This window comes from Euprymna scolopes, chromosome 45 (genome assembly GCF_053919585.1).
Source record: "Euprymna scolopes isolate OS-2025 chromosome 45, ASM5391958v1, whole genome shotgun sequence".
Taxonomy (NCBI): Eukaryota; Metazoa; Mollusca; class Cephalopoda; order Sepiida; family Sepiolidae; genus Euprymna; species Euprymna scolopes.
Window position 1 is genome coordinate 23,993,395 of NC_136526.1, and position 72,089 is coordinate 24,065,483.

The window sequence follows — 72,089 nt, forward strand, 5'->3', positions numbered from 1 at the left end:
GGCCTAAAATGAAATATATTTTATTCCATCATTCCAGTATAATTTAATATGTATAAAAAAACTAAGATATTATACCCCTCCCCGAAATTTCTGATAAAATCGCGTTGGCGGTGGGGGGGGATATAAAATTTTTTTTTGTTCATTATTTAATTTAACTTTATATATAGTTTTGCTTCTTTTTCTTTGTTTTTTAATAATAAGTCTGTAAAAAATTAACGAAATTGATTGCTGAGATAATTTTCCAAATCACGTTATTTTCATTGTTTACGACAAAATATATAGAAATAACATTGAGTTCCATTGTTCCAGCTTTTAGCTTTTTGGGGAATTATTTATGGAGAGTAAAAAAAATATGAGATTTGTTATAATCTTTCTTCTTGATGATACTACAAAACTTATAAATTCGGCCTTTATTAGTGTCATGCTTATAACGTTTGGTTGTGTGTTTATAAATCGATATAATAACATAAAGTCGATTTTCCCCTGCATCTACAGTTCCAATAGGAAAATAAACGAGCACTTCATAAAGAAACTTTTCACAATTTCGTCCTCACATAAAAATTACATTCCAAACAAACTATCTTTCCCAAATGACAGTAGCAAACATTTGTACTCTCTATTCATTAAGTCTAGAAAATTCTTTGAAGCATCATCAGAATTTAGCCTTTGTGAAAGCTCTTTGACACGTTTGGCCTTTTTTTTTTAAAATTTGGTCTGAAATTTGCCATTTTCCAATTATTTATATAAATATTTGTGGTTATCTTCAAGTTTCATCACCCAACATTTACAAATGCTTTGCCCGAACGAATTTTTGTTTTCGAAATAGGAAAATTATTATTATTTGATTTTTAGGGGTATTCAGTTATTTTTACAAGTAATATCACATTTCAAATTGTCGCCGATAAGTAGTTTTCATTATATTAACACATTTATTATTCAATGTATTCCGTATTGCTTGCACTGGTCGCCATGTTTGTATTGAATGTCTAAAAACGTCGAGTCGTTCTTATATGGGTGACTAGAACGTTGAATTAGAAAGTGAGCATCGCCCACAAACATTTAAATATTGATTTTTTACATATTTTTTTTGATAATCTGGGAGATTAGTGTTCATGATAAAAATAAAAATATAAAAAAAAATACAAAATATAAAGGATTTTTTATAGGTGCATAATATCTTTCAGATATGAGCGTGCACACACGAATATATATCAAGTTGACAAGAAAGTTCTTGCTGCTATAAACTTTAAACTTCAGATGAACATATTTCACCTCAAACAAACATTTATTTATCGAAATAACAAGTGTATTCATGCAAGTAACGTAAAAATCTTGCGTTCTGGTGGCGGTGAAGTTGCTAAAGGCGTTTTAGATATCGTTTTTTTTTTTTCAGATATTTTTTTTTAGATATTTCTCCCGCAGAAAATTGTTAAGATGCTTGAAAAACTGGTAGTTGATAGGTGAGAAGTTTACAGACTATGGCAGATGAGGCAGAGTTTCGTAGCCCAATTCGTTCAACTTCTGCAGGGTCAGTTTTGCAACGCGCGGACGGACATTATTGTGGAGGAGAATTGAGCCATTTCTGTTGGCTAATGCTAGTGTTGTTCTCGAAGTTTCTTATGCAGTTCATCAATTCGTTTACAGTACTCCTCCTCCGTAATTAAAAAAAATTGTAATAGATGAGACTAGGCGCAGACCACCAAACAGTCAGCATGGCCTTCTTTTGTATGTGGAGATGTTTGTAGTATTTTGGCTTTGTTGTCGTGTCTCTAACAAGGATGCTTAAAATAAATGATTTTTCTCTGAGTTACCTGATAATCTAATCGTCCGAACCTTTCACTAATTTCCAGCAAGTATAAGATACAGGAGCTGCTGCCATTTTGTGGATGGAGTCTGGACCGATCACCAAGATTACAAAGAACATGGATTTTGTGTTTGCATGCGGTTTTCCATATGAATTGCCGTATATGTGCTCGCAGTGCCAGTTTCATCTTTTCTTTTATCGACGCAACAATCATAACGTCATTGAACGAGTCTCGGAAAAAATGACAAGATCTCTGATTACCGCTAATGCTCGAATCCCGGTTTGGCCTCAATTGAAATGAATAGCTGTTCCCTTGAGGAAGTCACATATTTTAGCAAGCTCTTAGGACTTTCGCCCCAGACCCGAAAGAGAAGGCTTACATCAAATTCGTTGTTAACGTTGCTGGAACATGGTTGAATTATTTTACCACCCAATTAATCAAGATCAATTACTACTGCATATCTGATGTCGATTCTTCAAAATGAAGTTAATGGATCCAGCTCGTTTGAATTTTAAAAAAAATCATCATATTGTAATTCATAAAGCAGTTAGAGAATTGCTATTTTTTATATCTCTTTTATGTTTACCAAACCTTTTCTTGAGTTTAGGTTGAGTTTCACCAATGTACATATGATGGCAATACTTGCATAGACAATAAATAACTGCGTCAGATGTGGGATATTTTGGAAAAGGTTTTATTGTTTTTAATGCTTCTTTTGTAGTTGCTGATGTTGTTTGTATTGTTGGAATTCCTAGATGATTTAGCATTTTATGATTTATTGCATTATTGGAATGGGTAAGTAAATGAATGTGTTTTTGTCCGCTACATGTGATTTATGTTTCTTGTTTCCGCAAAATATTTTTGTATCTTTTTTCTTTGCATTAAATATGAAATATGTGGAGTATTGCAATGTTTTGAGTGAATTTTTTAAGAATTTGATTTTTTTGTCAATATATTGTGGACTAAAAATTCTGAGTGCATTTAGAAAAACTGATTATAATTTTTGTTTTGATTTTGTGAATAAGAATATACGTAGTCATATTTTGTGTGTAGTTGCACAACACAATTTGAATGCTACGTTATTATTGAGTTTTATTATATGTCCGGATACGTCGAGTTATTTTTTCTATTTCTTAGATAAACTTTATGAAGTTTCGAATGTGTTTGATTTGTATTTAATATTTTCTGTTTTTCCGGAAGAAAAATTAAAATGTCATCAACATTTCTAAAATATTTAATGTCAGTGGATAATTTAAATTTCAATGGGTTGGGTTCTAAGAAGTCTAGAAATAAACATGTTAGTACTCCACTAAAAGGGAGTACTATCCTGTAGAGAGTCCCAATTTTTATTTATAGAAATTATTGTTAAATAAAAAGTTATGTCAGTGATAAATACGATTATTTCTGTGAGAGTGTTGGGAGGAAACAGTAGCTTAACGTTGATCTTTTTTTAGATTCATATGAAGTCAATTGAAACATTTCATCAGGGGAACATCATTACACAGCGATCATATCTAAAGAAAAGCATCCTATTTCTTTTGACTCAAAAAGTTGAAGAGCTATGAAGACGTGAGTGGTACTATTAAAACGAGTGATTTTGTGTGCGCCAGCATTTATTTTTCTACATAGTCAGCACTATTTTCAATACACTTTTGCCAGAAATTCAATCACGCATTTCTGCTTCAGATACATATCCATGACAAGAGTTGCTTTCTTAGAGTCTCGAACCCTCAATATCTGCGAGAGAAAGATGAAACTTTCAGGTCATGAATGCATAAGTTCAGTCATCATAACACTGCAATTTACGATTCCTTCTGATTCATTTGGGCGGAATAAAAACTTCGGGACATTACTTTTTGAAACACCTCTCGTATAAAGATATTTATTATATTTAAGTTGCGTGTAGTTTTGTTTGTTCGTATGTTTGTTTCGAGGGTGCTGATCGTGTTCATTAGTGGCATTAGAATATTGGCATGATGCTATAAATGCTATATATTACCAGGTTCACAGGGATGTCCGACTTATGAGTTTTCAGGATGTCATATAGTGTGGAAGTATCGGGATCGTAGCCAACATTTTTTTTTATCTTTCATTATAAGGTTTTGAAGACTTATTAAAAGTTTTAATGTTTTTGTTTATAGTCTTTATTTTCCTCTGCTAGTTCTATAGATATCTTCTTTAAATGTGTGTTTTCTATATAAATACTATATTACCACCTTTATCTGTTGGTGATATGATGGTGTTTTTTTTTTTGTTAGGTGTTTTAAAGTAGCTATATATCTCTTCAGGTAGTAGCGAATCATTGGGTTGAGTAACGGCATCTTCCTCTCTCTCTCTCTCTCTCTCTCTCTATATATATATATATATATATATATACACACACACGCGCGCGCACTTATACATACATGTGTATGTATGTATAAGTGCGCGCGCGTGTGTGTGTGAAGAGAAAGTGAGCGAGGGAGAGAGACGAGGAGAGACAGCAACGGTGAAAGGAAGACGAAGCAAGAACGTGAGAACAAAATGAATTCAAGGAAGAACATGGTGTAGGGGAAGGGGCTAAAACGTTTGCATAAATTATAAACGTTGGACCTCATTGTATGCAAATGAGAGAGACAAGTAGATAGAAATAGAAGACAAAAAAAAAGGAGATAGAGAGAAGGAGAGACGAGGTGAACAGGCAGAGGGAGGGAAATATGTGCCACTCCAACTGCTGCAACATCAAAGCCACGCCCACTAGAAACAGCTTAATTTCAATCTCTAATTTCCCTCTCTCTTTTTTCTGTCCACACTTACACATAGGTAGAGAGAGAGAGAAATAGAGAGAGAAAAAGAGAAAAAGAGAGAGAGAGATAGAGGGGGGGCAGATAACAGATATAAAATATATGGGTAAATATAAATAAGACCGGATCAAAAAGTGTGAAAATCGTTTTATTCACTGACTCAAGCTTGGTCATCATGTGGATAAAAGTCATCTTGTTCGCATCTTTGTTCGTTTTGGGGGTAAGTTTCATTCCATTCCTTATTTTTATGCATCATTTCTAATCCTGACATCAAATTATATTTTCACCGTCCACAATCGCCTATCGATTTGTCATTGTAACATTTATTAATATTTTAAACAAAACTTTTTAATCGATAGATAAACGACATAAAAATTCATATCAAAAACTTAACACATTTGCTATTAACCGGGAAGTCGGCCATTTTGTAATTTTCTAGTATTTTCTTACTTCCGTAACTTTGTTAAAATGTGGATTTGAAGATAAAATTCAAGTTTGTACACCACGGTAAAATCTTGGGCCAATGTTTACATATGGCTAGTACCAGACTATGAAATCGGAAGTCCAAGACTCGAGTTTCGTTCTTATTTGGGGTCATCAGTTAGACACATCCCAACTCGGGATTCAAAACCCCAGCCTCTTGCATGCGAGGTAAGCACTCTACCAATAGAGCAAACGCCCGCACACAAGAAAATCAAGCAAACCGCGACGAAATCCGACAGTGGAATGAACCTACTTCGTCTCGAACAATGCATGTGATCATCGCTACCAGCTATAACCCAGGCCGATGTATCACAAGTAGAAATTTTATACTCGCTAAGGATGTCATCACGATAAACTTACCTAACAAGCAATAAGCACTAGAACCTTCAGAATATGAGAGAATATATAATTATTTCCAGAGCCAGACAACGTCGCAACTCACAACACCCATGGCAGCCAACAAAGCGGAAGTCAAGGGAGGAAGTTCAAGGGCGAAACTCGAATCTTGGCTGTGGAAATAATTATATCTGGTAGAAACTCTGGTAGAATTGAACGATTGTCAGAATCGAAAGATATTTGGCGGACAAATCAACCAAAACGAATTGATAAATATATTGTTTTAGAGAAGATATTAGTTCGGTGGTTGGTGAGGCTCATTCTTATATTGTATTTCTATTATAAACAAGAAATAATTATATGTGTGTTGGTACGCTCAAAGAAATTGAAGGGATTTAAAAAACAGGCACTCTCAGGAAATAAAGCTATTAAAGTAGAAAGTTTGCATTTAAGGACCTTGGGAGAGGAGATGTTTTGCTGCATGTCCGTTGAGTTGGAAGTATTTATGTTGAAGTGGTACAAAATTTATGTTGAAGTGGTACAAAATACAGTAAGATCATCAGAGCACATTCATTGGAAATACACCGCAGCGATATGACAGGGGTTTAAGCTTGACAGCCAGTGCAGAACTTATTAGATTCAAACTTGTTTGCACCTGACATAATATATATATATATATATATATATATATATATATATATATATATAGAGAGAGAGAGAGAGAGAGAGAGAGAGAGAGAGAGAGACCGGGAGAGACTAGTGATAAGATATATTCTAAAATGAATAATGCTTCAAGTCGTGAAGAGATGTAAGAATAAATTAACGGATACAAGATGACCTTAGGAACTTCACCCTTCCAAGCGGTACTTCTTCCTTTGATTTGTTGTTGGTCGCCTGAGACATCTCTATCGGGAAATACCGATTCTCAGCTACATTTCTACCCGAGCAGAATGCCCCTCCCCACTAAAGAAATACCAACAAATACGCGAATAAAAAGTGAAAGCACCAACAAGCTGCAGTCCCCGTCCAATTGTCACAATGTTACACCCCTGTGCTAGTTTTACAAGTACTTATATGGAATGTGCTCCAATGAACTTGATGCATTATCTGACAATCAGCAAAACTCCACCCTCTTTACTTTGAAATTTCCTCTACACTTTCTGTACGAAAATCCAAAAATTTAACTGAAATGTCAACAAACAGCGTATCCATATGGATTTAGCCTTTAATTCAAGGTAGCCCTCACGTCTTAGTATAATTTCTTTTGTTTTGTGTGAAAACGATGCACGGCGAAGAATGCAACGGTCGAAAGAGGGAACACTTCAAAATATGTACATAATGAAAACTGCAACAATAATTCTACTTAGAAGTATAAAAATGTGGAATTTCATTTAAACCAATTTCCGGGGTTTCCAGTTTTTCGCTTGTCAATTTCCTTAAGTTCGAATCAAATGCATTTGAGTTAGAAAATGTAAGTGGAAATGGAGCAAGTGAGTACACGACAGCAATCAACTACACGTTATATGTGAAACAGGAGTAGAACATATTGATGAAAAATTGGGATTAATGTAGACTTGTGTCATGTGTCATGTAACTATACCTTTACAAATTTGGGCTGCTAAGTCATTTTTGTGCTCAAAACCGAACATTGTAATATATGTTGGGGTTGCTTCCTTCTGGAAATAATCATATTTCAAAATAGACCAATGTAACATTAGCATAATTGTATTGATTATATATATATATATATATATATATATATATATATATATATATATATATATATATATAGTAATTTATAAAATATATATGGCGATTAAGCTATACTGAATATTCTGCGTTTCATCCAACTATAGGATTCGTCAGGCTTATGCGCGAATTCTGTCGTTGCTTCTTGTTTTTATATATGTTGGGGATTTCTAGTTGGCCAATCAGCTTTCTTGTATCAACCGCGCCCCTTCCTATCAGCCAATGGGCATGCATATTTTCAAACAAAGGATCTGTTTTAGAGCTAGGTTAGTGGTTTTAGGTGGCCGTTCTCCTTTTTTTATACATATAAATATACCTATGTGTACACAATAATGCACATATATACATATATACATATATATATATATATATATATATATATATATATACATATATGTGTGTTATCGTTTATGTATATTCATGTTTATTTAATTTATTTATTTGTTTGTTTTCTATTGTTATTGTTAGTTTTAAAGCTATTTTGTATCGCTATCCTAGAGTAAGTTTTATTTTGTGAACACAGTTGTTTGCTATTTCCCGCCTACAGTTTAATAGATTTTGAGGTTCTTTAAAGTACAGGATAGAAAATTTTTCATGGAGGCATAATTTACATGGGTCGTCTAAATGTCATTTAACAAGTCATCCAATATTTACGAAACAGCCCTAAAAAATAGTGGATACAAAAATATCGATATCAAATATAAGCAACAAAACACCAACAACTATAATAAAATTAAAAACAGAAGAAAAAGAACTATAATTTGGTATACGGCCCCATACAATCAAATGTTAAAAACAAAACTTGGCAAGAAATTTCTAGATCTTATTGAAAAACACTTTCCCGCAACCAACCCCTTACACAAAATCTTCAATAAAAATACCTTGAAGTTATCTTACAGTTGTTGCGAAAATTTAGAGATGATAATTAAGGCACATAATAACAAAATACTAAATGAAAACAATGTAAACAACAACAAAATAAACAATAAAAAAGGTAGACACCATGACAGAAATAAAACCAACACTAGCAGAAATAATAATAATAATAATAATAATAATAATAATAATAATAATAACAAACCAACCCCGGACAAGAACAACCATACCATAAATAAAAATACTAATAACGAACAAGATAAATGCAATTGTAGACACCGCACACTTTGCCCAGTCCAAAATAAATGTCTAACAAAAAGCGTAGTTTATTAAGCAACAATATTTGCGAAAGAAAACCCGAATAACAAGAAATATTACGTAGGCATGACTTCCTTAGATTTCAAAACCCGATACTATGACCACAAAAGCACATGCAAAAATAAAAAAAACACCGTATAAAAACAACACTAGCGAATAAATACTGGGAACTCAAAGAAAGCGGACATTCGCCGGTAGTCGAATGGAAAATAATGAGACAAGCTACCACATGCAGACATTTAGACGACCCATGTAAATTATGCCTCCATGAAAAATTTTCTATCCTGTACTTTAAAGAACCTCAAAATCTATTAAACTGTAGGCGGGAAATAGCAAACAACTGTGTTCACAAAATAAAACTTACTCTAGGATAGCGATACAAAATAGCTTTAAAACTAACAATAACAATAGAAAACAAACAAATAAATAAATTAAATAAACATGAATATACATAAACGATCACACACATATATGTATATATATATATATATATATGTATATATGTATATATGTATATATATGTGCATTATTGTGTACACATAGGTATATTTATATGTATATAAAAAAAGGAGAACGGCCACCTAAAACCACTAACCTAGCTCTAAAACAGATCCTTTGTTTGAAAATATGCATGCCCATTGACTGATAGGAAGGGGCGCGGTTGATACTAGAAAGCTGATTGGCCAACTAGAAATCCTCAACATATATAAAAACAAGAAGCAACGACAGAATTCGCGCATAAGCCTGACGAATCCTATAGTTGGATGAAACGCAGAATATTCAGTGTAGCTTAATCGCCATATATATTTTATAAATTACTAACTAGCTCTACTTACGTATTGAGCACTTTTGAAGTAAATACTTAAAGTTTACGCATAAATCTATACTTTCGTATATTAAATTTATGTGAATAAATGAAGTAGTTATATATATATATATATATATTTATTAAATTCGAAGTACAACAGAATTGTAATAGTTTAAAAGCGAAGTGGGGCATTTTTTTTTAAAACCTTATAAAAAAGATCGACTATAATGTAAAAAGAAACAGGATCGACTAAAAGTAAGAAAAATAAATTGAAAAGGAAGAAGATCAACTAAAAGGGGGAGAAAGAGAAAAGAAAAGGGGGAACGGTGAATAAACTTGAAGTACTTTTCGCCGACTGTCTTCAGAAGTAAATGTCGGAATGAAGTAATGTTGGCATGAAGTAATTTCTATGAGGGGGAAAAACACCGCGTAGAAATTAACCTGGTGGCGCCTGTGTAAAAACGTTCAACAAACGTATGTGGTCCATCTGTTTGCAAAGAACAAGTCTACAACAGTTTATTGTAAGGGCCTCCTAGAATCCGATATGTTGAACAGGGTTCTGGTGTCGTTATCCTTGATCGGACTAACTATTTGAAGAGGGTTCTGGTGTCGTTATCCTTGATCGGACTAACCATTTGTCTAAGTTCGCGACAATACTGGGCAACACCAGTTAGTTTATTAAATTAGGTGACCTTTCTTCCGACGATACCCTTAAAATGGAGGTTAAGTTCCAGAAATATTTTCTTCACCTCAAGAAGCGTAATTTTATTCCAAACGAGGTATACCGCAGAATTAGACCAGTAGGATCACAAAGACCACGCATGTACGGATTACCGAAAATTCATAAGGTAGAAGCACCCCCCCTTAGGTTCGGCGCAGCATGAATTAGCCAAATGGCTTGTAGAGATCTTACAGCCAGTTTCAAAACATTATTCGAGCCATTGTGTTTTGGATTCATTTGAATTTTCTTCCTGTATCCGAGACTTAGAACTGAATAGTTCTAATAATTATCTTGTGTCTTTTGATATTTGCAGTTTGTTCACAAATGTCCCCTTGGACGAAACTATTGACATTTGTTGTGACTACCTATATTGTGGCCCTAAATCGTGTCCCCCCTTCCCAGAACCGGTATTTGTTGAGCTGATGGAATTAGCCATGAAGGCTGTTTCCTTTAGCTTTGACAACCTGATTTACCCACAAGTAGATGGCATTTCGATGGGTAGCCCCTTAGGTCCCATTTTGGCTAACATTTTCGTAGGTTTTTGGAAAGATCGTCTTTTTTACTAAGATCTCCCCGCCGTCTTTTTACACGCGTTACGTCGATGATACTTTTTGCCTGGTTCTCTTCACATGACGACTCTGTAATATTTTTGATGTCTTTAATAGCTTACATCTAGCTCTCCAATTCACTATGGAATGCGAAGTCGATCATTCCTTACCTTTTTAGATGTCATGGTCTCCAAAGATTATACGAAGTGTTGCTTTGAAACTGATATCTACAGAAAACACACCTTTACAGGCCTTTACATTAAGTTAAAAAAAAAAATGCCCCACTTCGCTTAATATATATATATATATGTGTGTGTGTGTGTGTGTGTGTGTGTGTGTGTGTGTGTGTGTGTGTGAACCAATTATAACTTACAATGAGACACACTTTTGGTTGCTACCAATTTGCTCTGCAATAGTATTGAGAACTTTCTTCAGGTTTTTACTAATTACTATTTTTACTATATATATATATATATATATATATATATATATATATATATATATATATATATATATATATATATATATATATATATGTGTGTGTGTGTGAACGTAATAGATGCACTGAGACTAAAGCTGCTTTCAGGACTGCCAGCAACCACTGTAAAACAGTAATAAAAAATGCAAGAGAGCTATATGCCCAGTCTGTTAAATCCAAGGTAGCTGATCAGCGGCTTGGTTCCCACCAGTTCTGGCAAATAACAAATAGGATCCTGAACAGAAGTGTGCGTTCTATCCCAACCATTATCAATGGACCAGAGGTCATCTCGTCAGCGTCAGACAAGGCCAAACTATTTGCAAAGAACTTTGCAGCTAATTCTACCCTATGCGACGGAGGCCATCAACTCCCTATATTTCCTCCTATAACACAGAACAAGCTAGGTAACATACAAAAATCCGTGCATGAGGTCGTCAAGCTAATCAAGAGCCTAGATTCCAGTAAAGCAACTGGCCCTAATTATAGTGTTAAAAAAGCTTCAACCAGAACTTGCTCCCATACTTACGAAACTATTTAAGCGCTGCTTTAAGGAGAAGTGCTTTCCGACTCCCTGGAAGACCTCATCAGTTTGCCCTGTATTTAAGAATTCAGGTGATAAGTCATCTCCCTCTCAGTACAGACCAAGAAGTCTCCTGTGTGTTATGAGTAAGTTGTTGGAATCTATATAAAATAGAGCAATAGTCAACCACCTCAGCAGGAATAACCTTCTTAGTGACACACAATATGGTATCCGCTCTGCAAGATCTACCGCAGATGTGCTGACGGTTATATCCCACAGGATTAGTGAATCTCTTGACAAAGGCTTCCTTTCTAGAGCAATTGCTCTTGACATATCAAAGTTCTTCGACAAGGTATGGCATAAGGACCTACTTCACAATATTTGCAGCTACGGTATAACTGGAAATGTTTTCTGAATCATTAAATCATTTCTCTCCGATAGGCTCATAAGAGTAGTGGTAGATGGACAAAAATCGGAGGCCTGCAATATAAATGCTGGAGTCCCTCAGGGGTCCATCCTGGGCCCAACTCTCTTTCTGATCTACATCAATGACCTCCCTAAACACTTAATACTTAAATCATTCGTTGACATCGATGCTGATGACACGACAATCTACGGCAACACATCAAAGGCTGTAAATGACAAAGTTCTTACTGATTCTCTCTTCTCTGATCTCGAGCGCGTGGTTCAGTGGGGGAAGATGTCGCTGGTTATCTTTAATGCATCCAAAACCAAACTCCTATCCTTACATCATCAACGCTCAGATCCCCATCTGGCATCAATTGTGATGGATGGCTCTGGTCTGGGTGAGGCCCCGTGTTTTGACAAGCTTCTTTACTCCTGATCTGAAATGGAACACGTACATCAAGTCTGTTGCCAAGGTCGCTGGAAAGATGGTGGGATCCTTCTACCGCTCCAGAAGATATCTCACTACTGATGCAATTCTCTATCTATATAAAAGCCAAGTACGTCCAAGGATGGAATACTGTTGCCATATCTGGGCAGGAGCTGCTAAAAACAGCCTATCCTGCCTTGACAGAGACAAAATAGACTTCGTGGCTTAGTGGGGGATGCCCTTTTCTCTACCCTGCAACCTCTCTCCCACAGAAGAGACGTTGCGAGCCTATCCTTGTTTTATCGTTATTTCCATGGCAGGTGCTCGTCTGAACTCCAATCTCTGGTCCCCCCTCGCAAATCTTTCACTAAAAACACCTGTCTAGCTGAATCCACTGTGAAAAATTTCCTCCACTCTATATCTGTGCCTAAATCAAAACGCGGATTCCATGAACAAAGCTTCTTTCTTAGAACTGCACGCCTGTGGAACTCTGTTCCGTCTGCCTGCTTCCCACCGGACTACAACTTAGATGTGTTCAAGTCCAACGTTAACAAATTCCTAATGAACCGCCCCCTTAAGTAAAAACTTCATCAAATCTCCACACTAACGTAATGTACTTGCAATAACCCTTATCCCTGAGTGGCTTCCGGGCCTTGATAAGTGATGATCACTGTGTAAAAAAGAAGATATATATATATTTCATATATATATATATATATATGATATATATATATATGATATATATATATATATGATATATATATGGTATATATATGATATATATGATATATATATATATGATATATATATCATATATATATGATATATATATTTATATATATATGAAGTATATATACATATATATGAAATATATATATATACACATATTTCATATATATATATATATATATATATATATATATATATGAAATATGTGTGTATATATATATATGAAATATATATATAAATATACATATATATAAATGTATATATACATATATATATATATATCTGAAAACAAACAATATATATATATATATATATATACTTCTATAAATTTTGTTTTTGTATTGATATTCATTTGAAAAACCTTTTTGTTTCTAATTATTTTAAAAAAAATACAACTTTGTATACTTTGTTATATATGGGATACAAGTGTGATGAGTTCATCAGAGTGCATTGAATTAAAGTACTTCAACGGACACAGGAATATAATATTGCGTCGATGGGACAGAGGCTGGAGTTTGACCGACAGTGTGGGATCTATTATAGATGGTACTCTTTTTTCTCATGCCCATGCTTTGTACATTTGTAGGATGCTTTCTGGTGTAAGTAATTTTCTAGCACGTTTATAACGTACAGCGATACTGCACCAACCACACCGGGTGTCCTTAACCTCGTCGGATTCCACCCGATATGACAGGTGTTCTTTTGTCATAATTTGGCCTGTTGATCGTCTTCACCCACTGTTTTCATGGTGGGGCGCTTTGCCTCTCGATCGACTCGTCTCATACCCTGTGTAGGTAGTCTCCTGGTCCTTGCGGCTTGCTGCAAAATGAAGAGTCCTCACCACAAACAAACAGAACTCCGGTTTATAACAATAACAAACTATTTATTAATTTCATTACTTCATAACAGCTACTGTCTAAAGTGAGGTGACTGACTATTGCAGACCAGTAAAGTCACAGCTTTCCCATTAACACAGGCTAGTTAACATCATAACATCAGGCCCTGAGCCTCCCAATTCGGGAGCGCTTGACCAGCCCAGCCGTTCAGTTTGCTGGTTACGACTCTACCCTTTTTAGAATTCCTTTTTCTAAATTCAACCCCTTTTCCCCACCTCTCCTTTAGAGAGTGGTTACAAAAACCTTTTCTTTCTTCCTCATTTAACCCTCATTTGCACTGGGTTTTTACTTATTATCAAATTAGGAGTGATTAGTCATTCCAGGTCGAACGATGCTTGGGGCGACTCTTTCCCTTGACCCCCATTCTAAGTTGTCAGCTATAATCAGCTAAGGATCTCTGGTTCTCTTCATACCTCTCAACTGTGGTTTTAAAAACAACCTTTCATGTTAACAGATATATAACGACAATGCGATAAAAACAATTATTTGGTTTTTCTCTTTCTGACAAAATCCCATAGACATTTCTGTTTTGTCCCAATCAGACATCAACACCCCCTCGTCTGCCCTCTCTTCTCTATTTGAAAAACAAGACCATATGCTTTGCCTTTAACAAGCTCATAATGACATATCGGCGGTTTGTCCTATTTTCCTAGCTAAGGTTTTGCATTTCTCTGCACTCCTTCACCTCATCCCGTCCGGTCAAACCCCCCCCCCACCGCAATATGCCCCTCGCTGCATGCATTCATGACACCAATAGTGTCATACGTTAGGGAGAGCCAACCTTTATTGCAGCAGCCTTGATCATTTTCTTGTTAATCAGAGCTATTCATTAGGAGATGGGGGAGTTTAAAAAACAAATTAATTCCACTTTCATTGCCCATCTTAATATTCAACTGTGTAATCGTTATAAAAACGATAAAAAATGCTTTTCCAATTCATATTGCAAAATTCTCTGAAAATATTTCATCTGATTTATTTTTCTTTGTTATTATTTTTTCTGAATGCATGTAACTCAACCATAAAATGCTGTTTTTTTTTCTTTTTCATCTATAGACTGCTTTCACTTTAGAAGATGGCGTCGAGGTGCCCAGATCTTTAGAACTTTTATTAGATGAACTCAAAGGTGAGTAAGATATTTAAAACATCGCACAAATCATATATTTGTAGACATATTAATATATCGATACATATTAATACATACATATATGGCATTGATTTCTAAAGGTGATTTCACGTTTGAATAGATTTGTTTTAATAACATTGGAAAAAAATTCATTTTAAAAATTAAGTCTCTACTTTTATAATCGATTTTGTCTGAAGAGCCATTTTATTTTGTTGAAAGTTAGTCTATGTTATTAAGAAAAATAAAATGTTATTTGAGTTTACTTCATGATAATAATTTATTAAAAAAAATTTATAATTTATTAAAAAAAGGTAGCCTCAAATTTGAATTTCACTTAAAGATCCACTGCAGAAAATAGCATAGTCCACAAATTGTAAAAGTACCAAAAATGTACATTTTCAGTGAAATTAGAATTAGAATTAGAACAGAGAATGAATTTTTTGTCCGTTTTTAACGGGCTAACATGCCTAGGATATATATATATATATATATATATATATATATATATATATATATATATATATATATATATATATATATATATTTGTCACTCAGTCCTCATTTTTTTAATGAGTGATTTTTCTGACAAAGGGAGAAGAAAAAGCTGTATTCTAGGTTGGCAGTATTTTGCGTGAACAGTCGGCAGAGATGGCGGAAATATTTCGTTTCTATGTCTATCCTTGTAGCCATGCCACTAGTAAGGGTGCTGGAGGTAAACGTTTTATCTGGGCTGACGTTATCCGCCTGATAGTCAGGGACCCGAACCTTGGATTAACCACTAAGGAGGCTGTCCTATCAGCAGGCGCAAAGTACTGGGGCTGCTGTATTGCCATTTGGTGAATGGATTCTGGACCATGCAGTAGTCTCTGGTGGGGCCTCTCGATGCCATACTAGTGGGTAATTGTTACGGCTTTATCTTATCATGTGCTACAAAAAAAATTCTTCGTTACTTTTCTCTCTTTGTTTCCCCTCTCTGTCCTGCTCTAAGCAAATCTGACAACCTAGTCCACAAACTCCAAAATTCCATCATGACAAGTTTCAATAAAAAATACACGATTAAACCCGGATCTGAAACTTCCAACGTAGATCCCCACTACTATGTCTCCTTCTCCAACATCAGGGTTCTACGTTCTAACCTTCCAGAGGTTGAAGCCCAATTACAGGAGATTAAACCAGATCTTTTATGCGAAACTGGAATTGGACAGACTATTTCCCTAAATGAGTTCGTAATTAAAGGATACTCTAACCTAACTTCCAAATCTGACCCCCAAGATCGCCATGGGCATGGAATATGTGCCTATATAAAAGATGGCTTTCCATGTGGTAGGGACATCTCCAGAGAAGATCCTAACTTACCCTATATGTGCTTCCGAGTAGCACTAGCTCACACTACGGCATTTATATTTACTCTCTATCGCCCCCATAACAGCGGAGTTACTATCTTTAAAAGCATATCTGAGAAAATTGACCAAGTTCTATCAGCATATCCTTCAGCTAACATTCACGTATGTGGAGACTTCAATGTTCACAATGTGGAATGGTTGACCCACTCAAACAAGACCGATGATGAGGGGAGATTCTGTCATGATTTCTCCATTGCTTATGACCTCACTCAGATTGTTCACGAACCCACCCGTGTGCCCGACAATGACGGTCAGTATGCAAGTCTCCTAGACCTTTTTCTCACAACTTGCCCTGAACTATGTTCAGTTTCCGTTCTGTCCCCTCTTGGATCTTCCGACCACTCAGTTGTATCAATTAAGATAAAAATGAAATGTAATAAGTCCTCAGACGCACCTCTCCATCGTACAGTATATCGATACACTATGGCTGACTGGGATAGTTTCCGTACATTTATATCGGATCTTCCTCTGCGTTCCATGTTTAAAAAGGATGTGTCTTCTATAGTATCAGACCTGACAGAATGGTTAATTGTAGGTATAGACAATTTCATACCCTCGAAAAAGTTCCAGCAAAAACCTAACAGCCAGCCATGGTTTTCTCCAGAATGTGCTGCTGCTATTGCGCACAGAAATCACTTTTTTCACTGCTTCCAACGTAATAGATGTATGGAAACTAAAGCCGATTTCAGGACTGCCAGCAACCATTGTAAGAAAGTAATAAAGAACCCAAGAGAGTTGTATGCTCAGTCCGTCAAATCCAAAGTAGCTGAGCAGCGGCTTGGTTCCCACCAGTTTTGACAACTTGCAAACAGAATCTTGAACAGAAGCGTGTGCTCCATCCCAACTATCATCAATGGACCTGAGTTAATCTCGTCAGCATCAGACAAAGCCAAACTCTTTGCCAAGAACTTTGCAGCCAATTCTACCCTTTGCGATCAAGGCCGCCAAGGCCGCCAACCCCCAGAGTTGCCTCTAGTGTTTCTGCCATTTCCTTAGAAATGTGTTCATTCGTCTTCCTGTCGTGCCTGCCATAAAGTGGCAAGTTGCCTTGTTTGGGGTGAAAATGTAAAAAAAAAAAAGGTTTCATAAAAAACAAAAAACATTTTTCATATCTTGTTTTACTTCGTTTTGTTGTTAAAATAAAAGTTGAACATTATTTTCTTAAGATGTATTAGCAACTATTTTGCGTTATTTGGGTTTTTGGTCTTCATCGCATTTCTGCACTGGCATATTCAGATTCTTTCAGATATCTGCTCAGAAATGTTCGAGAAAGTTCGGAAAAATCGCGGTAACAAAACTGCATAAGTATGGAAAACCTTTTCTGCTATTTTTACAGTTTATTTTCATCAAAATTGAAATAGTGTTACGTTTCATTATCTTTATTATTATTATTATTATTATTATTATTATTATTATTATTATTATTATTATTATTATTATTATTCTTTTCTTGTTGTTGTTAGGTCTTATTTATAGTGAGAGTCTTAGAGAGAGAAGTTGTTGTAAGAGAGATGTTCGTGTTATGACGAGATTCATTTATATAAAATGTTCACACTTAGAAGTGTAATAGAAGCTCTTTGAGTGATGAAACAGTGTTCAGACAGTCTTAGTGTTCACATTGTAGATATGAGATGTCGAGACGTGTATGTAAAGACATTTTAAAACACATGATATACAAGACATATAATAACAGTTTTCACTTTACCTTTTGGTAGAATTACAACACAAAGACGACGTTTATAAAAACACATGATGAGTTTATTTCTTCTCCCGACCGGTCGTGGTTTTCTGAGTCAAGAATTCAAAGCTTCACATTCTAAGTTTCAAAAGTGACTGTCTCGCTTCTAGACGTTCGAATCCCATGTTTGGACTGTCGTCTGTCGTCCTCAGACTCTCTCTCCGTCTCCCCCAGTTCTCTAAAGTTTCTAACTATATCGATTTTAGATATTTTAGAACCAGCGTAAGATATGGCAATGATTCAATAAAGTCCCCCTTGTAAGACTGTAGGAATTGCAATCCAGTGCCTGGCTTCATGCAAGTTTCTTTCAGCTGTTTGTAGGTGCCGCTTAAACGTGGAATTTCCAGACAAAGGTTTTCTTCATCAAACGCAGCTGTGAGTTCGGCAACAGACAACTGTATTTCTTCCTTCCCGATACAATACAATTCCAATACAACGGCAGAAAAAGTCAACAAGATGTCATTCACTGCCTGTACTCTTGTATCCAACTCGACATGGAAACGGTCCAGACACTCTAACATTGCTTTCTTTGTCTCCTGCTGCAATGACAATCCAGCATCTTTTGCATCCTTCCCTCGCATTCTATTCTTTCTTCTGATTATCCTCTCTGTAGAGATATTAAGTTCTTCACATTGTGCAAGTGCTTGTTAGACGGCACTGTGAACAACATTGGTACGCTGCTCTTCCAAAAATACCTTAGTTTGGTAACAACCATGTCCAGGGTAATACATGGTGTCGGCATGTACTTCTTAGCTACGTTTGCTTCTTGTAAAACGTCACTCCAGAACAACAAGGAAACAATGAAAGAAAAGTCGCCATAACTGGTAACCGATTGTGCGCATCGTCTCTTGTCTCGTCGTTTTCACAAACTTGTTAAACCTCTGCATCACCGGCCCCACGGCATCAGCATGTGTACTCCAGAGAGTTTGTTTACCACAAACGTTCAAAGAATGATTGGAACAAGGTACAAAAACGGCTCTTGGGTTAATGTTCTTTTTTTGTACACCACCATGGATTTCTGCGTCAGAACTTAATATCTAGTCCTTTGTTTTCTCGAGGATATCATAAGTCAATGCAACAGCTGTTTTACCTTTCAAATGTAAAAAATCCAGGAATGACTCCCCGCACTTCAACTGCACTATTGCTGATATGTACATATCTGATTATTGTTGACATTTGATCTGCATGCAAAGCGTTTAGTGTGCTATCAAAAAGTCAAAATACTTTGCATTCTTGATGTTAGCAACGAATTTGCCAGTGTTTATTTGGTCCGAAAAACAAATTGCGTCGAGCGTTAGGTGAGAATAAGGAAAAATGGCCGCCACTTATTACAAGTAACGGCTATTTTTTCCCATTCTCACCTCACGCACGATTAAAATAAAATTAAATTAAACAGTATGAAATGAGTAAAATCACTAAAAACTTATTCAGAAAGGTAGAAGAGTGACTTATCTGGCCTTCGATAACATTTATTTATTATATATTTGTTTTTGGACCACCTTTTCGTAGCGATGTGTATTGTAAAACAAACCCATAATTTATTTTCAATTCATGAAACACATTTTGACTGTCTTTAAAATAGTTTTAAAAATATACGCTTGGCAAATTTACACTGTCTTTTGTGTGTCTTGTCAGAGCTGAGAAACGTGAAAACTAAATTTTCAAACGATATCAAGGATTGCCATTAGCAAAAATAATTTCTATTAGTAGTCTGGGATTTTATTACCTTATATTTCCCCCGTACAGACACATAAATTGTAACCAAAAAAGAAATGTCGCCAAAAAGTGCTTTTGCGTAGAGACGCGAATTTTTTTTTCTAATTGTTCTTCACAGTTAAAAAATGAAATGAGTGTCATGAAATGATTTTAACTGCACTATTAAAAACTTCCAAAATACAGGGTTAAGAATTTTCAATAAAAATCGGCAAAAAGATACTTCAATGACTAATTATTTTTTAAAAGAGTTTGTAATCTTTTAGAAAAGCTAATATTAATTAAAAACTTAAAAATTTCATGATATATGATAAATAAATTCTACTTCCGACTATTTACGCACCTAGGCCTGGCTGAAAAAATTGTGGGGTGGATGAAATTTTGTTACCGCTCTTTGGTTGTCACCGGGGGCGGACAGCCTCCCATCCCCTTAGCTGAGAGTGAAGTTTATATGCGCATTCTTTGCCTTTTTAATTAATCTGTCATTCTTACGCTCTCATCAACAATTGGATTACTTAAATGGGTCGGCTCATCAAGAACTTGCTTACGTTGGAGTCACGTACAATATGGACGACCATATTGGAGCCAGTTGTAAATCAGAAAAACTAAAGAGAGTTCCACAGGCATAAAGTTCTAAGAGAGAAGCTTTGTTCATGGAATCTACGTTTAGGTTTAGACAGAGATAAAGAGTGGGGGGGGGGAAATTATTGATAATATGTTGTCAAACCATGCTATTCCATCCGCTTTCTCTTTCAATCACGTGACGTCATGTCTCATTTTTTCTGCGTTCTTAAATTGTAAGCCATTTTCAACTCTGGACAATTGAACTGATCTTGCTTAGCGTTCAGCAATCCTAATTCCTTGTTATTCTCAACTAACTCATGTATAAGCGATGGAAACTAATCGCTCAAAAGTTAACACTAATTATTTTTATTTCTTCTCGGTATCTTATGATGACTTGACTATGTACAGACTTAACATGATTGTTTGAAATGTCTCCATTCATTGCATCATTTCTTTTGTCAGATCGCGAGACAAGGGATCAACTAACTGAAGGTACGTAATAAAAAAATCAGTTAAAACGATCATCCTTTACGAGATATGAATAAAAATGTCATCTTTTTTCTAGAAAACTGTGTTGGCCAGATTAAAAATTTTAGACCTAAATAGCATGTAAGCCAGCAAATTAAACTTTTCCACAAGTAGATCTAAAAACGGAACGATGTTATTTATTGATAATGTTATTTATTAATCATTAATATTTTTTTATTTTTCATAAATTATTTTTAATAACAATTATTATTAAATTATTAAGTATTAACAACTATTTTTTAAAGAGCTACTATTATTAGCAACTATTATTATTTATTAATTGTTTCTAATAACAATTATTATTAGTTATGAATTATATTTAATAACAATTAATTAGTATTAATAAAATTATTATTGTTTATTAATTATTATCAATAACAATTATTATTATTTATTAATTATTATTGTTTATTTATTATTATTAATAACAGATATTGTTATTAAAATTACTATTATTTATTAATGATTATTAAGTGTTTCCTTTTCAGATTAAATATGGAAATGAGAGAAGAGGAGAGAGAGGGGGAGTTAGAGAGAGAGAGGGGATCAAAGAGACATGGAGAGGGTGATAGATCGAGAGAGAGATGAATGGAGAGAGATATTAAGAGAGGAAGAAAGAGAGAGGGGGGGGGAGAGGAACAGAGGGTGAGCTACACTTTACCGTTTTTTCTTCGATTAGTAGAGGAGAAATCCTTCGAGACCGAGGCAAATTTTATTTTTGTTACTATCCAGAGTACCCTTTTTTTCGGGAGCTAGAGTTTCCACACATTAGAAACCGACCAGGTTAACTACACTTTCACTATTTAATAAAGAAAAAGATATTTTAAAACATGACGTCAACAGCCGGATAAAGCCAAGCGTTGCAGATGTAATAATAACAAAGCTACGCGAAAGAAATTATAAAGTAAAATTTTAAATGTAGAAACAAAACATCAATAGAAAAACCCACAAAAAAACAAAACCTACCGTCGTTCATTTGTATTTGAAAATGTAATTTTTTTTGTCAAATAAATTTTAAGTTATTTTTGCAATAAATAATAGCAAATTCGATAAAATTGGCCTTCAGAATAAAACCTCCCCAACATCCCCATGTTAAGAACAATTTTCGAGGTTTGGGGGCTGTTTAATCCGAAAGCCGTTTTTAACGTGGGGAGGTTATTTGGTGCTTGTGCACTTATTGAACCGTATTATTTTTAAATAGTATTTTCAAGTTAAATTAAGCTTCTACAATATTTTTATTTTATTAATTTGTTACCTTAAAGTACAGAATAGTTACAAAACACCCTCCTCTCCCCATGTTAAGAATGGCTTTCGAAATAATAACGTTATTATTTCAGCACGGTTCAATACGTGCACAAGTACCGGTTATTTTTTTTTTATAGTTTAGAAAAAGTGAAACAAACTGTTTTGTGTATTTAATTTATTTTTTTTTGCAAGTATTTAAACAAATTGCCGAATGCCGGCGAGTTAAGAGAGCTGCTCGCCAGACAAAATGACAGATAGCTCCTTTAAAATAATTTTTAGAAAAATAAATAAAAATAAATATTCAGACTTGGCACAAAAAAGGAAGTGTGAATTTATTTACCATTTTTTTGTGTTACACTCATATGTTTTTTTTAGTGTCCAGTGGAAACAAAGAAATCCTTCTTGACTGGGTAAATTATTTTTTTTGTGTGTGTAAAATTCGAAGAGAAAAGAGAAATTAAATATTTTTCTTTGTGTAGAACGTGGAGCGGAGAGATAAGGAGATTTATTTTTTTAGTTTCATTTGGGAGAATTATGTACCCTCTTGTAGTGTCTTTGGTGTATATAAAGCTCGTACGAAAGGACGCAGCGATAAAAAGCACGTCTCAACTCATCGAGGATCCGGCGGAAAAAGAGAAAGAGAGACAACTCAAATTTTGCGCCACAGTTTTTTGTCTTCTTTATGGGAGCTCTCCGGAAACGGTGACACATCAAAAGGTCCCTGTCAAATTTTAGTTCGGGCGATTCAATATAAACCAGAGTATCTAACTCAACTGTGCTTTTAAATATTAAAAAGTAAAAAATGTTACCACATTAAAAAAAAACTTTTCCGCTTATTTTCTGTTCCGATTCGAGCCGAGGCGATACCACATTAAAAAAAAACTTTTACTTCCGGTTTATCACCTCGACTGAAATCACAACCAAAAATAAACGAAAAAATTTTTTTTTTAATGTGGTAATATTTTTTACTTTTTACTATTTAAAAACACAGTTGGGTTAGATACAATCATTCTTGCAAAATATAACAAAAACCCACTTGCAGATTTCTAGTTTAGTGATTTTGAACAAACCAGATGTTCAATATATATATATATATATATATATATATATATATATATATATATATATATACATATATATATATATATATATATATATATATATATATATATATATATATATTTGTTTCTTTCAGAATGTGAAGGAAAACCAGCGGAAATCGCTTTCATAATCGATGCTTCGCGAAGTATTTACTCACCCGACTTCACAAAAGGAATAGATTTCTTGAAACATTTCGTCAACATCTTTCAAATTGGTCCAAATCAAGTTCGCATAGCTGCTATCGCTTTCGGCGATGTATTGAATTATAAAGCAGCTTTTGGATTCGGCGATTTCAAAACTAAGCAAGATGTTTTAGCTGCTCTCGAGCGTATCGAAGATGCTGGAGCCAGGGGATGGACTACAGATACAGCTAAGGCCATCAAATATGCACGCACCAATTTCTTCTCAAAAGCTCGAGCTAATGTTAAGAAAGTCGCCATTGTACTTACCGATGGCCAATCGGATAATTTCCCCAAAACACAGGCTGAAGCGTACTTGTTGAAAGGTGGTGGCGTCAAGAGCATTGCGATTGGTGTCGGGAATAAAACCAAAGAAAACGAATTAAAAGCCATTGCAAGCGGCAGCGAAAGCGTTTTTAAAGTCAATACTTATGGCGCCCTGAAAAGCATCATAAATACACTTGGCTTCATCACCTGCAGAGGTAAGTTTCAAACTTTGATTTTCTCTTACCAATTTGTATTTATTATTTTTCCACCATTTTATTACAATTTATTTGCTGCTGTTATTTTAACAAAATTATTGTTATTATTATTATTATTATTATTATTATTATTATTATTATTATTATTATTATTATTATTATTATTATTATTATTCGTTATTACAAGTTATTTGCTGTTGTTATTGTAACAGAATTATTGTTATTATTATTATCATTATTATTATTATTATTATTATTATTCGTTATTGTTATTATTGTTATTATTATTGTTATTACAAGTTATTTGCTGTTGTTATTGTAACAGAATTATTATTATTATTATTATTATTATTATTATTATTATTTGTTATTGTTATTATTATTTTTTATTATTATTATAATTTATTTGCTGCTGTTATTTTAACAGAATTATTCGGTCCTTCCCGGACGATGGTATTATTGAAACAGTTTTTTTTTCTATTTTCATTCGACGTGTTTGCATTGGAATAAAACAAAACTATTGCTTAATACTAATCTGCTATTATTTATACTGTTGTTCTTGTTGCAGAAATTACAACTGCTGCTCCCACCACAACGACCACCACTCCACCACCAAAAGAGGAACGTAAGTATTTGCTCCTTTCAAATGCAACATGAGATATTTTAAAAAGATATTTTAAAAATATGAAATTTCATACTCTCATATTTTCAATATAAAAAAATCAATAACATATTTAAAAACTATTAAACGTAGATATATATTTACTTTTATTAAAACTTAGCCTGTGACGGAAAAGCGATTGACTTCAATTTTGTATTCGATCCGGCTCAAATGGGAATGAGTGGAACCGAAGACGCCATTCGGTTTATTAAAACTGTTGTTTCTAGTGATGACTTGAACAATGGTAAAGTACGTGTTGGTACAATTGCTGGACCATATCCGGACATGAAAGGTAAGTACGGACTAATCTATATAAGCATTGCCCTTTGATCTATTTAATTTTATATGAATGAAATTTATGTTCCAATCGATTTCATGGGTTACATACTATACCCGGTCCAGTATTTTCTTCAGCAACAGATTGATGCATGCAACGACAACTTCTGTTTGTTAGAAATATGCAAAACTGGTTGCTAAGTAGATAGTTAATTCATTCTCTGAAATACATTTATTTCTCTTGCTGACAGTGGATTTCTGATTTTATTTGAGAAATATACAACTTCTTTATATATCTTATATGTTTCTGATTTTAGTTAGGAAATTTACAACTTCTGATCGACAATACACATTTTCTTCGATTTAATTTGTTTCATATTATATAAGTTCTGACATTTTCTGTTGATAAAGATTGGGACATACACCGATAACTTATGTTTGATGTAAATACACAGATTAAAAATGGCTGCAGTTTGTTGGCTAGAACTTAGGAGAGAAAAAAAGATAGATAGAAATTAATTGCGTCAAATTTTGGGGATTATTATCTTATGTCAGTTAAAAATTTATCAAGGTCGAAAGTCACTGAACGATGAGAATTAATGAAATGGAGTGTCAGTTGAAGTAAGAAGAATATTATGAGAGGATTGGAAATGATGATTGGAATGAACGACGTTTGATTACTTATGAGAAGGATTCATGACAAGTTTTTATTTACATTGGATTTGAAGACAACCATGTTGTAGTCTGCAGGATGGCAGTGTTGTGATAATGTGTTCAACAGAGGAAGGGTCCTTAGAAAGAAACTCTGTTCATAAATGTTTGATGTTAGATACACGGAGAAATAAAGTTCGTTGTGTCAAAAAGGCGAATTCTTGCTGTAAATACGAATTGACGATTGGAGCTCGGTGAAGAACATTTCCTAGAAATAACGAAAGAATATAAAAAGGACCAGCAATATGTCTTATGAGCCAAAGAGTAAAAAAGAGATTATTAACTACTAGATGGTGAAGTCAATTGTGTACTTTACCAATCAAGAAAAGGTGTTCTGAGAGACACCTTCACAGATTTAGCAGTAGTACTCCATGTTAAGGCGTATCTGACCATTATATCTTATATTATACTAGAAGCCAGGTATTTTCTGGGGCAGCAGAACTATTTTTTTCCAAAAACCTTAGCAACATAATAGTTATGTCTTCCGTTTTAGTTCTGACATGAATGTCACTCATAGACTTGTTAGTGGTTGAAAGATGTATTAAAAATAACGACTCACTTTTTTCCCATAGCATCACGTGCTCTAAATCGAAACAGAAAGAAACAGCAGGACCTTCATCATTAATGTTCTTCCAAGTGCTGCCATAGACAATTGTGTCGCTGCATAGATGACAACAAATGATCACAGAATATGTGTTGGGAGATTATTAATGAAGATCGAGAAGAATGTTGGGCGCACAACCGAAGCTATAACTATAATAACTTCCCCTCAAAGTAACAATATAATAAATTCTAAAAATGAACTGATCTCTTTCTGCAAACATAAGTCCAAATTTAATTATGGCAATTTTGAAATTACATAGTTATTACTTTTACCCTTTATATAGATATAAAAAAATTTTTTCTTTAACTTTATCGTTTTTCGACATACTTCTTAATACTTTATAATTTAATAATCCTTTATTTTAATTCTTTATCTCTTCTTTGCCTGGCCGGTTATTTATCTGCATTTTCTGCTTTATTCTTTAAACTTTCCCATCTATCTAATATATCAATCTACCCACACTTTCATATCTTATATTTTACTATATGCGTTTACTTACATTTTTCTTGCTTTTTTCTGAATTTGCAGATACCGGCCATCCTCTCCCCTTAAATTAATTTTTGTTTTATTTTTTTATTTTATATTTTATATTTTATTTTTTTTATTTTTTATTTCTTATTTATTTATTTATTATTTATTTCTTATTTATTTTCTATTTATTTATTAATTAATTTATTTTCCATTTAGTGTCTTCTAACAACTCTTGCTGACATTTTTTAAGTGATGATCTGTACATTTCAGTTGACTTATATTATTTTGCTCTATATATTTTTTTCGCGCCTTTAACATTTCCTGTCTGGGTCATTTTGACATTTGTTTCCCTTTATTTTATATTTTATATTTAACTTTATCATCATTTTTTCTCTCCTTTTTTTCCTCTCTCCTCTTTTTCTTCCCTGATCTTTCTTATTTATGTTTATGTCTCGGAAGTAGAGTGAAAAGCATATCTTATTTTTCTTATATCAATATTATTGGAATCTTTTCCTTTTTTCCTTGTACACATTTTTGTGAATTATCTCATGGATTTCTGACTTTGGGTTATTATAGACCATCTTCTTCCAATTACGGGATTTCCTTGGATTTTACTTGTACAAATGGAAATTCTTTTAACTTTCTTGAATTTATACATTTAGATTTAACCGTCACTGGATTTTTTATCTTCCACCAGACTATCAATTCATGTGTAATCACCTTTTTCTTCACCATATTCCCTCTGCTTCACTTTTTTGTTTTCAAGTAAGATTTTTAACTTACTTGTTGTTTCATCAAATACTTCTGCATGCAAAATCCGATCCCGCATTTTGCTAATTCCTACCCTCTGATGAGAATGAAAATATTTCTTCGAAACTCCGCTGATTAAGGACTATCAACTTATCTAGTGTTTCCTTTTCAGATTAAATATGTTTTTAACTCATTTCAAAGTGTTTTTAACATATTTTATTAACTGTTTGCTCATATTATAAGCTCTATTTCCTATTTGGTTTTATCGAGCTTTTACATCTGGCTGAGATAATTTTATAAATATTAATTCTTTAATATTTATAATATACTTTAATTTTGCCATCTTGGATCATTTTGGTAAATTTAATTGTAATTTTCATTTTATATATATATATATATATATATATATATATATAAGAGAGAGAGAGAGAGAGAGAGAGAGAGAGAGAAAGAGAAAGAGAGAGAGAGAGAACAACGTCCCCATTTAGAAATTCATAGATCAGCAAATATATGGATATCAGTTATGGTATATCAAGTCATAGGAATGAATTCTGGATCTTAAAGGGAGAATTCTACTCGTCAACTCTCTCTCTCTCTCTCTCACACACACACACACATCTATCTATCTATCTATCTATCTATCTATCTATCTATCTATCTATATATATATATATATATATATATATATAGATATAAAAGTGAAATTGTCTCTGTGTGTGTGTGTATGTGTGTGTACATTTCCTACCTAAATACTCGGCCAATTTTCAGTCTACAGACTCGAGATTTGACATAAGGAGTATTGAGATTTGGGAAAATCTTTTTAATCAGTTTTCGGCCAGAAATTTGGCTGTCACAGGGTCAAAGTTCAACGATTTGACCTTTGAGAATAATATATATGTATACATATGCACAAAAAAATTATGAATAGTACATAGGGCTCGAGCAATGCCGGGCTAAACTGCTAGTATATATATATATATATATATATATATATATATATATATATATATATATATATATATATATATATATGTGTGTGTGTGTGTGTGTGTGTGTGTGTCCATATGGTCATGTTGACACAAAACGTTATCTGCTTTTACGATGCTTAGTTTCACTGGAATTGCGTTCGACGCCTTGACGGGTGATCTAACAAAATGTATTTTTCCATCTTGCCAAATTATGTAACGCAGTGCCTGAATGGTATCCAGGTATCTCTATACTCTACAAGTCGTGAAGATACTGTTAGGTTCATAATCAAAATTACATTTAGCAATTTTTGTGAGTTAGCTTAACATTTTACTGCAGTTTCATAGAAAATCCGATCATTGGAAACGCATTTCTGCCCCACAGGTTTATATACATTTGAATGTTAGTCAGAATTTTAATGTGAACGTTAGATTTAAAAACATCTACTTTTCAAAATTATTTGACATGAAAATCACACCATAAAATGACCTTAATTTATAACTTAAGAATATTTTTATAATTATGTTGTGCTTCTATTTTGTTCTTTTAGTTTTTGGTAACAGTATACACTTTAATAAAAGCATTTTATTTTATCTAACCTGTGTAAAAAAAAAACCTGACAACATTTGCCAATCTAACCATGAATATGATTTTTACCGCATCACACCTACTTAAGATTAAATCATAACTAAGTTAAAAATAAAAACATATATTTGTACCCTAAAATATTAAAAACCATTGTTTCTTTTCTACAATGTCACCCATACTTTAAGTTTTCCTCCATTCCGTTTTGTTCTTGCAAAAGTATTGTATTAAACTGTTAAAGATTTATAAAAGAAAACTATTTTCTAAACTTTGCAGGTTTCCGTCTGAACCGTTACAAGAGTCTTATAGATATTTCACAGCATTTTGACAGTTACCAAAGGACGAACATGGCTGCTTTAATTACGGAACTCCATGTAGAAGCCTTTAACAAAAAGAATGGTGGCCGTCCAACTGCCAGTAAAGTCGCTGTTGTGTTCCTCAAGGGCAAATTAAACAAACCAGACTTGACGATATCCGAAGCGAAATTGGCCAAATCCAAGGGGATTGAAATCTTTGTTGTCAACGCGGGTAGTTTGAACCACGAGAGTGTTCTCCACGCTATCGCATCGGGGGAAAACGATCACATCTTGCGAGCAAAGAGTTCAGGCGAAATTATCGAAATGGCCCGGTCTCTTGTGAATAAGATCTGCAAATGTAAGTGATTATTATCAAATATATATGCATATGTATGTATGTATATATATATATATATATATATATATATATATATATATATATATATATATATATATATATACGTGTGTGTGTGTGTGTACGTATATATGTATAGATGTATATAATATATGTATATATGTGTGTATACATATATATATATATATGTACATATATATATTGTTACGGGCTGGGAGAAGCTAAGTCGGTGTGATCACCCCTGATTAGAATCTTCGACTCTAAAATGGCGCTTCATCCTACGTTTCTCGTAACACAGAATAAAATGAAAAGAAAATATCTAAAGTGCATCGGGTGCGGATTTGCGCACTGGAATGACACGTTATCCAAGATTCATGAATAACTCACATTTAACCTTGAACGATTCGAACGCAAAACAAGAATGACACAACTAGTAGATAAAATATCATAAGGACTTTATTTAACATATGATTGAAATTTAATAAAACATCTCAATGGGTCGGGATGAGGTCGAGGAAACGAAAAGATAAACAATAAAAAATAATGAAATCAAACAAACATATAAAAATAATAAAGTAAAAGAAAATTGGCATAAATGTCATTCTGGAATAACAGTCCGGAGAAAAAAAAACATAGATGGAGGCGGGGGGTGGGTTTGGGAGATGGGGCATTAGAAATGGGGTACTTAACTGCCCATCGCATGGCCAGCGTAGTTTCTTTCTGTCTTGTTTTTTTTAATTATTATTTTCAAAAGTCTGTAAACGCAGATATATTGCCTTCAGTAGTATTTTTCCAATTCCTCGAGATTATCTCATCGACCCGAAACTTGTACGCGATGTGCTAGCAGTGTCAGAAATCGCCATTTGTAATGTGTGATAAAAATTTGTATAAACTTATAATTACTTGAAAAATGTAATTTAAACCCTAATTTTTTTTTTCAATAAAAGGAACAAAGACCAAAAATTAAAATAATAACAGGTTTAATAGCAAAATATGCAGTATTTTTTTTAATAGGTTTTCTCTAAAAAAGATTTCAAGAAAATCAACGAATTTTAACTTACTTCGAATATAATAAATATATATAAATTTCAAAAAATCACTTACATATAAAAATACTAATCAATGGGTACTTCCATTCTTCATTGTTAAGAATTCATCCATATTTATATTTTATATTCCATGTTCTTTTTTTAATAAAATTCTTTTTTAAGCAAGGATTAAAAATATCACGATATCAGATGTTCACGACTAAAATAAAGAGGAGGCAAACGTGTACCTTTCTTTGAATTGAAAACTTCGGTAGCCGGTAAACGCCAGAATTTATCTTCCTTTCTATTTCTAGCTGTAAACAAAAGGTAGTCAACATGGGCCATCGTAACTTTTAAAATAATCACATTTCACTTATCAGTTTTTGCCATTTAAAAAATTTCACTCTACCGATTTTCCATTTTTTTAATTCTCTTAAAGAAATACATGAGTTTTAGATTGAATATATTTAATTTCTTCTTTATGGAGTGATTTTTTTTTAATCTAAAAGAGAAAACATTGAATGAAGCAGAAAAAATTGTTGTAAGGTATTCAGTCTCTTCAGGACAAATTTTTAAAATGTGAGGTTTCACTTATAAAAAATCAACCTGTTTAAAATAAAAGGTTTTAAACTTTTGACTTTACAGGTAAATTTGCAAAATAAACTATTCTTTTTTTTGTTTTAAATTAAATTATTTTATTTATTGATCTTTTATCTTCAATTTGTGATATATTAATCTGAGGTGTGAAAATTAATTATTTTCATTTTAATAGACATTTCAAAATGGTTGTGGGGGATTAAAAAACGTCTGTCTAGAATATTATATTCAGTTTATTGGAAAGAGCATAAAATTTCACATTAAACCTGCAAATATTGTAAAAATTAACGAATAGAAAAAAATTGATAGATTTTTAAATTGAAAAAATTGAAAAATATTTAACTCGTAAAATTCAATTCATTTTATTACGTAGAAAAAATGGCTGCATGAGCGCGCGCATGCACTTTGTAAACACTGTTTTTGAAAAATAATATTTCTATTATTTTTCAAAAACTTTAATAGTTTATTTTGGAAGTATATTCCATAAAGAAATTAAGCAACCTACTTTAAAAAGAGAAATTACGAGTTTTGTATATTTTATTCATAGTTTTGTGTTAAGGGTGTCAAAAATTCCCCCAAAATTCTGGCACACATCGCGATGTGCGTCATTTGACATCGTTCCATCTGGGTATCATTTCCACGCCGATGTAAGACCTACTTCATTAAAACATAAAATAGAATAAAAACCTATAGAATTAAATGCATCTGCCAGTTTTTGAATGACATATTTATATTTATTGAATGACATATATATATATATATATATATATATATATATATATATATATGTATATATATTTATATTTTATTTTTTAATTTTTTTTATTACCGTTTTTATCTGTTTAGTTACACATGTTTCGGTTGCTGAATCTTGTTTGCGATCCAGTAACCTCATCAGACCTTACAGAAATGGTAATTATGGAAGAATGATATTAGGTGTGAAAAAAGCGAAAAATGGAAAGATGGGTAAAAAAAGAAAGGAAAGGGAGGGGGTCGTAGATCGACAGTATTTAAGCTTTGGTTTAGAAACATTAGATGGTTGTGGGTTTTGGGGGAGTCTGGAAAATTCATCTATAGTGTGGGTAGGAATATAGGGATATAGGGAGGGGATGGGGAGGGGGAGGGAGGTTTATATAGTGGGGTAAGGAGAGGGGTTACTCTCAATTTCGAGTTCTAAGGTTTAATTAATAGTAGAGGGTGGAGGAGTATTTAGGCTGTTTGACTAGGTACAGGAATATATGGAATGTGTAAAGAGAGATAAAGAGAGAGAGAGAGAGAGAGAGAGAGAGAAAGAGAGAGAGAGAGAGAAGGTGGGAGCGAGAGATAGATGAGAGAAAAAAGTAAGCGATTCAACATGTCTCGAAGTGTGCTTTGACCTGTTGAGGGTTCGTTCAGGTGGGGATGGGGGTGTTGCTTGTTGTGACTACGGTTCGGTTCGGGCTTATGTGTATTATCTATTTAGCCTCATTTTTTATTTTTTATTAAGGGTCCTAAAGGTTCAAATTGAGTACACATGTATAAGTACACATGCGCACACGCATACACATATATGCGTATATATAAAGTCATACGCATACATAAATACAAATATGCATGCATTCCTATACATATACGTAAATACCCGTGCACATACAAATACATATATCCGCATCACACACATATACACCTACAGACATGCACCGGTATACATACATATACACCTACAGGTGTACAGCAGATTACGGGCATATATATCTCCATACATATACACACACAGGCACTTACATATACTAATACACCAATATACACATGGATATACACACAGAAATACATATATACATATACATATACACATACCTAGATATATATATAGTTCTATACACAGACATACCAATACATATAAATATAAACATAAATGCATTTATACATACATAAACACATTATTTTCATTAATGGAGGTTTTTAAGGAATTGATATATATTTGCTCTACAATAGTATTGAACACTTTCTTCAGGTTCTCATTAATCACCATTTTTGCTATATATATATATATATATATATATATATATATATATATGCGGATATATACGTATGTACGTAGTATGTATGTATGTATGTATGTATGTATATGCACGTGTGTTTAATGTTGAGATGGGGATGTATGTGTACATGTGCGTTTTTTATGTGTATGCGTGTATATATGTGCGCATGTGTGTACTTGCGCGTACATGCCTAGGCTAACCTTCTCAAAGCACTTAACAACAAATAAAAATAAAAATAAAATGGATAAACCGAATCGTAGCCCCCCCCACCTCCCAACCTAAGCGAACACCCAACTGGTCAAGACATACTTACCAAGAAATCATCCCACTAACGAGACACATGCCAAAATCGCCAACCACCTATTAAACCTTAGAACTTGAAATTTAAAGTAACCCCCCTCTTCTTACCCCTACATATCTCCCTCCCCCTCTATGTACCCCTATGTCTTTAGCCACACCAAAGATGAATATCCCAGACCCACCACAACCACCTAATGCTCCAAAACTCAAGTACTGCAGATCTACGGGACACCCACCACGCCTCTCTCCTTTCTCCCTCTTCCTTTTTCCGCTTTTCCCGCGCCCATCCCCTGACATCATTCTTCCATAAACAAAAATTTCTGTAAAAGTCTAACGAGGCTACGAGACCGAAAAAAAAAACGGCCGAGTAGCTGAAACAATAATGTGACTAAACAGAAATAACGGGAATAAAAAAATAAAACGTATATATATATATATATATACATATATATATATATATATATATATATATATATATATATATATATATGTATATATGTATGTATACATATATAATTTGATTGCTGAAATTACCCTCTGAATCAACAGATGCCACATACAAATTTATTATGTCTACACTACTAATATCTTATGCAACTTTAGAACGACATTTTAAACACATTAATTTGTTATAATAAAACTCTATAATTAACCCCAAGAGTGACATCATCACGATCGCACAGATATACAATGGAAGTAGCAGAGAAGTAGCTGTTATTTTTCCCTCTAAATAAAAAGTACTACTCCCTCTAAAAACGAAACTTAGTAAACAAGAACAACTTCCTTTTTCTTATGTATTTTTGCCGGTTGGTTGGTTTTGTTTTGGTCTACCGCAATTGCCAAATACCCTCCCTATCAAAATAACCAGCCCCCTGAAAAAAAAATGTGGGCATAAATTACGTTAAATTTATATAGAAAAGTGTTTCCCCATATTTTATAACTTAGAAACTATTTGTTTCCTGTAATTTTAAACGTTATTGCCGTTTTCATCTCCCCCTGTAAACCTAGAATAGTAGTAATTTCATAGACTGCACATTTACCTAAAAATAAAACAGAAATAAACAAATGAAAATACCACAAAAAAACAAAAACAAATAAAAAGGAAACACACAAAAAATGTTTTTTCGTTTCTTTTCAATAATAACAAAAACAAACAAATAAAACTGAAAAGAAAATTGTTTCATTCGAAATGATTCGGCAATAAAAAAAATGAGAAAAATGCGGAAAAAAAATACGAAATGGTATCCACATTTGTCGCAAGGCATAAAGACTTTAAAGAGGGGAGGTAGAGAGAGAGAGAGAGAGAGAGAGAGAGAGAGAGAGAGAGAGAGAGAGAGAGAGAAATAAACAGACAGGCAGACAGGCAGAGGATGAGTATGCAAGTTGTGACGGACTAAATTCGTTGTTTTTCATAATAAAAAAAAAAGGAAACACGTTATCGGACATTTATAAATTTGGAAATTTCCAGAAAAAAAAGGAAAAGAACAAAGTAATGTGGATCATAGTCTTTGTGTTTTTAGTTGAGTAAAATGAATAAAGTTTTCACGAGCGGTTCACAAAAACATTTCTATGTTTTCCTTCTTATTTGTTGGGGGGGGGGGTTAGGGGTTACCGTTTTACATTTCACATAAATTCTTACATATAGTTGGGGTGCATAATCTGTATAAAATCTAGATATATGGACGCTTCTCTACCTGTAAGAGAAGACAATAATTTATAGTTTTCGAAGTGTTCATTTGATACCGGGATTAGTTCCATTCTGGAATAGGAGAATTGCACGTATCAGTTCATCAGAAACCCCGGAACATGTCTGTGGAGACCTTATTGTCTTTTGTGTTGAGGAATTGAAGGTGAGTGCTATGTCTATGAGTTTATGGATCAGTTACAAAAGGGGGGGGGTTCAATATAAGTACTCTATGTGTAAATTTACACAGTGTTGAATAGGGATGTTGGAGGACTTTGTAATTCGGGTGGAAATCGGAACTACTTCCTCGGTATATTATTGCGATGGTGACAATGTCACTCCTAGGATTTTATTCAATATTTAAACTTTAAACGCTAATATTAATCTTTCTTTAAAAGTAAAAATATTTAATATAATATAAAATATAAAATGTAAGTTTAATAGAATGAATAAAAACTTAAATGGATTCATGAACACTAGGAAACACGAGTTTAACAATAGGTAATACTCGGTAACTGCAGTAAATCAGCTTCTTGTTATTCTGTCGAAAAGCAATGTTTTACGTAGTTAAAACAGGAAAAGGTTATATTTTTATTTAAAATTTTCCAGTTTTTGTAACTTTCGAAGTTTAAGACTAAACTGCCAAGGGAAATAATTCGATATGACTAGAAAGGTCTGATTTGTGCTCAAATATTGACGCCTGACTTCAATAAGGATTGTCATCTCAAGAGAAAAGGTATCACAAACTTAAAACTTTCGATAAGAACTGTAGCGTGGATCATGGCTTGCATAGAACGACGGTCAGGTCTTTATAAATGTACTCGCGCTTACAATTCAAATGTTCTAGAGTCTTCAATTAGAAAAAATGGCTAAAAATGCGTTTTAGAAATGATTGAAAACGTGTTAGAAATGATTGAAAACGTGTTAGAAATGATTGAAAACGTGTTAGAAATGATTGAAAACGTGTTAGAAATGATTGAAAACGTGTTAGAAATGATTGAAAACGTGTTAGAAATGATTGAAAACGTGTTAGAAATGATTGAAAACGTGTTAGAAATGATTGAAAACGTGTTAGAAATGATTGAAAACGTGTCATCATTCAGCAAAATGTTGTGAATAAAATAAAAACATATTTATATTTTTTAAAAAAATTACTGTTGTGTGACGTATTTTGCATGAATAATTCGTTTAGAAAAGTTAGTGTTTTTCATGTTTATAGAATGTGCGAAATATGGAAAGAGATATGCCTACATGTTTGTTTATGTCAGTTTGAATATTACGTATTTGAATATGCATATGCTAGGGAGAAATTGCATATGAATATGCATATGTTAAGGAGAAATTGCTTTCCCCCAGTATGTAAATGTGTGAGAACTTATGTGCGCATGCGTTGAGAAATAATTCGTCTCACCTGCCTCGAAAGGACGCAAAGAAGATGAGAGTAATACCGTACCTTGCTTCTGGCCATGTTGAATTTAGAATTATAGTTGTCGAGTTGTTGCATTTAATAGACATTCATATTTCATGCAGCCTTACGAAATGAGTTGTTTTAAACGAGTGGGAAGCATTGTTATTAGTTGAAACGTCACATGTCAAATATATATTTTTTATATTAAGGAATGCGTGTAATAGGAAGCTATTGATTTTATTGTCTGTAATTTCTATGCAATGTAGCAACGTTTTTTTATTGTCTGTATCTTCAGAAGAAACAGGTCCAAACTTCGAGGTAATTGAATAGTTTTATAAAAAATATAGACGCACTTACAGAATTTAGTGAAATTAATTTCGCATTTAATTTTTTGGAGTTTGTCTAATTGGGTGTGTAGTTTTAGAGATATAAGAAATGAAAGATAAACGCGACAACCGTAAAAGAAAAAGTGAAAAAAAAAGTGAAAAAGAGATATTTTGATAATAACCGGCATTTGCGGGATTTATTTGTGAAGTTGATATGCTTATACTTGAAGATTTTGTCAAAGACTCGTCGACCTAGCTAATTTTGCTCAGTAGTTGTGATTGGTTCTTTTCCAGAGACGTTGTTATAAATGAGATGTATTTAGTGGAATGTGACTTTGCACGTCTCAATAGTTGTATACTAAATGACTAAATAATGACATTTCATACTTAATAACTAAATAATTTATATTTTATACTAAATAAAAAATAATTTATATTTTATACTAAATAACTAAATAATTTATATTTTATAGTAAATTAATAAATAATTTATATTATACTAAATGACTTAATAATTCATATTTATACTAAATAACTAAATAATTTATATTTATACTAAATAACTAAATAATTTATATTTATACTAAATGACTAAATAATTTATATTTTATACTAAATAACTAAATAATTTATATTTTATACTAAATGACTAAATAATTTATATTTTATACTAAATGACTAAATAATTTATATTTTATACTAAATAACTAAATAATTTATATTTTATACTAAATAACTAAATAATTTATATTTTATACTAAATGACTAAATAATTTATATTATACTAAATGACTTAATAATTTATATTTTATACTAAATGACTAAATAATTTATATTTATACTAAATGACTAAATAATTTATATTTATACTAAATGACTAAATAATTTATATTTTATACTAAATAACTAAATAATTTATATTTTATACTAAATGACTAAATAATTTATATTTTATACTAAATGACAAAATAATTTATATTTTATACTAAATGACTAAATAATTTATATTATACTAAATGACTTAATCATTCATATTTATACTAAATAACTAAATAATTTATATTTTATACTAAATAACTAAATAATTTATATTTTATACTAAATGACTAAATAATTTATATTTTATACTAAATAACTAAATAATTTATATTTTATATTAAATGACTAAATAATTTATATTTTATAGTAAATGACTAAATAATTTATATTTTATAGTAAATGACTAAATAATTTATATTTTATAGTAAATGACTAAATAATTTATATTTATACTAAATGACTAAATAATTTATATTTTATAGTAAATGACTTAATAATTCATATTTATACTAAATAACTAAATAATTTATAGTTTATACTAAATAACTAAATAATTTATATTTTATACTAAATGACTAAATAATTTATATTTATACTAAATGACTTAATAATTTATATTTTATACTAAATAACTAAATAATTTATATTTTATACTAAATAACTAAATAATTTATATTTATACTAAATAACTAAATAATTTATACTTTATACTAAATGACTTAATAATTCATATATTATACTAAATAACTAAATAATTTATATTTTATACTAAATGACTAAATAATTTATATTATACTAAATGACTTAATAATTTATATTTATACTAAATAACTAAATAATTTATATTTTATACTAAATGACTAAATAATCTATATTTTATACTAAATGACGAAATAATTTATATTTTCTACTAAATAACTAAATAATTTATATTTATACTAAATGACTTAATAATTTATATTTTATACTAAATAACTAAATTATTTATATTTTATACTAAATGACTAAATAATTTATATTTTATAGTAAATAACTAAATTATTTATACTTTATATTAAATGACTTAATAATTTATATTTTATAGTAAATAACTAAATAATTTATATTTTATATTAAATGACTAAATAATTTATATTTTATAGTAAATGACTAAATAATTTATATTTTATAGTAAATGACTAAATAATTTATATTTTATAGTAAATGACTAAATAATTTATATTTATACTAAATAACTAAATAATTTATATTTTATAGTAAATGACTAAATAATTTATATTTTATACTAAATAACTAAATAATTTATATTTTATAGTAAATTACTAAATAATTTATATTTTATAGTAAATGACTAAATAATTTATATTTTATAGTAAATGACTAAATAATTTATATTTATACTAAATAACTAAATAATTTATATTTTATAGTAAATGACTAAATAATTTATATTTTATACTAAATGACTTAATAATTTATATTTTATACTAAATTACTAAATAATATATATTTTATATTAATGACTAAATAATTTATATTTTATAGTAATTGACTTAATAATTTTTATTTTATAGTAAATGACTAAATAATTTATATTTATACTAAATGACTAAATAATTTATATTTTATAGTAAATTACTAAATAATTTATATTTATACTAAATGACTAAATAATTTATATTTTATAGTAAATGACTAAATAATTTTTATTTTATAGTAAATGACTAAATAATTTATATTTTATAGTAAATGACTAAATAATTTATATTTTATAGTAAATGACTAAATAATTTATATTTTATACTAAATGACTAAATAATTTATATTTATACTAAATGACTAAATAATTTATATTTTATAGTAAATGACTAAATAATTTATATTTTATAGTAAATGACTAAATAATTTATATTTTATAGTAAATGACTAAATAATTTATATTTTATAGTAAATGACTAAATAATTTATATTTATACTAAATGACTAAATAATTTATATTTTATAGTAAATTACTAAATAATTTATATTTATACTAAATGACTAAATAATTTATATTTTATAGTAAATTACTAAATAATTTATATTTTATAGTAAATGACTAAATAATTTATATTTTATAGTAAATGACTAAATAATTTATATTTTATAGTAAATGACTAAATAATTTATATTTTATAGTAAATGACTAAATAATTTATATTTTATAGTAAATGACTAAATAATTTATATTTTATAGTAAATGACTAAATAATTTATATTTTATAGTAAATGACTAAATAATTTATATTTTATATTAAATGACTTAATAATTTATATTTTATACTAAATGACTAAATAATTTATATTTTATAGTAAATGACTAAATAATTTATATTTTATAGTAAATGACTAAATAATTTATATTTATACTAAATGACTAAATAATTTATATTTTATACTAAATGACAAAATAATTTATATTTTATACTAAATGACTAAATAATTTATATTTTATAGTAAATTACTAAATAATTTATATTTATACTAAATGACTAAATAATTTATATTTTATATTAAATGACTAAATAATTTATATTTTATAGTAAATGACTTAATAATTTATATTTTATACTAAATGACTAAATAATTTGTATTTTATAGTAAATGACTAAATAATTTATATTTTATAGTAAATGACTAAATAATTTATATTTTATAGTAAATGACTTAATAATTTATATTTTATACTAAATGACTAAATAATTTGTATTTTATAGTAAATGACTAAATAATTTATATTTATACTAAATGACTAAATAATTTATATTTTATAGTAAATTACTAAATAATTTATATTTATACTAAATGACTAAATAATTTATATTTTATAGTAAATGACTAAATAATTTATATTTTATAGTAAATGACTAAATAATTTATATTTTATAGTAAATGACTAAATAATTTATATTTTATAGTAAATGACTAAATAATTTATATTTTATAGTAAATGACTAAATAATTTATATTTTATAGTAAATGACTAAATAATTTATATTTATACTAACTGACTAAATAATTTATATTTATACTAAATGACTAAATAATTTATATTTTATAGTAAATGACTAAATAATTTATATTTATACTAAATGACTAAATAATTTATATTTTATAGTAAATAACTAAATAATTTATATTTTATAGTAAATGACTTAATAATTTATATTTTATAGTAAATGACTAAATAATTTATATTTTATAGTAAATGACTAAATAATTTATATTTATACTAAATGACTAAATAATTTATATTTTATAGTAAATTACTAAATAATTTATATTTATACTAAATGACTAAATAATTTATATTTTATAGTAAATGACTAAATAATTTATATTTTATAGTAAATGACTAAATAATTTATATTTTATAGTAAATGACTAAATAATTTATATTTTATAGTAAATGACTAAATAATTTATATTTATACTAAATGACTAAATAATTTATATTTATACTAAATGACTAAATAATTTATATTTTATAGTAAATTACTAAATAATTTATATTTATACTAAATGACTAAATAATTTATATTTTATAGTAAATGACTAAATAATTTATATTTTATAGTAAATGACTAAATAATTTATATTTTATAGTAAATGACTAAATAATTTATATTTTATAGTAAATGACTAAATAATTTATATTTTATAGTAAATGACTAAATAATTTATATTTTATAGTAAATGACTAAATAATTTATATTTTATAGTAAATGACTAAATAATTTATATTTTATAGTAAATGACTAAATAATTTATATTTTATAGTAAATGACTAAATAATTTATATTTTATAGTAAATGACTAAATAATTTATATTTTATAGTAAATGACTAAATAATTTATATTTTATAGTAAATGACTAAATAATTTGTATTTTATAGTAAATGACTAAATAATTTATATTTATACTAAATGACTAAATAATTTATATTTATACTAAATGACTAAATAATTTATATTTTATAGTAAATTACTAAATAATTTATATTTATACTAAATGACTAAATAATTTATATTTTATAGTAAATGACTAAATAATTTATATTTTATAGTAAATGACTAAATAATTTATATTTTATAGTAAATGACTAAATAATTTATATTTTATAGTAAATGACTTAATAATTTATATTTTATAGTAAATGACTAAATAATTTATATTTATACTAACTGACTAAATAATTTATATTTATACTAAATGACTAAATAATTTATATTTTATAGTAAATGACTAAATAATTTATATTTATACTAAATGACTAAATAATTTATATTTTATAGTAAATAACTAAATAATTTATATTTTATAGTAAATGACTTAATAATTTATATTTTATAGTAAATGACTAAATAATTTATATTTTATAGTAAATGACTAAATAATTTATATTTTATAGTAAATTACTAAATAATTTATATTTATACTAAATGACTAAATAATTTATATTTTATAGTAAATTACTAAATAATTTATATTTATACTAAATGACTAAATAATTTATATTTTATAGTAAATGACTAAATAATTTATATTTTATAGTAAATGACTAAATAATTTATATTTTATAGTAAATGACTAAATAATTTATATTTTATAGTAAATGACTAAATAATTTATATTTTATAGTAAATGACTAAATAATTTATATTTTATAGTAAATAACTAAATAATTTATATTTTATAGTAAATGACTAAATAATTTATATTTTATAGTAAATGACTAAATAATTTATATTTTATTATTTCAGAGAAAGATAAAATGCCCGCTGACTGCTGATCCACAAGAAGAAACAGCGTTGAATCGTCTAATTATCATAAACCAAGCGATGGCGACATTAATTTTGACCTTGCTCATAGTAAAAACATTTCATTTACAATTGTATTTTATTGTTCATTGCACGGAAGGCTTGAGAATTTCATTGTTTATTGCATGGAAGGCTTGAGAATTTTATTGTTCATTGCACGTTTTTACATGGAAGGCTTGAGAATTTTTGTGTAACCAAACGTTTACTGCACTTTCTCTAGTACGAAAATTTCAATTCCATTCAATAGAGTTTATCTTGTTAACTACCAATCATGTCAAATAACAATTGATTGCTATGTTAACTAGCAATTAATTGCTATGCTAGAATCATTGCAAAAAAAAACGTTCGGCTTTTTCCTAATTTCCTCGAAGTTACACGAAATTATTCGAGTCAGCCATCGATAGCTTATCAATACAAACACTCATCTCACAAAATTATTATATTATGTGATTATCTTCGGAATTATCTCATGATAATAGCGGCGATGATTAAGAAGATGCGAAGGATATTTTTCTTAAAAATCAATTTTGTTAAAGCAATAAAATCTATTTGATAATGTTTATCCGAGTTGTTTCGTTTTTAAATTTGAACACAATTATTTCCATGATTCAGAAATTTATTTTGGCGGCCTTCCTATGTCCGTGTTAAATGTAATAAAAACAAACATGAATTGCTAGGGTAAATACGGAGAATGCATGAGCATTTAAAGTGAATACAACTTACTTTGATGATTTCTGGGAAACGCTTCGACCAGTGGTGAAAGCGTCATGCTAAAATGGCGAGTTGTCCGTGGAATCATTGTCTAAATTACAACAACGATATAAAAATCTTTAAAAAGAAAAAATACGGACGGCCAAGCGACCACATCCGCTGGTTCCAAACCCCGACTCAATAAAAATTAGTAGTGCTTTACGGCATTTTGCTTTTGTATACCTTCACAGCTGTTCTGTCAAAATATTCCATTTGTTTGTTTGTTTATTTGTTTATTTGCTCAAAGTGGGGTAACAATTTCATTTAAGAACACCAATTGCAATGTGGACGCCAGAAAAAATTATGATAAAAAGAAAATATTATTAATAATTTTAACGAAAAATAAGCATAAACAACTTTAAGAAATCTTCATCATCATCATCGAAAAAGAAATTTGGAAAAATAATTTATCCTATTTTTAGCTTATTTTCACTTTTAAATTTTATTGTAAAATAAATACCCGTCTCAGGGCAGGTAAAATTAATTTCACGAACATAATAGTTTGCACTACTTCCTCTTACTAACATATAATAAACCTTATGTCTAGAATTCTCATTCCAATTTGGATCATAATTTATTACATGATTTTTATTCTAGAAAATTTGTAACAACCTCAACTTAAGAAGAAATTGAAAATCAAGTATTCTTGATGAATTGGGATCTAATGACTATGAATTAAAATGAATGCATTTTCACATTAGAGACCATGCCTGGGTTTTCAATAAGGGCTTTCACACACTTTTTGTCTTCGTTTCATAAAACTAAATTAAACTAAATATAACCCACATTAAGACTTCTTACCCATAGCAGCTTTGTTCCTACATTCATAATGATGTGTTAATTATTAGGTGGATGAATATTTTATATAAATATATAAACATATTAGACAAATATATGCTCTCTCTGGTTGCATATAATAAATACTACCTCCTACTGCTATGTGGCAGAAAGTATAGAGGTATTTAACCCGTGCCAACTGCCAATATTTTCTTAGCCATAGCACTGGGCACGATGTGAATGGGCGGCCAAGTTGATTATCAAGAAAAGTGTTTATTGCAACGTTACAATAATGTCTCAACAAAAAATGCAACGTTACAATAACGTCTCAACAAAAAATGCAACGTTACAATAATGTCTCAACAAAAAATGCAATGTTATAATAACGTCTCAACAAAAAATGCAACGTTACAATAACGTCTCAACAAAAATAGCAACATTACAATAACGTCTCACAAAAAAAATGCAACATTACAATAACGCCTCACCAAAAAATGCAACGTTACAATAACGTCTCAACAAAAAATGCAACATTACAATAATGTCTCAACAAAAAATGCAACGTTACAATAATGTCTCACCAAAAAATGCAACATTACAATAATGTCTCAACAAAAATTGCAACATTACAATAATGTCTCACCAAAAAATGCAACGTTACAATAACGTCTCACCAAAAAATGCAACATTACAATAACGTCTCAACAAAAAATGCAACATTACAATAACGCCTCACCAAAAAATGCAACGTTACAATAACGTCTCAACAAAAAATGCAACATTACAATAATGTCTCACCAAAAAATGCAACGTTACAATAACGTCTCAACAAAAAATGCAACATTACAATAATGTCTCAACAAAAAATGCAACATTACAATAACGCCTCACCAAAAAATGCAACATTACAATAACGCCTCACCAAAAAATGCAACGTTACAATAACGTCTCAACAAAAAATGCAACATTACAATAATGTCTCAACAAAAAATGCAACATTACAATAGCGTCTCAACAAAAAATGCAACGTTACAATAACGTCTCACCAAAAAATGCAACGTTACAATAACGTCTCACCAAAAAATGCAACGTTACAATAACGTCTCAACAAAAAATGCAACATTACAATAACGTCTCAACAAAAAATGCAACGTTACAATAACGTCTCAACAAAAAATGCAACGTTACAATAACGTCTCACCAAAAAATGCAACATTACAATAACGTCTCAGCAAAAAATGCAACATTACAATAACGTCTCAACAAAAAATGCAACGTTACAATAACGTCTCAACAAAAAATGCAACATTACAATAACGTCTCAACAAAAAATGCAACATTACAATAACGTCTCAACAAAAAATGCAACATTACAATAACGTCTCAACAAAAAATGCAACATTACAATAACGTCTCAACAAAAAATGCAACATTACAATAACGTCTCAGCAAAAAATGCAACGTTACAAGAACGTCTCAACAAAAAATGCAACATTTTCAATATTTTGCAAGCACGTTATTTATATATTTTAATGTATATATATATGTATATTATATTATTATAATAATTATTATTATTATTATTATTATTATTATTGGCTCATAAGGAGCTTTCATACAGGTCATCAAAGATTTCTCCTTGAAAACAACTTATTGTGTCCCTGGAAGCTGAGTGACAACAAGTCTCCTCAGATTTCCAATACTCTCCACCTCTTTCCACAATTTGCGTCATCGCAATAGCCTTTACCATCGATTTCCTGTTGGAAGCGGTCATTGGTCTCCACTGAAATTTGAGTGGCAATAAGCCTCCCCAACGTCCCAGTTCTCTTTGCACTTGTCCAGCAGAGGTCTGGTCTGTGCTCTCCTCTCGGTCTTTCTATCCTCCTTGCCCCCTTTCGACTATTTGGTATCACTCTTTTTTTGGGGGGGGGGATGAGGCAATGGGGGATGAGATAGCGAACTTATACATATGCAGCTTCAATGTTTTTGGTTTTATGTGACGTTTTTTCATGTTTTGCCTCTGCAGCAATTTTTCTGGTACGAGGCTCGTGTGTATTAGTCTCCACATTCAAGGGTTTTCCTTAATATTTCAGCTGTTTTCATTTTTGTTATTCGTTGTATCTTTCCAACCATTCCTCTGATCTAATTTCTACCATTCTTTTTTAAAAGTTTTTCAGAATTGTTCCTAGTGCTCCTACTATTATAGGTATCATCTTGATTTTCTTGATCATCCATGTCCCTTTCTGCTCTCTGGCTAGCTCTGTGATTTTCTCCATTTCTCCTTTTCTTTGATATTCACCCTGTTGTCAGCAGGAATAGCAAAGTCTACGATTTGACAGGACTTTTCTTTCTTGTTATTTCTTGCTTGAATGGGTTTATCTGTTTATCCATGTCCCATGGGATTTTGTGATTCTCGTTTTCAAGTACTGTTGCCGGTGTATGCTTGTACCATTTGTGTGTGTGGTTAAGATGCAGTTGTTTGCATAATTCCTAGTGTACTGTTCTTGTATTCCCTTTGGGCCAGTTTGCTGCATTCGCTTACTCTATGGTTTATCATTTCGTCTCTTTGTCCACAGTCTGCATTTACTGTTTTCTTGTGTTTTGTCGATGTTTGTTTTGATGTGGTTGGTTTTTATCAAGTTATCTTGGCTGCAATTATTAGGGATTCAGTTTCCCGGTTTACGTGTCCTTTTCGCATCCATGTCCAAGTGTTTTCGTTATTCTCATCTTGTCATCCTTATGAATATTCCGTGTAGTTGTTTACTTTCCCATTTTTCTTTTCTCATCTTATCCTTTGTCTCTTTGTTTTCTGTTTTGTTGATTTTTTCAGTGTCTCTTGCTGCCATAATTATCCTTTCAGTATTTTGCAATATGTAGTTTTCTAGTTCTTTTTTTGGTGTCATTCTATACAGACAAGTCCTCTCCGGCTGTCTTTCCTTTTCACATAGAATTGGTCAACATCGTCCTTTGGGTGTAGTGCATTGTGCATGGTCATGCATTTCCTGGTCTTCTGCTTGAGCTGTCTCAGTTCTTCTTTAGTCCACCCTACGAACGGTCCAGCATATCTTACTAGTGACACTGTCCATGTATTTATACATACAATGTCCATGTATTTATACAATACAATGGCTTCTGATATATAATTTAGATTCTAGAAGTTTTTTTTTTTCCCATACCAAACTCCGTTTGGATATCACGGCTGAATATCCTTGTTTATTAATGTCTCTAGTTCATTTTCGGTCTTTGTGAAAAGTTTCAGATCGTCCATGCACATCCGACTTAGCAATTTCTCAGAATATTGTTCAGGGGCATCATGGCTATGATGAACAGCAATGATGATAGTGAGCTCCTTGGAAGATGCCTCTTTTATTGTTAATTTCTGCTATGTGTTGTCCATCAGATGTCAGTACCAATCTCCACGTTTTCATTGCATGTTCTATCACGTTGATGATCCTGCTTGGTATTTTATACATTTTTAAGCATTCTATTATCCATATTTGGAGGATCCAGTCGTATGCTTTTTTGTTATCGATCCATGCCATGGCTAGATTCTTTCTCCTTTTTACCTCCTTCAGGATCTTTCGGTCTATATATAGCAGATCATGTGTTTCTCTTTGTCCTTTTTGGCATCCTTTCTGTTCCTCAGGAAGAAGTCCACAATTATTCAGAGAGTGGTAGATTTGTTCCCTTAGTTGTGCATGTATCCCGTGGTGTCCTGGTGCTCTCCAGTTCGCCATTTTTCCTATGGGGATTCCTTGCTAATTTCTTTTCCTTTAGGGATTCCTTGCTAATTTGATTCGCTGTTTCTTCTTTGATTTGTTGCAACTCTTCTTTCATGTCTTTTAGCCATTTGGCATTTCTATTTTGACCCCGTCGTTGTTCCCATATCTTACTCCAGTAAAGTTTTGTTTCTGTTGGGTTTGGTCATTCTGTTTTTGTTTTTCCTCCATTCACGTTTTGGTAGAATTGGCTGCCATTATTTTCAATCTCCCTCCTTATGCTGTCCTTCCTGTTTGTTGATTAGACTTTCCATGCTAGACATATTTCCAATTTCCTGTCTTAACCACGTCGCTTTATTCCCATTTATCGTCGTTTTGGCTTCTTTTTTATGTTTGTTGATTTAGATTTCTGGCCTTATTTCCCATCTAGGTTTTGTTGATGCATCTTTCCCAAGCTGTTTTTCGGATTCGAACTTCATACTTACCATCTTGGCTCCTACGTAAATTAAATTGTTTGTAAGTGTATATGTTGAAGTGTGTGAGAGGAGCTTGTTAATCTTCTTTGCTTCTGTTTTTAAATTCTTCTGCTCTTGATTCCTTTAAGATGGAAGATTTGTTTTTTCCTCGTTCATGAACTTTATTATTTTTTCTATTTCATCTGCTTCGTCCTCTGTTAGCTTTGTTTCATTGTTCTCGATTTCTACATTTGTAGAGTCCAGTATCATAGGTCCTCCGCCTGTGGTGTTTCTGCTTATGGTGTTTCTGCTTGTGAGGTTTCTGCTTGTGAGGTTTCTGCTTGTGGGATATCTACACGTGCAGTTCCAGTGGGAGCTGTTTCATGCTCAATTTCTTCATTTATTTTTCGCTGTATTTCTCTTAGTTCCAGTTTTGAGCATCATCCTTTCTTGAGTATCAGTCTTGCTTGGTCCGCAATTCTTTGTTCTGTCATATGATAGTCACTGGACAAGTTCCATAGCTCTTTCATTCATTTCCGATAGCCTCCATATCTATATTTAGGGTGGCTTCTATAATAGCATTTCATTAGGAGTCGGTTCTCTTTCGTTGTCCATTTCTTTCTTCGGGGTTTTCTCTTTGGATTGTTATCTTGGTTGTGCTGTTTTTGGTTGGTATCATTTTGGTCTCTGAAATTAGAGGTTATGCTTACCTGTTCAGTGTCCATATTGTTTGCGTTTCTGAAAATAGAAAGTGGGCCAACATTTGAAGGATAAGGGTCCCCCGTGCTACCTACCGAAGGAGCACCTGCCAATCATGATCTTTCGTCTGGGTTCAACGGTTTTACTTGTATTGAACATTTTTCAGGTTGTGGTTTTGTGGCAAACCGGGCCCATAATTGTTTTAAGTTTCTGATGTAGAGAAATACCGCTCGTGTATATGGGAGGTATCGTGTACTATCACACATACATAAAAAAACATGAACAGACACAGACAGGACAAATAATAAGTAAATAAAAATTATAATCGTAAGTGGGTCTTATTAATATCTATTTAGTATAAGTCCGCTGGTCAGTTCCAGATTTAAGAGGATATTTGAAGATAGCTTTGCCTCCCATAATTACGTGTGAATCTGTAATGTAGAATCAAGATGCGAATGTTAGTTACAGTTGTCATGCTGTTCCAGAAATATTCCAGTTTTAAATACTAATAGCAATTAAAATCTGAAAGCAGTAGGTGGAGAGTTAACGGTGTACAACTGTGTAAGGGAGAGCAAAACTAAAACTTGATACCATTAGAGAGTTATGTATGAGATACAATATTAATTAATTTATTAAACATTAAATAATAAAATAAACATTAAATAATAAAATAAAATAAGAAATTTAACCTCTTTAAGTTGCCATTCAAAGGCATTCTTTTTCATAGGTTTACCATGACACATTGAACTAACCTTGATTGTCTTCGTTCACACCATTATTCAAATTGGTACATTGTACATGCATTATTATTATTATTATTATTATTATTATTATTATTATTATTATTAATAAAAAATGAGGAGTGGATGCTTAAGGTTGTGGCCAATGAAGTGGAAGTATGTGAGACCAAGGCTGATTATGTGAAACGTATGGATAGAAAAAGGGCAGATGAATTGGCAAGGAAGAAAATGCATGGAAGGTTCTTCCAGGATATAGCAGAAGTGGCTGATGAAAGATCATGGCAATGGCTTATAGTTGGGTATCTGGCTAAGAGTACTGAAGCTTTTGTTTGTGTAGCACAAGAGCAGGCATTAGGAACACAATTGTTCAAAAAAGTGGTTCTAGGAGAGGAAGTTGCTGCAGAATGCCGGATTTGTGGTAAGACATCAGAGTCAATTGCGCACCTTGCAGCAGGGTATAGTGGACTGGCCCAGAATGAATACCGCAAAAGACACGATCGCATGGGACTCCGGATATATTGGGAGGTGTGTAAGAGGGTTGGGGTAAAGTGTGCTGGAAAATGGTTTGAGGAGGTGCCAGATGAAGTGAGAACTAGTGAGGATGGCAAGGTAGAGATATGGTGGGACAAAAGTGTCATAACGACCAAGCAATTGGAACATAATCGGCCGGATTTGGTCGTCATTGACAAGGTCTCAAAAAACTGGCAGATTGTAGACTTTTCAGTACCCTGGGACAGGAATGTGAGAGAGAAGGAGAATGAGAAGTGGAGCAATTATGCTCCATTGGCCTTGGAGATAAGGCGTATACACGGGGTTAAAACACAAATAATCCCAGTCGTAGTTGGTACACTAGGAGTAGTATCAAGTCTTCTGGAAGGACAATTGAAAAAAAACCCTACAAATCCCCGATGTTTTAGGTGGCCTTCAAACCTCTGCAATTGTAGGTACCACCAACATCCTTGGGAAAACCCTTGATCTTTGAAGCTCCTGGTTTAAAGCCGGGATTAAGGGAAATCCTTTGTAATTGAATCCCATCCTGTTGATAAACGAAATCAGAATTATTATTATTATTATTATTATTATTATTATTATTATTATTATTATTTACTCATTAGGAGTATTCACACAAGTCATCGTCAAAGATTATTCTTTGAGAACAACTTATGGTGTTCCGTGGAGTCTGAGTGACAACAAGTCTCCCCAGATGTCCAGTAATCTCCAACTATTTTAACAACCTCTGTAAATTAATTTGCGTTATCGCAACAGCCGCTTATCATTGATTTAACGTTGGCAACGGCCATTGGTCTTCACTGGAATTTGGGTGGGAATAAGCCTTCTCAAGGTCCCAATCTGTTTTGCACATCTCCAGTGGAGGTCTGGCTAGTGCTTTCTCTCCTCGGTCTACCCCTCCTCCTTGACCCTCATTATTTGGTGACACTCAAGTTTCAGTTTTCACAAGATGTTATTTTGTGCTTTGCATCTGTAACCGTTTCTGTGTCCAGTTTGTGTGTAGTGTACGTGTGTCTCCACATTCAAGGGATTTCCTTAATATTTCCGCAGTTTTCATTATTGAAATTCATTGTATTTTCTCGGCTATCCCTCTGATTCCTATCTCTCCCATTCTTTTTTCAAAATTCTTTGGTATCGTTCCTAGTGCTCCTACTATTAGTGGTGTTATTTTTACTTTCTTTATTCTCTAAATCCCTTTGAGCTCTCTGGCCAGTTCCATGTATTTGCTCCACTTTTCGTTCACGTTGATTATCATTCTGTGGTCTAACCTGCTCAAATCCCCACAGTTCTCTGTTAGACATGACCTTAAATAATAACCGCATCGTTCCAAGTGACAGCATGCCTTGTGAAAAAGAGTCAAATAAGAAAAATAACCAGTCAATATCAGTGAGGTTCCGTAAGCCAATTCAGCTAGAGGATTTCCCAAATCTTCCTTAATATCAGTGTTGCAAGCAAGAAAAACAATAAACACATAATTCAGCGTTGGGCAACAAGTAAAGCAGCTTTCAATTGCGAATGAAAGTGCTTGATCATTCCATTAAAATTTGATCATTCCATTAAAATTTGATCATTCCATTAAAATTTGATCATTCCATTAAAATTTGATCATTCCATTAAAATTTGATCATTCCATTAAAATTTGGATCAATTGGTAACTGCTGATTGAACACCTAATACCTAGGATTTTAGATAGCTCTAAAATGTCTTTATTAAAAAAGATATTAAACTTATTTCTTTAACAATTGGAAAAAATTTCTAAATACCTTAAAATTGAATTGTGGATGTCTAAAATAGAGTGCCAAAGTGATATATTTAGGCATCTCAACAGTTTGAACAGTAATATGCCAGGAGGAAATGAAAACATTTTTACGGCAACAAATAAATTAGTTACTTTTAAGAAAAAATTTGCAATATGAAAGAATAGAATGAAGGTAGATGGTATGGATATGTTTTTATTAGTTTGATGAGTTACTGAGATGATTCCCTTTATTAGTGATTATTTGACATGTTTAGAAAATAAAATTGAATGACTATTTTAAATAAATCATCATTGAAGAATTTGATTGGATTCCTAATTCGCTCAGATTTATCAGTCATTAACCTTTCCAAATTTTAAGTTATGTGAAGAGGAAGAATTAACAAGTTTTTTCCAGAGATCGTGGACTCAAATTAAAGTACACAATTGCTATTGCTTTTGGGTTTCAGTTATCCAACTCAATCCATCAAAATCTTGATTTATGGAAATAAAATTCTCACTTTGTTTTTCTTTTTATTGTAAAAGGTTTTATGAGTAGAAAATGGTTATTTTTGTGATAGTTGTGTCGCGAAAATTTAAAAACTTAATAGTGTACCGCCATGTTAAAAGGTTGGGGACTACTGCCCCAGTCGATGTTTCGGAAGTAGGATTATTTTACTTGCATCTTCATGATGACAATGTTAGACACAAGTTCAGTTTTAATGCGTCTGTGTATAGGGAGAAAAGCAACTCCCCAGAAAGCGACACTCTGAACTAGAAAAAACATATATAGCCTATCTGGCCGCCCGCTAATGTTTATTTACATATTTTTAAATATGTTTAAATATGTTTTTTAAATATGTTTATTTACATATTTTTTACATATGTTTATTTACGTATTCTATATATTTTTATTTACAAGTTTTTAAAAAATGTTCATTTACATAATTTTAAATATGTTTAATTATATTTTTTATTATGTTTATTTACATATTTTTACGGATGTAAATAAATGTTTATATTTCTATATATTTTACTTACAAATTTTTATAATATGTTTATTTATATTTATAAATGTGTGCATTTGAAAATAATATGTCTATTTACATTTTTTAATGTTTATTTCCATATTTTTAAATATGTTTATTTACATATTTTTAAATATGTGTATTTACATATTTATATATATATTTACTTACATATTTTTAATATGTTTATTTACATATTTTTAAATATGTATATTTACATATTTTTGAAAGATGTCTATTTACATATTTTTAAATATTTTTATTTGTATATTTTTAACATATAATTACTTACATATGTTTATTTACATTTTTTACATATGTTTATGTACATATTTTTAAATTGTATTTATTTTGATATTTTTAAAACATGTTTATTTACATATTTTTTAATGTGTTTATTTAAGTATTTTTACGTATGTTTACGGACGTATTTTAAAATATGTTTTTTAACATATTTTACATATGTTTATTTACATATTTTTAAAATAGTTTATTTACTAATTTTTACATATATATATTTTTTTTCCATATAATTAAATATGTTTATGTACATATTTTTTAATGTTCATTTACATATTTTTTTAATGTTGATTTACATATTTTTATATGTGTGCATTTACATATTGTACATATGATTATTTACACATGATTAAAAATGTTGGTTAATGTACCTTTAAACATATTTATTAACTTCTTTTTAAATATGTTTATTTTAATATTTTTACACATGTTTTTTTTTAGATATTTTTAAATACATATGCTCAAATATGTTTTTTTACATATTTTTATGGTTTATACATATTTTAAATATGTTATTTTTACATATTTTAAATATATTTATTTACAGATTGTTAAACCTTGTTAATGTACATGTTTTAAAATATGTTTATTGATAACATTTTTAAATATAGTTATTTACATATTTTAAAATATATTTGTTTACATATTTTTAAATATATTTGTTTATTATTTTTAGATATATTTGTTTGCATGTATTTTATATGTTAATATACACCTTTTTAAATATGTAATAATAATAAGTAGGTATATCAGAATTTTTGTAGGAATTTCTGACACTCCTAACACGAAACTGCGAATAAAATATAAAAAAAACTCGTAATTTCTCTTTTAAAAGTGGGTTGTTTATTTTCTTTATGGATTATACTTCCAAATAAACTATTAAAGTTGTTTTAAAAGTAAGAGGAATATATTTTTTTTATTTAAAAATAAAAAGTAATGAAATTAATTGAATTTTACGAGCTTAGTATTTTTCAATTTTTAAAGAAAAATCTGTATCAAATTTTTCTATTGATTATATTTTTACGATATTTTCAGGGTCAATGTGAAATTTTATGCTCTTTACAATAAACCGAATATAATATTTTAGACAAACGTTTTTTTTTAATTCACGCCCCCCCACTTTGAAATGTCTATTAAAAAGTAAATAATTAATATACTCGCCAAAGTTTTATATATCACAAATTGAAGATAAAAGATCAATAAATAATATATTCAAATTTAAAACAAAAAAGAAGTGTTTTTAGAACTTTACCTAAAAAGTCCGAAGTTTAACACCTTTTTTTTTTTTTTAAATCACGTTGTTTTTTTTTTTTTTTAATGAAACCTTGGTCCTTGTTTCTTTAATTGAAAAAAAATTACCGTTTGAATTACATTTTACCAGTAGTTATAAGCTTGGAAAGACATGGGGTCGAATTATTCAATATTTTTCACGAAGTTTCTAACACACCTACGGCATAATCTCTTTCATTTTCTTTCATTTTTTTCATCGGGGTGTTTATGTTATTTTATTTTTAATAAAATAAATGTTTCATATTCTTCGAGGATAATTGATACAAAAATTTTGTTTTAAAAACTTTAATAGCTTAAATAAATTTAGTTTATTTTCTTACATTTGTTGGTGCTCGTCGATTTTTTCAAGTAGAGGGCATCCCCACCTAGAGACTGACCCGCAGAAGCGAGGTTCCTTTTACAAACCTAGTGGAACGGGCAGTCTATCAACTAGACGGGGTTGGGAGGGTCCTACTAATCACCTTTTGTTTTTTCTTCCCCCGCCCTCGAAACAAATGAATTATTGTACCATTTTATTGTTATCTTTTTTGTTTTTACACGTCAATAAAAAATGTTTTAAAAATTGGGAGTTAAGTAGGACGTCCCCAAATATGAAAGGGTGAATGCGGTATTATGGTGAAAGAAGATACTAGCTGGGAGAAACTTTTGACTTTGTTTAGTTCTGGAGTGACAAGGATGACAAACGACCCCCAAAATCCCCCTTTTGAGTTGGCCATGTGCCTAAGTTTTTTGTTCATCGTTGATTTTGACTGTATTTTTTAACATGAATAAAAGATTTAATATCTCAAAGTGTAGTATCTGTTCTTCAGATGCTGCACTTCTATTTCTTGTTCTCTTTCGGTGGAGGAGAAATCCTTCACGACTGAGACAATTTTTATTTTTGTACCTTTTCTCCACGTTAAAAAACGACCCTGGTGTCTAACTCTGTCCCGTGGGGAGGCATAGTAAATAGGTACAATGAATAAAACGTTTAAATATGTTTATTACAATAAATTAAAAGTTTAACAGAAAATTGTTGTATCAATTTTCCTCGATAAAAATAAAATGCGCGCACGTATAATTGAAAGAATAGTTAATATAAAAAAAGAAAGAAAACCCAAATATAAGTGTTTTAACTCGATTAAACAAAACCGTACAAACGGACAAAAAACGTATTTATCGCAAAAGAAGAGCATGGAAATCTCTCTCTCTCTCTCTCTCTCTCTCTCTCTCTCTCTCTCTCTCTCTCTATCTATCTATCTATCTATATATATATATATATATATATATATACATATATATATATATATATATATATATATATAAAAGTGAACGTGTCTGTGTGTCTGTCTGTGTGTCTGTGTACATTTCCCTACTCTATCAATTTTTAGTATGCAGACTCGATACTTGATATACAGGGTAATGAGATTTGGGAAAATCTATGTGATCAGTTTTCGGCCAGAAATTTCGCTGTTAAGGGGTCAATGTGCAACGATTTTACTCTTGAGAACTCTACCAAACTGCTCCGACAATTTTGGGCCTAAACACTTGAAATTTTAGATATAGGTTCCCTGGACATGGATTTAACTTAATAACTTGATTTGAGTCCAAAAAAATAAATTTTAAGGGGTGATAATAGGGGTCAAAGTTTTAAAAATTGACCTTTTTTTTTTTCTTTTGCTCAGTATACACCTCCAAACACCCGAGCAACGCCGAGCACCCATGCTAGTATATCTATAAAAGTGAAAGTGTCTGTCTGTCTGTCTGTGTACATTTCCCGACACAATAACTCTGTCAATTTTCAGTCTACCGACTCGAAATTTGATATACAGGGCACTGAGATTTGCCCTGAACTGGCATCTAAGCTTCAGCCTATGTCCTATCGACAAAAAGTTGCGTCCCTCTGCCTGTTCTACAAGTATTTTAATGGTGAATGCTCTGACGAACTGCAGACACTTGTGCCCCACGAAAATCTATATGATCGATTTTCACCCAGAAATTTGTCTGTTAAGGAGTCAAATTTCAACGATTTGACCTTTAAAATCTTTGCCAAACTCCTCCGCCAATTTTGGGTCTAAACAATTGAAATTTTCGATATAGGTCCTTGGACATGGCGCTAACTTAATAACCTAATTTGAGCCCAAAACAATGAATTTTAAGAGGTCATAATAGGGGTCAAAGTTAAAAAAAATTGATCGCTTTTTTTTTGTTCAACATACACCTCCAAACACCCGGGCGACGCCGGGCTCTCAGGCTAGTATATCTATAAAAGTGAAAATGTATGTGTGTGTGTGTGTGTGTGTGTGTGTGTGTGTGTGTGTGTTTGTGTGTGTGTATGTGTGTGAGCATTTCACTACCAAATAACTCAATATTTAGTTAGATACTGGATATTTGACATAAGGGGTATCGAAATTTGGGAAAATGCTTTTAGTCGGTTTGCGGACAGAAATTTTGCTGTCAATGGGTCAAAGTTCAACAATTTGACCTTTGAGAACTCTACCAAACTTCTCCGCCAATATTGGGGCTAAACACTTGAAATTTTAGATATAGGTTACTTGGACATGGATATCACTTTATAATTTGATTTGAGCCCAAAACAATAAATGTTAAGGGGTCAAAATTGGGGTCAAAGTTAAAAAAAACTGACCTCTGCGGTCTCTACCAAATTACTCGGCCAATATTTGGTCTAAACATTTGAAATTTTACATAAAGTGTATTCAACCATAGACCAAGCTTTTTTTGTTGAAAAATCATGTTTGGTTGAAATATCAACATGTTTAATGAAACATGGTTTATTTACTGAAAATTTTGCTTCCAAGGGGTCAAAGTTCAAAAGATTTTACCTTTGCGGTCTCTAGCAAACTATTCAGTTAATTTTGGGTCTAAACATTTGAAATTTTACATGAAGGGTATTCAGACATGCAGTAAGCTTTTTATTCAGCTTTTGTGCGAAAATTTGGCTGGCAAAATGTCAAAGTTTACAGAATTGACCTTTGCAGACTCTTTGAAACTCCTCTGCAAATTTTAGTGAAATTTTAGATGTACGTTACTTGGACATGGGTCAAACAAATTTGATTTGATTTGAGCCCAAAACAATAAATGTTAAAGGGTAAAAATTGGGGTCAAAGTTTTAAAAAATTGACGTCTGCGGTCTCTACCGACTTTTCTCTATGGTAGTTAAGGAAGCCTATTATATAGAAAAGCATTACTGTACATATTCACACTTTTTAATATATACATATGCACATAAAGTTATGAACAGTACATAGGGTCCGAGAAAAGCCGGGATGAACTGCTATTATATCTATAAAAGTAAACATGTGTGTGTGTGTGTGTGTGTGTGTGTGTGTGTGTGCGAGTGTGTTTGTGCATTTCAGTACCAAATAACTGTCAATTTTCAGTCTAGAGACTCTAGATTTGACATAAGGTCTATTGAGGTTTGGGAAAATCTTTATAATCGGTTTTCAGCCAGAAATTTAGCTGTCAAGATGTCAACGATTTGACCTTTGAAAATTCTACCAAACTCCTCCGCCAATTTTGGGTCCAAAACACTTGAAATTTTAAATGTAGGTTACTTAGACATGGATTAAACTTTTTAATTCTATTTGAGTCCCAAAAATAAATGTTAAGGGGTCAAAATTGGGGTTAAAGTTAAAAAAAAAATGACCAAATTACTCAGCCAATGTTTGGTCTAAACATTTGAAATTTTACATAAAGTGTATTCAGAGATAGGGCAAGCTTTTAATCGCTATGGGTCGAAAATTTGAACTACTAAGGGGTCAAAGTTCAACAGATTTGACCTTTGCAGTGTCTAGCAAACTACTCAGACAATTTTGGGTCCAAACATTTGAAATTTATGCATAACTGGTACATGCGGCAAGCATTTTAGTCAGTTTTGGGCGAAAATTTGGCTACCAAAAGGTCAAAGTTGAAAGAGTTTACCTTTGCAGATTCTTCCAAATTTCGCCAATTTTTGGTTTAAACACTTGAAATTTGAGAGTAGGTAACTTGGATATGTTATATTGAGACCAAAGTAATAAATGGTAAGGGGTCAAAGTTAAAAAAAATTACCTCTGCGATCTTACGAAATTACTCAGACAATTTTTGGTCTAAACATTTGAAATCAAGTTATGAAAAGTACATAGAGCCCGAACAAAGCCGGCCTGAGATTCTAGTATATAAAAAAGATGTACAAACAGGGAAACAAAGAAGCAACCGTAAAGAATCCCATAAATAATCCTGCATAAATGTTAAAATGTTCCAAAAGAAAAAAGAGTACGGTCTGGTGACTAGAAGCGAACCTATTTTTTAAGCCTTTTGTTTTAATGAAACATGTTTGGTTGCAATATCAATATATTTTTTAGTGTTGACGTTTTGCTTTAATAAAACATGTTTGGGTGAAATATCAATATATTTATAGTGTTGACATTTTGTTTTAAATGAAACATCTTTAGTTGAAATATCAATATATTTTTAGTGTTAATGTTCTGTTTTAATGAAACATGTTTGGTTGAAATATCAATATATTTTTAGTGTTAACGTTCTGTTTTAATGAAACATGTTTGGTTGAAATATCAATCTATTTTTAGTGTTAACGTTTAGCTTTAATAAAACATGTTTGGTTGAATTATCAATACATTTTAGTGTTGAAATTTTATTTTTATGAAACATGTATCGTTGAATTATCAATATATTTTTAGTGTTGACGTTTTGTTTTAATGAAACATGTTTGGTTGAAATTGCAATATCTTTTTAGTGTTATCATTTTGTTTTAATGAAACAAGTTTTGTTGAAATATCAATATATTTTTTAGTGTTAACCTTTTGTTTTAATGAAGCATGTTTGGTTGAAATATCAATATATTTTAGTGTTGACGTTTTGTTTTAAAAACATATTTGGTTGAAATATAAATATATTGTAAGTATTGACGTTTTGTTTTAATTAAACATGTTTGGTTTAAATGCCAATATATTTTTGTGTTGACGTTTTGTTTTAATGAAACATGTTTGGTTGAAATATCAATATATTTTTAGTGTTATCATTTTGTTTTAATGAAACATGTTTGGTTGAAATATCAATATAGTTTTAGTGTTAACGTTTTGTTTTAATGAAACATGTTTGGTTGAAATATCAATATATTTTTAGTGTGAACGTTTTGTTTTAATATAACATGTTCGGTTAAAAAATCAGTATATTTTTACTGTTGACGTTTTTTTAGAGCAACACGTTTTGTTGAAATACCGATATATTTTTAGTGTATCATTTTGTTTTAGTGAAACTTTTTGGTTGAAATATCCATATATTTGTAGTGTTATCGTTTTGTTTTTATTAAAAATGTTCGGTTCAAATATCAATTTATTTTTAGTGTTATCGTTTTGTTGTAACGAAACATATTTGGTTGAAATATTAATATTTTTTAGTCTTGACGTTTTGTTTTAATAAAATATGTTTGGTTGAAATATCAATTTGTTTTTATTGTTAGCATTTTTGTATGAAACATGTTTGGTTAAATTTCAGTATATTTTTAGTGTGGATGTTTTGTTTTAAAAATCATATTAGTTTGAAATATTTATATATTTTTAGTGTTGAGGTTATATTTTAATGAAACACGTTTGGTTGAAATGTCAATATATTTTTTATTGTTCGCATTTTTTAATGAAACATGTTTGGTTGAAATATCAATATATTTTAGTGTGGACATTTTGTTTGAAAACACATGTTTGGTTTAAATTTTAATATATTTTTAGTGTTGACGTTTTGTTTTAATGAAAGTGTGTGGTTGAAATATCAATATTTTTTAGTGTGGACGTTTTGTTTTAGTGAAACATATTTGGTTGAATTATAAATATATTTTTAGTGGTAATATTTGGTTTTAATCAAACATGTTTGGTTGAAATATGAATGTATTTTTAGTGTTGACGTTTTTTAATGAAATGTTTGTGGTTGAAATATCAATAATATGTATTTAGTGTTGGCGTTTTCTTTTTATCAAAAATGTTTGGTTGAAATATGAATGTATTTTTAGTGTTGACGTTTTTTTAATGAAACGTTTGTGGTTGAAATATCAATATGTATTAAGTATTGGCGTTTTCCTTTTATCAAACATGTTTGGTTTAAATATTAATATATTTTTAGTGTTAACGTTTTGTTTTAATAAACAAATTATTTTGAAATATCAATATATTTTTAGTGTTGACGTTTTGTTTTAGTGAAACATTTTTGGTTCAAATATCAATATATTTTTAGTGTTATCATTTTGTTTTAATGAAACATGGTTGGTTGAAATATCAATATATTTTTTAGTGTTAACGTTTTGTTTTAATGAAACATGTTTGGTTGAAATATCAATATATTTTTAGTGTGGACGTTTTGTTTTAATGAAATATGCTTGTTTGAAATATCAATATATTTTTAGTGTAGACGTTTTCTTTTAATAAAACATATTTGGTTGAAATATCAATATATTTTTTTTAATAAAATATGTTTTGTTGAAATATCCATATCTTTTTAGTGTTGATATTTTATTTTAATAAAACATGTTTCGTTGAAATGTCAATATATTTTTTAGTGTTATCATTTTGTTTTATGAAACATGATTGGTTGCATTATCAACATATTTTTAGTGTTTTAATGAAACATGTTTGGTTGAAATATTAATATATTTTTAGTATTATTGTCTGGTTTTAATGAAACATTTTTGGTTGGATATCAAGTGTTATCGATTTGTTTTAATTAAACAGGTTTGGTTGAAATGTTTTTAGTTTTATCGTTTGGTGTTAGTGAAACATGTTTGGTTGAAATATCAATATATATATTTTTTTCAAGCTGCAGATTCCAGATATTCACCAATAATCTCATACACCAATCATTTTTCATTAAAACAGTCAGGTATCATTAAAACAATCATGTTTCATTAAAACAATAATGTTTCATTAAAAACAGTCAGGTATCATTAAAACAATCATGTTTCATTAAAACAATCAGGTATCAATGAAACAATCATGTTTCAGTAAAACAATCATGTTTCATTAAAACAATCATGTTTCATAAAAACAGTCAGGTATCATTAAAATAATCATGTTTCATTAAAACAGTCAGGTATCATTAAAACAGTCATGTTTCATTAAAACAGTAAGGTATCATTAAAACAATCACGTTTCATTAAAAAAGCCAAGTATCATTAAAACAATCATGCTTCATTAAAACAATAATGTTTCATTTAAACAGTCAGGTATCATTAAAACAATCATGTTTCATTAAAACAGTCATGTTTCATTAAAACCATCATGTTTCATTAAAACAGTCAGGTATCATTAAAACAATCATGTTTCATTAAAACAATCATGTTTCATTAGAACAGTCAGGTATCATTAAAACAGTCAAGTTTCATTAAAACAGTCAGGTATCATTAAAACAATCACGTTTCATTAAAAAAGCCAAGTATCATTAAAACAATCATGCTTCATTAAAACCATCATGTTTCATTTAAACAGTCGGGTATCATTAAAACAATCATGTTTCATTAAAACAGTCAGATATCATTAAAACAATCATGTTTCATTAAAACAGTCATGTTTCATTAAAACAATCATGTTTCATTAAAACAGTCAGGTATCATTAAAACAATCATGTTTCATTAAAACAGTCAGGTATCATTAAAATAATCATGTTTCATTAAAAAAGTCGGGTATCATTAAAACAATCATGTTTCATTAAAACAGTCAGGTATAATTAAAACAATCATGTGCCATTAAAACCTTCATGTATCATTAAAACAGTAAGGTATCATTAAAACAATCATATTTCATTAAAACAGCCAGGCATCATTAAAACAATCATGTTTCATTAAAACAGCCAGATTTCATTAAAACAATAATGTTTCATTACAACAGTCAGGTATTATTAAAACAATCATGTTTCATTAAAACAGTCAGGTACCATTAAAACAATCATATTTCATTAAAAAGGTCAGGTATTCTTAAAACAATCATGTTTCATTAAAATAATAATGTTTCATTAAAAGAATCAGGTATCATTAAAACAATCATGTTTCATAAAAATAATAATGTTTCATTAAAAGAATCAGGTATCATTAAAACAATCATGTTTCATTAAAACAGTCAGGTATCATTAAAACAATCATGTTTCATAAAAACAGTCAGGTATCATTAAAACAATCACGTTTCATTAAAACAGTCAGGTATCATTAAAACAATCACGTTTCATTAAAAAAGCCAGGTATTATTAAAACAATCATGCTTCATTAAAACAATAATGTTTCATTTAAACAGTCAGGTATCATTAAAACAATCATGTTTCATTAAAACAGTCAGATATCATTAAAACAATCATGTTTCATTAAAACAGTCAGGTATCATTAAAACAATCATGTTTCATTAAAACAATAATCTCATACTCTCCATACCGAGAGATATGTTTCGCATTCTAATCGTCTCTTTAAATACAATTGGTTTTATTTCATCTGCATTTATTTACTGGCTATTTTGTATTTCGTCATCTTTTTCTTCTCAGCTCTGTTCAACCCATCATCATTAGGGACACTGACTTCTACTAAGGTTGCCTCTTTCTCCTTCTTGTCCTATACTACTATGTCAGGTTGAAGAGCTAAATTTTCAAGCTATGTAGCTGTAAGAATTGCATAGTTAGAGTGGGTGGTGTATGACTTATTTTCCATTGTTCTTTCTTGTTCCAATAACTTTCTGCTATATTCGATATTCAACATTTTGCAGAACATCTAGAGGAGATATTTTACACACTTCATTGCGTCGCATTGTACAGTAGATGTCATCCAGTAGAATCTTACAGCTGGATGTGAGGTGACTCACACTCTTTACTTTTGTGTGGAAGATCCAGCCCCTGTTATCATTGATAAGACTACTCATCTTTGAGGCATGTTCATCAATCTTTGTATCTTGGGAAGCCATCATAATCCTTTCCTGATCGTATTGGAACTGTTCTCTTTTTAGCTAGTCTATCTATGGGTGTCTTCATTCACAAAATATTTTCTTGTATTCACAAAATGCTCCATTCATTCACAAAATGCTCCATTCATTCACAAAATACTTAATTCATTCACAAAATACTTCATTCATTCACAAAATACTTCATTCATTCACAAAATATTTTCTTGTATTCACAAAATGCTCCATTCATTCACAAAATACTTCATTCATTCACAAAATACATCATTCATTCATAAAATACTTCATTCATTCACAAAATACATCATTCATTCATAAAATACTTCATTCATTCATAAAATATTTCATTCATTCACAAAATACTTAATTCATTCAATAAATACTTAATTCATTCAATAAATACTTAATTCATTCAATAAATACTTAATTCATTCACAAAATACTTAATTCATTCACAAAATACTTCATTCATTCATAAAATACTTCATCCACTCATAGAATACTTCATTCATTCACAAAATACTTCATTCATTCGCAAAATACTTCATCCATTCATAAAATACTTCATTCATTTACAAAATACTTTGCTCGCTGATAACACATTTATAGGATGCTGTTATCAAAAATGCTTTGCTAAATCATAGAAAGAATTGCATTCAATTCAGATTTTAAAAAATAACAAAACAATTCAAAATTTCAAATTCAATTGTATTGTTTTCACAAAACTACTTTTTAAGAACTTTTTTAGATTCTTAATCCTTTTAAGTATTAGTGTTAAATCTTCCCAAAGAAGTTATATAATAATTTCATGAGATGATGATATTGACAAGATATCCATAGCTTACTTGATAATTTACATGTAAATTTGGGGAATTAAAAATTGACACCTGGTTCTTGCTTTTTATTGACAAAAATGAACGTAATTGAAACCAAGTAAAAACTAATTTTCATATTAGAGCCACGTTCAGCAGTTTCTGTAATTTTCTCGAGGTTTCACAAAAATTTCTGAGTTAGCCATGGGTAGTGGTCCATACAAGAAACGAACTATGAACGATAAGATACAATTACAATAGAATATTTTTGCTATGAGTTCAGCGGATGTTAATGTCATCATTGGTTTGCTAATAATAAGTTTGTAGGTGTTATTTCTTCTTCTTCGTGCAGCTGGAATAATCTGGAAAAATATAAAATAAGAAAATATTAATGGTGCAATCATTTTAATGCAATTTGGCTAACTCGATGTCAGTTGCTACTCTGTACTATGTCCATAAGCGAAATTATTTTTTATGATGATGATTTTTTAATGAAAAGCCAGATTTACACACATTGTCTACAATGTCTGCTGAACTTACACTGTCACACATATATTCACACTCTGGAGAACCAAGTGCAAAAGAGATTCAGACAATTGCACTTAAGGGAACAACGCGGATACTAAAAAGAGCTCTCGGTTGGTTTCAGTAAAAAAGCGGGGCAATGTTGGCAGCTAGTTTGGCTGCCCCATACCCAGCATTACAATCTTCAAAGGAAGAAGAAAAAATAGAAGACAAAGATAACACAGTAATTACATAATTAAGATCTATTTTTTATGCTTCCATGTTCTTGCAGAGTTATTCTACAAGAACACACAAGCAGGTCCTCACTTGTATAGTGATAGGTCAAATGATTATAACACTGTGCATGTTTCCATTTCTGCACACGCCATTTTGCACTATACAAGCCAGACTTTGAGCAGCTCACTGACAAGACGTAATGTTTCCTTGATCGCCTATTGCCATGGCTTCGATGATGTAAAAGTTCCGTTTGAGCTGTTTGTAAAACGAGTCTCTTTTCCTGCCTCCTGCAATAGTTTTGCAAGATAGGATGGAACTTGTGAACTCCACCAGCCGAACTAATCTATTTTATATTTTGTGTTCATAACTTTTTCTGGGTCATATGTTGTGTTGACGAAACTGTTGATTTAAATTGTAGAGAAGTTTTCCTATTATTATTGTTGGGTCGATTAATCGGAATCGGGAATTGGAAAAATCTAAACTTTTGTAACCCCTCCTTGTGAAGAAGGTGGTTAGGACCCCTTTTATCTGGAAATCTCGGCTCGTGTCGTCTAGACTTCTGTGAGGTTGTTACATGAAATCTGGTATGCTGAAAACGAATAACAAACTCACGCAGGCAGAAAGACAACAAACACTTGTGTCTAGTCTACTGAAGCTTAATTTCGCAAAGTTATGTACAAATGTTTTTACAAATATGATTCATTTCTTAGTAAGGACTTTCAGAGTTTCAAATCTCTTCACAGACAGCGACAGACGGTTGGATAAGGAGGGGAAGGGTCACGCTTCTATACGGTCTGTTCTTCTCGAATCAACAAGCAATCTCTCCCATCTCCAACTGGCTAATTTTCGCACGACAGTCGTATATATAGTGAGGTATGTGGATGTGGTGGAAATTTCCCCAGCCAATAAGATTTCGCCACGAAATCGAAAGGCTTAGGGTTTTTTTTTTTTTGCGTGGGTACAATTCTCATACCTGAAATTTAAATTCTGGGTCTCACGAAATCCAAGGCCAGATGTCCATTCTTACATCCGACCTTGGGTTCACTAAGGCCAGACAATGTTATACGTGAAATTTCCTGTCATCAACTTAGGTTATCTGGCGTCATCCGGGAATGATAAGCTATCTCAGCGTAGTTCTAAAGCTCCTCAATGGGGGATTACGTCACACTTTTGGGGATATCAGAATCGGTATCGGAATCGGAAAAATCGACTCCAAAATCGATTCTTTTAATATTTTAAAATAATAATATTCCATTGCTTTTACTGATAAATCTTTATTATTTTTATACCTCAAGTAAAACTATAGACCACAATAACATCCAAATAAGATGTAATTATTTTTATTTTTCGTAAAATAAACAAATCAAAACTTGAAACTTTGAAACAATAAGGGACCAGTTTTCCTACCTAGCGAAAGGGGACGAATTTTCCGGGGTCGAGTTTTCCGGAGACGAGTTTTCCCGGGGCGAGTTTTCCTAAATTCGTTTTTTAATCTTTAATTTGTTTATTTTATGGGTTTATACTTTTGTCCAGTTGGATTTTGTCCGGTAGGTTTTTTGTCTGCTCCCTCACTCAGCATTGACAAATATGACAAGGAATGGACCAAAGGTGTGAAAAACTTTGAATTGAATTTGAATTTCTAAATTTTCATACTACCGTGTGAAAAACTTTGAATTGAATTTCTAAATTTTCATACTACCGTGTGAAAAACTTTGAATTGAATTTCTAAATTTTCATACTACCGTGTGAAAAACTTTGAATTGAATTTCTAAATTTTCATACTACCGTGTGAAAAACTTTTAATTGAATTTCTAAATTTTCATACTACCGTGTGAAAAACTTTTAGCGTCAAATTTTCTTTTTGCCCGTATGCTTAGATTTAACGATTCCTACTGGCGCCGTCTGAAGCCAGGTCACTTTCTCTTCGCATGTATCAAAAGTTGAGTTGGAAGGAAATATAATGCAATAAAATCCACAAGTAACTAAAAGTAATTAACGTCTTTGATACCGTTTGGCTTGGCCGATTTAGTTTTCGCACGAAAGACTACGAAAATTTTCCAACGTAAAAATGTAAGTGTATTAAAAAACTGGGTTTGTTTTACTGTCCGCATAGGTTCGAAAAAGTTGTCACAAAACAAATATATAACAAATAAATGTTATCAAAGTCAAGATAAGTTACTTTTCTACCTAACTGGATATATTTTTAGTGTTTATATTTAATGTAACATGTTTATTCAACTCGAAAAACATACAGTGTTTACCGATGTATTGGAAAATTCAAAATGGCAGCCGATTCTCTCTTTGAGGTGGTAAGTTTGGGAAAATGAGTTATAAATAAAAAGCCAGACAAAATACTGTTAGAAATTCGCTCAATATATGTTACCGTGACATAGGCTAACATATATTCGGCGGGTTTTTAACAGTATTTTGACTGTTTTTTATTTATAGCTCCTTTTCCCAAACTTACTGTCTCCGAGAGAGTCGGCTGCCATTTTGAATTTTCCAATACATCGACAAACACTGTATGTTTTTCGAGCTGAATAAACATGTTACATTAAATATAAACACTAAAAAAATATCCACTTGGGTAGAAAAGTAACTTATCTTGTCTTTGATAACATTTATTTGTTCTATATTTGTTTTGGTGGCCGGAAAACTCGTCCCCGGAAAACTCGTACCCGAAAAACTTGTACCCGAAAAACTCCCCCCTTTTTGCTAGGTAGGAAAACTGGTCCCTTATTGAATAAATATCGATTGAAAACACATTTTATGACCCTTCTTGAAGGAGATATTGTTTTTGAATTTAGGAAAACTGGTCCCCGGAAAACTCGTCTCCGGATAACCAGTCTCTGGAAAACTCGTACCCGGAAAACTCAATCCCGGAAAACTCGTCCCCTTTTGCTAAGTAGGAAAACTGGTCCCTTATTGAATAAATTTCGATTGAAAACACATTTTATGACCGTTCTTGAATGATATATTGATACACATCCCATAATATTTTTTAAAATATTTTTATTTGTTTACGGTTGTTTTATAAAGATTAAATTAATTTTTCTAAGTTTTCGTTTTCTACCTAGCTTTGAAAGTTTTTGGTGTTTCAACTTATTTTAAAGAGTTTATTTAGTTTAAAAAAAAAGTAATGTCGAGTGCTACTTTTGAACAAAATTGTCCGAAATAAGAGGATCACGTCTTAGAAGTCTCGATAATTGCTCAAAAATAGAAAATTAAAGAAAATACTGAGGTAGATATAGTTTTAAAACGAGCCCCTCCCCTCCAAAAGAAAATAAATTTGTATATTTTTAGGTAATGCACATCCCATAATATTTAAAAAAATATGTTTACTTGTTTACTTGTTTACTGTTTTAAAAAAAAATAAATTGATTTTTCTTAGTTTTCGTTTTCTACCTAGCTTTGTAAGTTTTTAGGGTTTAAACTTATTTTATAGAGTTTATTTAGTTAAAAAAAATAACAAGTAATATCGCACTCGACATTATTTAGTAATAATTTTGAACAGAAAATGTTCGAAAATTAAAGAAAATTCTGAGGTAGATATAGTTTTAAAACGAGTCTTCCTCCCTCCTACTTCAAAAGAAAATAAATTTGTATATTTTTATGTAATGTCCAAGATCACTGCTCGGAAAAAAATCAAGCTACCAGAAGTGGATGCGGTTGATTATGTAACGAAACTGAAGAGAAGACACGAAAAACGAAACCATATATTTATTAAAAAAACTACAGTAGTTTTTAAAATTTCTTGTGTTATTACGAAACAAACAAACAAAAACAAAACACTTTTTGTCTTATCAAATAATAAAACAAATATTTTATTTAGAAAAATTGGCACTTCACGGGGAACGTGGACCCTGCATAAACGGTGCTTTTATTTAATGAGTGCTCCTCCAAAGCGCAAAAGGTTTCTTTGGTTTATTTAATCACGAAAACTTTTTCAAAGTACTATTTTGGGCCAAAAAGGGGGGGGGAGCAACAGCATTATTTGAATATGCATGAAAAAATAATTTAACAAAAAAATAATATTCAGCGGAGAAAATAATAAAAAATATTAAAATAAAATGAAATAAAAATAAAATAAAAACAAAATAAAAGTATTCATCCAAAGAAAAAAAATAAATAAAATAAATAAATAAAATAAATAAATAAAATAAATAAATAAAATAAATAAATACACACGTGATTAAAAATATAGTCACGTGTTGGAATTTTTTTGTACCAATAATGGTGCATTCCTTCCTGTTTACATTTATTTTTTATCTGGTTCTTATATATGATTTTTTGTATTTTGTATCCTTTATGATTTTTAGTTTCGTATATTTTGGATTTGTACGAAACTCCCTTTAATTTGGAGAAAAGAGAAATGCTAGCTCTGTAATGACGTAACGAGCCCAGCGCGAGTTTCTTCCTCTTTTGAAATTCTGCTGACGTGGAGAGTGAACGTGTTGTTCATTGCCCGGCGCTGAAAATGGAATTTTGACGAGCATTCTTCCAAGAAGAAAACCTCGGCAAGAATACTAGTATATGTGACGAGACATACTTATGAAAACTATCTACATGACTACGGTTTTGCACGCATTTTAGGAGTGCAATTATTTTAAAGAAAATACCTTTTTACGTGACAAGGAATTTTGGAATCTCCTATCCGGACAAGCGACGAGGTCTTGCTCCTGAAATTCATCTGTGTGTCTACGGTTTGCACGCAAACATGGAGGGAGAGAAAATTCTAAAAGGACTTTAAACAAAAAAAAAAAAAAAGAAAAAGGCACATGCCTGACTGGCTTTCAATTTGTGAGTACGCTCCTAAAATTAATTTCATATGCGAGTGTGATTAGGAGATACTATTTTGAATACTATTATTGTATTCGTTAATGGATACACACAACTTCTTTATAAGAACCAGTGTTGTTGTTTTTTTCATAATATGTTACCTTGGCGTTTCATAAGTTTAATGCCCGCAAAGCACCGCCAAAACTGGGGGGGGGGGGGGCAGGTAAGTACTTTTTGACGGACCGTCTTTTTAAAAATCTACCAAAAATCAGGTAATTATCCAATCAATACGAAATTTTCAGCGATTATTAAGAGAAGAATGAACTTTATAACAGTGCACTTATTTTTCATAAACAATATTTATATTTTTTTTTGCTTACAACCCCCCCTTGTAAAGTTTGCGTTAAGCAAGCTGGTTTTCCAATCCGACAGCGCGTCGCCGTGAATGAGTGTAAACAACTAATGGCGATTCCTTTGTCCTTTTATAAGGGGGATAACTCCACTTATGCAAAGTCTGAGCGAAAGGGAGATAACTCCTTTCTGGCCTCTACATGCCCCTCCCCCTCGTGACCACATAAGCAAGTTGTTGTGGTCATCTTTCATGTGGAGAAATACTCGTGCGATTTCCCCCGCATTTGCGGCGACAAACCCCTTGGGGCTCTCGTCCTCCGACTTGACGGTTGCCTTAACGGAGGAGGACTGTATTTTTGGGTATCTCCTCCCGTGGTATCTTCCACTTCCGTTTCTTCCTCATGCTCGCTTGGGGATTCCGTGTCGGCGTGTTGTTCCACCTCCATTGCCTCCTCCGGAGGTTGTGCCTGCGGGGTCTCCACATTTATAGGTGGGTTCGGTATTTCTTGTCTGATGTTACGAGGGCCATCCACTACCGGGTGTATTCTGCGGAGGAACCGACGGTTGCGCAATGTCACTCGATTGCTTCCATCGACCCGGACTCGGTACTGTCGGTACCCCTGGGTCTCCACGATTCTCCCCGTCTTTGTCCATCGACGTGGGTGGTTCCCGTCCTGGTTCTGGATCTGGACGTAATCTCCTACCTGGAGTTCCCGGAGTGGGCGACAATGTTGGTTGTAATACTGCTCGTTCCTCATGTGTCTTTTGGCCATTGCCACTTCCCTTAGTTTGCCTATTTCTGTCCACTGTTTTCGAACCTGGTATTTGTCCCGCAGGACAGGAAGGTGGTCTTTAATGACCCGACCATACAGCATCATGGCCAGGGACATGTCCAGATCTTGGATAGGCGTGTTCCTATGGGTCAGTAGTGCTCGGGCCACCCGATCATGGCACAGGCGTCCATAACTGTCTGTATTGTCCGCCAGTATACGTCTCGCGGTTTTGACGGCTAACTCTGCGCGGCCGTTGCCTTGGGCATAATGCGCTGATGAGGTACGTTTTCGTATGCCCCAATTCCTCAAAAAGGAGTCGTATTCCTGGGATTCAAATGGTGGTCCACCATCCGACGAAATCTCTTCTGGTATGCCGTAGGTACAAAACCAAGTCCTCAAGGTATTGCACACCGTCTTGGCTCTTCCCGACGTCATTAGGGCCACTTCAACCCATCCCGTATACCTGTCTGCGTATACCATAAAGTGTCTACTCTGCATCTGGACGAAGTCAACCACCACTTGTTGGAATGGAAATTCTGGGTCTGCTGGGGACATCAAGGGTTCCCTGGGCTGAGATGGTGCGATTTCATTGCACGTGCGGCACTGGGCTCTTGTTTGCCTGATGTTAGCATCCAACCCTGGCCAGAATAGTCGTTGTCTCGCATTCGCCAGCATTCCGTTCACACCCTGATGAGCGGAATGAAGAGATTCCAATACCTCTGCGCGGAGTTGTAGAGGTATTAGGATTTTGTTCCCCTTGATGATCACTCCTTCCAGGACATATAACTCCTCACACATAGGCCAGAAGACTCGAACTACTGTTGGGGTATTGTTACGAGACTGGAGGAAGCCATTTTGAATCAGCTCTTTCAAGGTTCTGCATTCTTCGTCTGTGGCTGCCGCAGCCACAATCCTTCCCCATGTGATGGCTCTTATGGTAGTATCATTCTCGTACATCGATGTTAGGGCGGCTTTGACTGCGGTGTCAATGGATTGGTCCTGGTCTCTTGGTGGAGTGCCCGCTGGGTAC

The 72,089-nt window shown here is 31.4% G+C and overlaps 2 protein-coding genes across 5 annotated transcripts in view; one reads left to right on the top strand and one right to left on the bottom strand.

The window, feature by feature from the left end:
- Positions 1-4,589: 4,589 nt before the first annotated feature.
- Positions 4,590-43,239, top strand: LOC145269294 (matrilin-1-like). The gene is made up of 8 exons (XM_080124981.1): positions 4,590-4,808; positions 14,939-15,008; positions 20,889-20,918; positions 23,395-23,961; positions 24,530-24,586; positions 24,744-24,914; positions 29,262-29,639; positions 42,623-43,239. Coding segments are annotated over exons 1-8 (1,320 nt in total). The 5' UTR covers positions 4,590-4,763; the 3' UTR covers positions 42,625-43,239.
- Positions 43,240-64,294: 21,055 nt separating this feature from the next.
- The window catches only part of LOC145269291 (uncharacterized), a 200,957-nt gene continuing 193,162 nt past the window's right edge, over positions 64,295-72,089 (bottom strand). For 3 of the 4 annotated variants that reach the window (XM_080124979.1, XM_080124978.1, XM_080124977.1), the window contains one exon: positions 64,596-64,777. In XM_080124979.1, the coding sequence (XP_079981105.1) occupies positions 64,746-64,777 (32 nt within the window). In that variant the 3' untranslated portion in view covers positions 64,596-64,745. Of the gene's footprint in view, positions 64,778-72,089 lie in introns of all 4 variants that reach the window. The other variant, XM_080124976.1, reaches the window with a different exon arrangement.

Coding starts and splice junctions, on each gene's coding strand:
- LOC145269294 (XM_080124981.1), top strand. CDS start 4,764: ATGTGGATAAAAGTCATCTTGTTCGCATCTTTGTTCGTTTTGGGG. Junction 20,919..23,394: donor AAGGGATCAACTAACTGAAG/GTACGTAATAAA, acceptor TGTTTCTTTCAG/AATGTGAAGGAAAACCAGCG. Junction 24,915..29,261: donor ACCATATCCGGACATGAAAG/GTAAGTACGGAC, acceptor TAAACTTTGCAG/GTTTCCGTCTGAACCGTTAC.